The sequence below is a fragment of the Moschus berezovskii genome, chromosome 20 (assembly GCF_049115385.1).
Source record: "Moschus berezovskii isolate FMDL1 chromosome 20, NW_MosBer_1.0, whole genome shotgun sequence".
NCBI lineage: Eukaryota > Metazoa > Chordata > Mammalia > Artiodactyla > Moschidae > Moschus > Moschus berezovskii.
The window spans coordinates 27,758,072-27,829,431 of NC_142479.1; the positions used below are offsets into that span (position 1 = coordinate 27,758,072).

The 71,360-nt window shown below is 45.2% G+C and overlaps 2 protein-coding genes and 1 long non-coding RNA gene across 6 annotated transcripts; 1 reads left to right on the forward strand and 2 right to left on the reverse strand.

Moving 5' to 3' along the window:
- Window positions 1-22,710: 22,710 nt before the first annotated feature.
- Window positions 22,711-33,880, reverse strand: LOC129540035 (uncharacterized). 4 transcript variants are annotated; one of them, XR_016035459.1, is made up of 5 exons: window positions 33,748-33,880; window positions 31,554-31,703; window positions 27,871-28,014; window positions 26,954-27,044; window positions 22,711-23,193 (listed from the first exon to the last, which is right to left on the reverse strand). It is a non-coding gene; the product is annotated as an uncharacterized LOC129540035 (long non-coding RNA). The 4 variants fall into 4 exon arrangements; XR_016035461.1 differs by lacking the exon at window positions 27,871-28,014 and having other exon boundaries at window positions 33,748-33,876; XR_016035460.1 differs by lacking the exon at window positions 26,954-27,044 and having other exon boundaries at window positions 33,748-33,874.
- On the forward strand, window positions 23,479-26,505 carry CCL1 (C-C motif chemokine ligand 1). The gene is made up of 3 exons (XM_055401198.2): window positions 23,479-23,631; window positions 24,765-24,879; window positions 25,987-26,505. Exons 1-3 carry the CDS (start codon window positions 23,556-23,558, stop codon window positions 26,075-26,077), a joined length of 282 nt encoding a protein of 93 aa, XP_055257173.1. The 5' UTR covers window positions 23,479-23,555; the 3' UTR covers window positions 26,078-26,505.
- Window positions 33,881-45,201: 11,321 nt separating the features above from the next.
- CCL8 (C-C motif chemokine ligand 8) lies at window positions 45,202-47,267 on the reverse strand. Its single transcript, XM_055395838.2, has 3 exons — window positions 47,109-47,267; window positions 46,189-46,306; window positions 45,202-45,782 (listed from the first exon to the last, which is right to left on the reverse strand). The coding sequence occupies exons 1-3, from the start codon at window positions 47,182-47,184 to the stop codon at window positions 45,677-45,679; spliced, it is 300 nt and encodes a 99-aa protein (XP_055251813.1). The 5' UTR covers window positions 47,185-47,267; the 3' UTR covers window positions 45,202-45,676.
- Window positions 47,268-71,360: the final 24,093 nt, after the last annotated feature.

Sequence of the window (71,360 nt, forward strand, 5' to 3'; positions counted from 1 at the left end):
CCTCTCAGGCTTCACTTCCTATCATTCCACCCCCACCCAAGTTTTATGTACCACTCTCACTGACTTTCTTTCTGGAACATTCTAGACTGGTCTCTGCATGTCACAGGTGCTGCCAGTATCCAGCTCACATCCCTCAGCTAGGCTTTTCCATCTTAGTGCACACAAGCTGACTTCAGCCATGGAAGATAGCTCTGTCCATGAGCAGGCAAGGACAGCAGTGCCAGGGAGCAGGCCTCACCAGTGACAGACAGCAGTTGGAGTATAAATACCCCACCTCCCTTGCTCTTTGGGGAGATAATTCAGCTGTGTGCTCTACACTGCATCTCAGAGCATCCCTGGGGAGTCAGCCCCGCCATTCACAAAGTAGCTGGCCTGATAATGTGTTCTTTATTAAGTCCTTGTTTTGCACTCTGGTTCCCTTGTTCATCTTTCCTGCATTTCCCAAATAAATTACTTTCTTCAAATCTTTGTCTTAGGTCCTATTCAAGGGTCATGTTAAGATACCACGTTAGATCTTTGCACTCCCCATTTTCTCTGCCTAGAATATTCTACCCCTCCAAGTCTCAGCTCAAATGCCAACTCTTTAATTCCCCCTCTTGTCATATCTCTTTGTTATGTGTCTTCACTGACTTATCCTATTTGAAATTATCTTATTTATATAATTAGCTGAAAAATTATGTCTCTCCCAGGGGGTTAGTTCTACAAGGCAAATGTCTTGAGCATCTTGGTTCCCAGCACAGGGGCAGGGCCTGGCACATAGTAGGCACCCTTGAAATACTTGTTGACTTAGTTAATGAGTAGTTTTTGCCAGGAGGGATGTCAAATACAGCATCAAGGATAAGATTTACAGTAGCTGTTTGAGCTTATGCATTTCTAATTGGCAAGCAAATGGCTGGCACATAAATGGATACTGCTATTGTGTTCGAGTGGTTGATTCTCTTTAGTGGGTTTAATCTGCTTCCAACTACTCTAAAGTGTTTGCAATTGCTGTGCTAATTATGAATCCTGATAAACTCTCCATTAAAGTCTATCTTCTAAGTACCTTCAACACAATAATACTGTTAGAAGGAATTATATATGGTTGGCAGTAAGAGAACTATATTTATTTAGTAATGGTCTTAAACTCAACTTGCCTTTCCATTGACGTACCTGAATTAGTGAAACAAGACTACATTTACCTGCTTGCTTATTTATGCGGGTAAGATGTTGGCAGAGGCTTGCCCTGGGGGATAGAGATGTGGAGGCCAGAAAGAAACTCTATGTACAGTCCTTCGGAGAAAACTCAATTCTTATGTTGCCTTGTCCCATTTCATGCTCGCCTGGCATGAACACAAGGCAAGCAGTCTTTTGGACTCATAGGGCCCAAGCCTTTGCTGGGTGCATTTGAGTGCAGACCAGTGTGTGTGTGTGGTATTAATAATAATCTCTATGTTTTTAGTTCCTCATTTGTAAAACTGATTTATAGCAACCACTTCATACCTTATTGTGAGGCTCAAATTTACACAGAGTGTAAAGGACCAAGGAAGCGATAAATAGCTGTGAACACATAAAGACCTATTGTAACTGGCAGCCACTGATTCCTATTTGGAGACTGTCCTGTCTGTGAAGCATGTCCTCACTTGTCTCTTGTTTATAGAAAAGCTTTGGTCTCCCAGGCCTCCACTGTGTACCAAAAGGCTGGCTCAGGAATTAATGACTGGAAGAATATGAACATGTAGTAACAAAAGACAGTAATTGGGCCAGGAGAACAGGTAATAATTTAAACAACAGATCAACTGTATAGTAGAATCACAGAAATCTTTATTTCCTCCCTGGCGGACTTAGATAACAGTGTCTGACTCATATTCCTGAGTTGTCTTACAGATGATAAAACCCCCATTAGATGGAAGGAGCTAACTGCGTGATAATGATGAACACAGCGCCCCAAGATTGGTTGGAATTGGCAAGTTGAGGATATTGACTCCTGATTAACCACCACTGACCGATCAGAAGAATGTCCACAAACTCATCAAACCTCACAAACCTCTTCCTTAAGAATAAGGGATCTCTAAAAACATTTTCCCCAAATGAGATCTGAGGCCTTTAGAACATTAGCTCCCCGCTACCCCTTGCTTGCCTTTCAATAAACTTTGCGCTTGTCTCTCCACCACCTGCTGTCAGTAGACCGGCCTTACTGAGCTTGGGCGAATGGACCCAAGTTTGGTTTGGTAACACCAGGTTCCACTGAGACACAGGCCAGGTCTTTAGTTCACCTAAACATTCATCAGCAGGATCACATGCCTGTGTTATGGCAGGGGCTCAGAGTCTAGACAGGTAGGCAGGCTCAGGAATAGACAAATTACATCAGAAGGCAGTCTGTGCAAGCCCAGAAGGGAAATCATGGTGTCTGGGATCCAGGAAACAAGGAGGGTTGGGAGAAAGGAGAGAAGGCTTCATTGAGGAGGTGCTTTTGAACAAGAGTGGAACTCACCACATGAAAAAAAACAGTTCTCCTTAAAGAAAGCAGCATGTGCAAAGACCATCGTGTATCTGGCAGGAGGGTGTGGAAGACAGTGTAGGGGCACTGAGTGTAAATATGGGGTTACAAGTGGTATAGGTTGTGGCCACATTAGGAGGCAGATTGCAGGATAAGCTAAGAGGCTCAGGCAGCACCTGGGAGTGAGTGTGCCGAGAGGCGCTGCAGAGTACTGTTTCAGAACTGGAGCCAGACTGTCTGCTTTTGAATCCCACCTTCCCAGTGACTAGCTGAGTAACCTTGGACAACTTCTCTGCACCTTGGTTTCCTCATCTGTGCAATGGGTAATAATAGAAATAACTACTTCCAGGGCCATGAGGAAGAAAAGACAGCTTAAAACACATGAAGTGCTTAGAGTAGCTTAGCACATGTGAAGTATACAGAGTGATGTTAGCTCACAACTGCTGTTTTTCTATGGAGGGGCAAGATTAAGGAACAATCGGGAACCTCGAACCAAGGCTCAGAAGGAACAACATAGATGTTGGAGGAAAACCATGAGGGCCACCTGTCATAGAAGCCATGGCAAGGGAATGTTTTCAGAAGGAAGGGTCAACAGGATCAAGGGTCCTAAGACCCAGAGATGAAAGCCAAGGTGGCCATGGATTTAGCAACAATGAGGTCACCAGTGACTTTAGCCATGGCATTTTTGGTGGCATGGTAGAGACAGAAGCCAGTTTGCCGTGTCCTGAAAGCATAGGCAGGGAAGAACTGGGGAGAGTGGGGCCAGCGCTTCCAGTTGTTTGCCTGAGGATGGGCACAGAGGAGAGACAGCAGAGGCAGAGAGACAGTAAAGTTGGTCACCATGTGCTTTGCCAAATGCCCATTATAGCCCACCACTGTCTCCTGTGTGGCTCTCAGCCTCTGGTCAGTTAGCCAGGAGAAAGATCAGAATCAACAACTCATAGAAGAGGACACTTCTAGTAGACAGAGATCAAGAGAGGGCAGAGCTGGGACTTCCCTGGTGGTCCAGTGGTTAAGAATCTTTCAGCCAACGTAGGGGACATCAGTTCAGTCCCTGGTCTGGGAAGATCCTGCATGCCACGGGGCAACTAAGCCCAAGGGCTGCAACTGCTGAAGCTTGGGTGCCCTAGAGCCCATGTTCCACAACAAGAGGAGCCCCTGCAATGATAAACCCGTTCATCACACGGTAACTAGATAGTAGCCCCTGCTCAGAGCAATTAGAGAAAACACCTGTGAGCAGCAATGAAGACCCAGCACAGCCTAGAGTAAAACAATCTCAATAAATAAGTAAATAACACTAAAAATTTTTTTGAAAGAGTGACAGAGCTGGGACAAAGTGCAAGTTACCCATTTCCTCTCTTTTCATGATGTGATCGTGGGCAAGGGAGGACTGGACAAGAGAAGGCAGGATGCTCAGCGCCATCTACCTGCTTTATCACATCCGGCTCTAAAGGATGGATGGAGGCAGAAGAGATCAGTGACAGAGTCCTTTCACCTAACACAGGCTGGTTAAACATGTCACATCCTACTGAATCACCTCCTTTTGGGGGTGGTGGGAGAAATCTTTGGTTGAGATTGGTTCCAGCTGGAAACAGTGGGGCAGGATGGATCCCAGATCAGCAGAGGAAATGGTTTCTATTTTCCACATCTGCCCCTTCTCCACAATCAATTCTTGGCCATTTTAGATAAATCTGTTTTTTCTTTGACTCTGTAGCTTGGGAGTTGGGGGTGACTTGGAGCCTGATGCGTCACTTAGAACTGCAATGATTGTGGGAAGAAAATGCATGCTTCTGATTTGTTTGGGCAATGCCTTTAAGTCAAAGACTTTGGAATGAGGAAACCATAACAATGGGATTTTGGAAAATCATGTTCCAAACCGGGGCAGAGGAGACCCAAAGAGGGCAGTGGGAAATTCCAGGGAATAAACCAATGGATGGCCATCCAATATGAGGCCGAAAAATGGCAGGAGGGCTGAGAGGGGCAGGGCAGCCTTCAAGGCCTATAACTTGTGCAGTCTCTGCTGCTGCATACTTGAAATGTTTAGTTTTTAAACAAGGGATTCCCTCATTTTATTTTAACCCTGGACCCTGCAGATTATGTGAACATCCTGGTCAGTGCTGCAGGCTTGGTGGAACACATGGACTGGAGACTTTTTTGAGCTAGCAGGCAAGCCCTGACTTCAGATGCTCCCCATGTGAACTTGACTCTTGAAGCTCACCCACCCCTGAGAAAGCTGAGCCAACCAGAGTTAAGAGAGAGGACCTGGCCTATTTGCAATCAGAGCATTGCAAAGAGCAGCTGTAAAATGTATTAGACAAACCAAGCAGGGAGGGAGGAGACACAGAATACTCTCAGAAACCACCGACAGTGAATGGGGCTCTGTGCTGCAAGCCTTCTCAAGCATCTCCATATTAATAAGATCCTAGCACAGAGGCACTAGGAACCCAGTCTTAAGGATAATGACCCAGAGGTTCAGGAAGATAATCAGAACCAACGGTTCTAGTGTTAACACAAGTTCATGTGCCCGACGCATAGTGAAGCCAAATAAACTGAAACTTTGGAGTTTTGAGCAGAAAAAGGTTTATTTCAAGCCCTTGCTAGGCAACAAGGCGGCTTGTATTCTCAAAAGCCAAGTAGGTGGTGGGAGGGAGGTTCAGAGGGAGGGGACATATGTATCCTTATGGCTGATTCATGTTGATGTATGGCAGAATCCAACAGTGTTATAAAGCAATTATCCTTAAATTAAAAATAAATATATATATATTTTTAAAAAGCCTGGAGCTCCCCGAAATGTTTTGACAAAGCACTTTTAGAGACTGCAAAAGAGACATAGGCATATAGAACAGTCTTTGGGACTCTGTGGGAGAGGGTGAAGGTGGGATGATTGGGGAGAACGGCATTGTAGCTTGTATTTTATCATAAGTGACCAGTCCAGGTTCGACGCATGATACAGGATGATTGGGGCTGGTGCACAGGGATGACCTGGAGGGAGGATATGGGGAAGAGGGAGGTGGGAGGGGGGTTCAAGAAAGGGAACACATGTACACCCGGGGTGGATTCATGTCAATGTATGGCAAAACCAACCAATATATTAATGTAAGATAATTTGCCTCCAATAAAATGAATTAAAAAAAAAAAAAGCAGGTGAGGATACCTGCTTTAGAAAGTGTATTTTCTTCACTTAACAAAATGCCATCTACATTGCTTGTTAAATTGCTGAACTCTCCTTAAGCTGTTACAGGTGGTCTTTCTGATTGTTCCTTTTATTAACTCAGCTTCTCAAGATACTCTGGAGTGTGGGGTAGAATTTCTGTGTCAGATTCAAGATGTTGTACACATTTTAAAGAAAAATCCCCTAATTTACCTATTCCACATTCCAGCTTTTAAATGAATAAAGTGATTATTACGTCTAAGTGTGAATAATGTTTAAAAAAATAAAAAGCAGGTGCGGTGGGGGAGGGGTGCAGCTTACAACTCGTGCACAGCTTGTGCACAATTCTCGGAATGGCTGATGACAAGGAAACAGGGTGTAGTCACGGGGTTAACTTTATCAGTCCTTAGGCTCCAGGAGGCCTGGGGCTATGTGCTCCTGGTCAGCACGTAGTTAACAAATCCCACTAGGTGCAGGGGTGCGGGAGAGTTCACATCTGCAAAACAACTCAGGAAATTCGCTTCACATACTATTATCAAAGTACATCAGAAAGGTGCTAAAGCAAAGGACAAGAGGGAAATAGGGTCCTGCTCAGTTACGCTAGTAAGTGGTGACCTGGATTAAAATGCAGTGTCTGGACCCCAAGTCCAGTGCTTTCCCCACTACGCTAGAGGATACAGGGGAAGGCCAGGGGACCCAGATGTCCAGGCTCTTCAGACCAGAACATCCCCGGCCCAGCTCCAGCTCTGAGCTGAATACACTGTGACCAGATCAGTTCACTCCAGACACCAGGAGGCCAGACCACGCAACAGGGACGTCTCTTTGGGTGGCCAGCTCTCAGCTGAGCCCGGGAGCCAGGCCTCAAGGGCGCTGATGGAAAAGTGTCCCTGCCTGGGCTCCCCTGGGCTCCCAGGGCTGTGGTCCCAAGATGCAGTGGGAAATGGGCAGTGGCTGAGGTGGGGCCCAGGCCGTCCAGCCACTGCCCCGGGGGAGAGGGTTCCTCGGGGGACTTTCCTAGCAGCCTGTGGACAGAAGGCCTTGGTGGTTTTGGGGGACATATTTTGGGGTCAGACTGTTGCCGCTTCCTGCCCCTGCATCCTTGCTCTGTGGGGTGGAAAGGCTGGGGCTTTTTCCCAACAGTCCCTGCAGAGGGGGCACCGTGCCCCGGCTCCAGGTGTGCCACAGGAATCCTGCAGTGCTTTCTGCTATCTTAGGGGCCCCCATTGGGCCCCGCTTCTCTCTCTGACCACAGCCCAGCTCTGTGGTCCCGAGCATAAAGCCGGAAATCACAGGAAGAGCCTGGGAGTTAAGGCAGGGCTGTCTTCAGGGGTCCTGGTGTGGCAGCTCCTTTGTCCTTGACTTCAGGCTCCTCGTCTGTAATGTGGGATGAGATGTCTGTGTGTGTGTGCGTGCATGTGTGTGCATGTGCACGTGTGTTAGTAGCTCAGCCATGTCCGACTCTTTGCTACCCCAGGGACGTGGCTCCTCTGTCCTTGGATTTCTCCAGACAAGAATACTGGAGTGGGTTGCTATGCCCTCCTCCAGGGGATCTTCCCAACCCAGATATTGAACCCAAGCCTCCCGCGTTGCAGGCAGATTCTTTTACCATCTGAGTTGCCAAGGAACCCATTGAGATGTGATGGTTCAGCCCAGTTGTCCTGATAGTCCTCCTAAGGGCCGGGCTGATTCGGCTCACACTTGACCCCTGAATACTCACAGGGACTTTACAAAGTGGATATTTTGGGTTCAGGGCATGGACAGCTCAACAACCACAAAACTGAGGTGACAAAACTTTCAAAATCCAAGTCCAGGTCTTGCCTACCAGGCCTCTGAGCTTCTGGTTTTATGGGAGCTTTCTAAATTTTAGATGGGCCTGGCTCCTAGGGTGGGGGGTGGGTGCTTGACTCCATGAACTGTAGCCCACCAGGCTCCTCTGTCCATGGGATTCTTCTGGCAAGAATACTGGAGTTGGGTACGATTTCCTCCTCCAGGGGATCTTTCCAAACCAGGAATCAAACCTGGGTCTCCTGCATTGGCAGGTGAATTCTTTACCACTGAGCCACAGGGGAAGCAGCTCCTAGGGTGGGTAGGATCCAAATCCTTAGAGGCTGCGATGAGCCCTGCTAAGTTCTGTTTCCCTTGATCGTCATCAGAAAGGGCAGGGGGACTGCCCCAGCAGTTCCCTCAGCAGTTATGGCCTGTTAAGGCCTGATCCAAAAGGCTATTGTTCCCTGTCAGATGGAAGAAGGGGCTGTTTAGGATGTAGCTTGTGTTTGGGGCTCTGTTTGCACTTAGAGACCCAGAACATCATTTAATGCCAAACCAGAGAGGGTCTCAGTAGCCATCCAGTGAGGGCAGCAGTAGGACTGGATTATCTGGAGAGCCCTCTCTTGATACTCCAATGACCTTGAACTCAGAATACAAAGATCCACAGTGAGGTTCAAGCAAGTGTCTTTTGATAAAAAGCTTCCTGAGTCATCCTAATATGAATCGCATTTCCACGGAAAGAGTCACTGATTTAGGCCAACCTCCCCAAGTGGCTCAGTGGTAAAGAATCCACCTGCCAAGCAGAAGACACAAGTTCAATCCCTGACTCAGGAAGATCCCCTGGAGAAAGGAACGGCAACCCACTCCAGTATTCTTGCCTGGGAAGTCCCATGGACAGAGGAGCCTAGTGACTACACTCCAATGAGTTGCAGAGAGTTGGACATGACTTAGTGACTAAACAACAACAACCCCACATTTTACTTATATTTTTTAACAGTGTTTTCCCCTTTAACATAGTGAATAGGTTACTTCTCCAATGGAAAATAAAATTATAAAATTGATTTGATCAAGCGTTATCTTTCAAATTTTCTTACTAAGAATACAATTAATCTATAATTGTAAATAACTTATTTCAATTCACCATTATATGAAAATTAAAAAGACAAGACCAGTAGTCTTGAAAGAAGATAAAGATTAAGTAGAAACAGCATAGGAATGGAAAGAAAGATAACGCTCACCAAAGATAAGTGAAAATGACTGTCACCAATGTCCGACAAGAGAGCCAGCATAGTGTGTTAAGAGTGCGGGCTCCGGTACCACACTCTTAACAATGTATATATACATTGTTGTGTATATATAACATAGAATGTATAGCACAGAATGTATAACAATGCCACATTTTAGGTGGGAGAACTAAGGCCCAGAGGGGAAAAGTGATGTGCCCCAAATTTCACAGAAAACCAACAGCAGAGCCCAGAAACCCTGTCTCCCAATTTTTCACCCTTTTCCTGCAGAAGACCCACACCTCCTTACCTGTCACAATTCCTGGATTCTTTCATTTTTAGATTTTTAAAAATGAATTTATTTTTAATTGGGAACTGCTGTACAATATTGTCTCAGTTTCTGCTCCACATCACTGTGAATCAGCCATAGGTACGTACATATGTCCCCTCCCTTTTGTACACCCCTCTCCGCTCCCATCTCATCCCACCCCTTCGGCGGCAGTTTAGTCACTAAATTGTGTCCGACTCTTGCGACCCCATGGACTGTAGCCTGCCAGGTTCCTCCATCCATGGGATTCTCCAGGCAAGAATACTGGAGTGGGTTGCCATTTCCTTCTCCAGGGGATCTTCCTGACCCAGGGACTGAAGCCAGGTCTCCTGCATTGGAGGCAGATTCTTTACCAACTGAGCTACTAGGGAAGCCACTCCCACCTTTTAGGTTATCAGGTAGCACTGGGTTCGAGCCCTCTGATAAATACAGCAGATTCCCATGGCTATCTATACATATGGTAATGTATATGTTTCAATGTTACTCTTTCAATTCGTCCCTCCCTTCTCCTGGGCTCTTTCAAACCCCCTGGTCCTACCACCTTCTTCCATTCATTGGGTCCTGCAGGCTCCAGCACAGGCCTTCAGTGCAAACCACAAACCTGGGCGCATCCCAGGCCTGAGCAAAAGATGACTTCAGGCCCTTCCTGCACTGACGTCAGGCCCAGGCCCCAAGGCTCGAGCCTAGGAAACAGGATCTTGTGAATATGGCCCAGGTCCTCTGGGCTCCATTTCCAGCCTTTCCCAGCAGGCCCACTTCCTTCCCCCGAGCTGCGGACGCATCCGCGTCACGTCATCTGTTAGCAAGCCATCCAACAATTGTTCAATTTTCCTTAAGGGATACGCCACGTTTAATTCTCAAACAAGCCTGTGAGCAGATAGCATTATTTGGGGATGAGGCTGAGAGGTTAAAAAAGGAAAAGAAGTCACATAGATGGTGTACAGAGGAACTGGGGCCAGGGCCAGGCAGAGCCCACCCTCATAACCACATACACAGCATGCTACCCAACCCCCGCCCCACACCCCACCCCTGCACTCTGGTAAATTCCACCTTCATCCTTCCAGGCCCAGTTGAGATGCCACATTGCTCCCCAGTGAGCGCCTCCTTCCCGACCCTGGACACGTGCAGAGCCTGGTCTGCATATTATAGCAGCCCTGACCGCCTGTACCCACTTGCTGGTTGGCATATCTGTTTCCCTTTCGAGACCATGGCTATGTGGTCAGCTCTCCTCTCTCGCCTGACTGCCTGAGTACCAAGCAGGCCCTCAGAAGATGTTTGCTGAGTGACTGAGTGATTGAACAGATGAATGAATCTGCACATGAGAAACTGAAATCTGTCCCCGGCATCCCACGTGTGGAATGATACCCATCAACACCCTCGGGAAGTGGTCCGATTGCGTGTGCTAGTGGGTCCAGGGGAGTACAAACCAGCCAAGGGTTTGGGCCAGAGCTGTTCACCCTAATATTGTCATTTGCTACCTCCAGGCATCCGCCACTCATCTGCGGCAGGGGGATGACAAGAGTCCCTGTGCGTCCACCCTGGGCGGGGTGCTGGGGCGTGAAATGGGAACCATGACAGAGGCACTCCTGCCCTTCAGGAGCTTCCAGACAAGAGAGGGTTGTGGCCACCAGGCAATTCCTAGAGTGCAAGGTGGCTGCTGTGGGGAGTGAGCCTGCTTCATGCTGGAGCTCGGTGGTGGGGTGGGGTCTGCCTGCAGGGGGTCTGCCAGATAAAACTGGAACAAGCATGGCAGGCAGAAGGGGCAGTGAGTGCCCAGCGTATGTGGGGCTAGAGCTCTGGGGACCACATCATCCAGGACTGTGTAAGCTGAGCCAAGACATTTGGACCTCACCCCTGAGCAGTGGGCTGAGTGGCTGTCACTCAGGAGCTCCATGGCCGTGGACACAAATTGAAAAACTGGTACATGGATGGACCTGGAGATGACCATTCTGAGTAAAGTAAGTCAGACAGAGAAGGAAAGATATCATAGGCCAACCCTTATATGAGGAATCTAGAAAGAAATGATACAAATTAATTTATCTACAAAGCAGAAACAGACTCAGAGGCACAAAGAACAAACTTTCGGCTGCCAGCAGGAAAGGATGGGGAGAAGAGATATCAGGCAATTTGGGATGGAATGTACACACGGCTATATTTTAAGTGGATAACCATCAAGGATCTACTGCCTAGCACAGGGAACTCTGCTCAATGTTACGTGGCAACCAGGATGGGAGGGGAGGCTGGGGGAGAATGGATACATGTATATGTATTGTTGATGCCCAGCAGGACAGGTCCCTTTGCTGTCCACCTGAAACTATCACAGCATTGTTAATTGCCTACTCCAATATAGAATAAAAAGTTTAAAAAAAAACCTAGTGACCATCCCTGCTGTGACATTCTTTGGGCATCCCCAGGTCACAGCTGCTACAAGAGACTCTTGATGCCTCGTTTGCTTTGTCACTGAGACCTGGGTAACACAGGCCTCCTTAAAAGCACAAATGAGCTGAAGGTTAGAGAGACGATCAGGGACAAGGGAACCCAGGCAGAGGGTAAGAGATGCTGGAAAGCACAAGAAAGCGTTTTCAGTTCAAGGGTTTTAAGTGCTGGGGGCACTGTGGCTGGGCTTGTGCTTACGGGAAGCAGCCAGGTGCAGACGCGGGGACACTGCACCTGGAGGGGACACTGAGTTCCTGGGCATCCGGTAACCCAGGATTAGGAAGAAACCAGGATGCGGGTCCCGGATGGGGAAGTGGTGTCACTGCCTGGGTCCTATGATGAAGCCCCAGATGGGCCAGGATTGAGGGACAAAGAGGAAGGGGGGTGTGGTTTTACTGAGCCTCTACAGTGTGTTAGGCCCCGGGGTAAGCACTTCCCTGTACTCTGCAGCTGTTCTCAAGCACTGACCTCAGCTCCCAGTATGTGCCTCCTGCAGTGAGCTATAAGCCCCACGGGGCAGGCCTGGTATCCGCCTTGTGCCTGCTGTGTCCCCAGGACCTGGCATATTTTAGGTATTCCACAGTGTTGTTTTTTTTTTTAACTTCTAATTTTGTATTGGAATATAGCCAATTAACAATGTTGTGAAAGTTTCAGGTGGACAGCAAAGGGGCTTGTCCCTACACATACATGTACCCATTCTCCCCTAAACTCCCCTCCCATCCAGGCTGCCACATAACATTAAGCAGAATTTCACATGCTCTACGGTAGGTCCTTGTTGATTATCCATTTTAAATAGATCAATGTGTACAGGACCACCCCAAACTCCATAACTATCCCTTCTCCCCACCCTTCACCCCAGGCAATCATAAGTTCATTCTCTAAGCCTCCACAGCGATTTTGGATGATCCAACTTTCTTGTCCTCTCTCCTCCTTCCTGCCCTTGTTAGTTTTCTCTCTCCCTTCCTTTCTTCCTCCTGTGTTCCAAGATAAGGTGAGCCATCTCACTGAATCCTTTGAAGAGCCCAAAGTTAGGTTATGTTTGGGGAGTTTATTTTGAAAACAATGGAGAGCTTTACCAGACCCTTTAGGCAGAAAATTTGAAGAAGGAAGGAATTAAGGCTCAAAAGCATTAAGTTACTTACCCAAAGTCACACAGCTAAAAAGGAGTGGGACTGAAAACTGACCCAGTTGCTTCTGAGGCCAAACACACTTCCTCCCTAAGTGAGAGAACTCAGAAAATCTGGCCCCAGAGATGGACTATGGGAGGCCAGGATTCCTGCAGCTGTGTGATGTCAGGCAAATGACACCTCCCACCATTGGTTTCCACGTCTGGGTCTGAAGATTCAGGCTGAAATGTAACTAGAGGGGTGGCAGGCAGGGCCAGGCTCCAGTGCCCCCAGGCCCGCAGGGTTTAGGCAAGAACCTGGGGAGGAGGGAGGAGGTGATCTTAAGATGAACTCACACCGGTTGAGCTCTGTCTGACATCTCCCCATCCTCAGTAAATTGGTCCCCACTTCACTAAAGATGACTAATAAGAAAACCTTTCTGTAGGCACACGTTAGTTTTTTAACTTCTAACCTAACTAAGGAAAGGGTCGTTCTCGTGAGAAACTGATTCAGTGTTGATGCTGCAGACCAGTTCTTATCTCTCCATCATCTAAGCAGTTCCGACCCATCTCATTCAAGGCCGTGAATTTTTTATTGAGTTATTACTCGGCCTGTGCTTTGTGCCAGGCCTGGGCAAGAAGAGATGGCATTGGGGTGGGGGAGGTACTGTGTGGGATGCTAGATTTCCGAGTGGCAGGCGCCTCCGGCCTTGCTGCTGCGGGAGCTGGGAAAGGGGGAGGCATGACTAAGTCTTTCTGTCTTCTCTTTTCCTGTCCTGGGTTTGCGGTGGCCACAATGCGGGGGAGGAGGGAAGTGAACTGCTGGAGGGGCAGCCCCATCTTTGTCTCAAGTGGGTTGGGCAACAAACCCAGAAGGAGGGGAGAGTGAAAATTTCCTGGGTGGCCACCTGGCTCCTCACTGTGTCCCAAGTGAGTCTAAAGGATCTGCGGTCAGCTTTGGCCAACTGACCACGTCCCTTTATCTCCTTCCTCTTTGAGACCCACTAAAGTGACAATCAAGGAATAAAAAAGGATCAGTCTGTGAGGGCAAAGGGAACAGGAGAGCAACCACAGGGTCTTCGAGATTTCAACTGCTTTAAGTACTTTTCGGGTAGCAGGAAGCAGCTGGTCGATGAACGAACTGATGGAGCAAGGCAACCGTTAGCTGTGGTCCTTCGTGAAAGTGTGTTCTCAGAGGTGGCTGCACATGGCGGTCAGATGGCCAGATGCCCCGGGGTCCACCATTCCATCTGTGCAGTGAAGTCTCAGTATAACCTTGGCAAAGTCAGCTTCTTCCTTCTGAGACTCATTTTTCCCCATCAGTAATAGGAAGAGACCCCACTGAATTCTTATCTGCTGGTGCCTGAATTACCTTGAGCTTCCCATTCCCGCCCCCCAACATGTACAGGCACATTTGTTTTGATGCTGCTTCTGAAATGGAGCAAAGGTATTTTTGCATTTTTTTCCCTCTCCCAGGACACTTTTCAAGCCACTGCTGCAGGTGGTCTTCAAGGGGAATGTCATCTCTGACATGCCAGGACTCCCACCCAGGTGTTAGGATGAAGAATACACGGAATGGGGGGGTTGTGAGGAGGTAAGACCTTCATGTGGAAGAGCCAGGCACAGAGGGGCTGCAAAGGGAGCTGGGGATGGCAGAAGGGGCTTTACAGAGACACTGCTGTGTGCAATGGGTAGAAGATTCACAGAGGGAGGCAATGAGGAGGCCCTGTGGGCGGAGCTTCCTGTGGCAGCAAATCCTGGAGATGAGAAAGCATGTGACGTCTCCAGAGAGTTGCAAATACTGTAAGTGCAGGAATCCACGGAGACGTCACCTGAGTTACAAATGGCCAGGTCAGCAGTTTGCACTTCGGCCCACTGACCATGGGAAACTATCAAGTTGGCATCGTGATTTTTTCAATAATTCACTCATTCATTCATTTGACTCTAACGGGTCTTAGTTGCAACACCCAGGATCTTCGTTGTGGCCTATGGACTCTCGAGTTGGTTGTGGTGCATGGGCTCAGTTGCTCCACAGCATGTGGGATCTTAGTTCTCTGATCAAGGACCGAACCCTGATCCTCTTAACCTCTGGACCACCAGGGCAGTCCCAGCCTTGTGACTTTTTAAAAATGTATATATTTTTAATTGAAGGATAATTGCTTTACAGTATTGTGTTGGTTTCTGCCACACGTCAACATGAATCAGCCACAGGTTTACCCATGTCCCCTCCCACCTGACCCTCCCCCCACCTCCCTCCCCATCCCACCCCTCCAGGTTGTCACAGAGCCCTGGTTTGAGCTCCCTGAGTCACACAGCAAATTCCCATTGGCTGTCTATTTTACGTATGGCAATGTATGTTTTCATGTTACTCTCTCTGTACATTCCACTCTCTCCTTCCTCCCCCCACCCCCACCCCCGTGTCCATAAGTCTGTTCAGTATGTCTGTGTCTCCACTGCTGCTCTGCAAATAGGTTCATCAGTACCATCTTTCTAGATTCCATATATATGCGTCAGTATACCATATTTGTCTTTCTCTTTCGGATTTACTTCACTCTGTATAATAGGCTCTAGGTTCATCCACCTCATTAGGACTGACTCAAATGTGTCCCTTTATGTCAACCTTGTGATTTTAATACACAGATATGGCCCAGCTGCCTTTCTTGAGCACCTAGTATGTGCTGCTTATTCCATGCATCTGCATTGCACACCAAGTCTTCATGACCTGGCCACTCGGTCGCTGGGCAGTCACATGTCTCTCTGGCCATTTCCTCACTGTCCTTCATGCCTAGCAGTCTTTACACAAGCTCCTTCCTCTATGGACAGGCCCCTTTCCACTTAACAGCCTTCCTGCTGGAGACTTTGCTTGAAGAACATTCCTCTGGGAGGCCTCTCCCCTGTGGGCAGTTCCCAGACCTTCCATGTGCCCTCCACAGGGCACATCCCCTACTGTCCCTGAACCAGCTGGCTTTTCCTTATTTATCTGTGAACGAAAGGGCAATGACTTGCAGCTTCTTGGTAGTTGTCTTCTCTAAGGCTGACCAAGGACCGAGAACAGGGGAGGCTGTTGAAAAGTGATTGGGAAAATAGAATTTGCAGCTATCTGGGCCAGGCCCTTGATATAGCAGATCTTACTTTTTAAATTCACTTACTTTTAAAAATTACTTATTAGTACTTATTTGGCTTTGTTGGGTCTTAGTTGCAGCACAGGGGATCTTTAATCTTATTGAGGCATGCAAACTCTTAGCTGTTGCATGCGGGGTCAAATTCCCTGATCAGGGAGAAACACTTGCCCCTGGAATTGGGAGCACAGAGTATTAGCCACTGGACCACCAGGGAAGTCCCAGCAGATCTTATTTAATGCTCCCCTCACACCCGTGAGACTTGAGTTACTCTTCCCATTTTGCATGAGAGATGTGACTAAGGGGAAGCATGGGAAGATGGCGGAGGAATAGGACGGGGAGGCCACTTTCTCCCCCACAAAATCAACAAAAGAACATCTGAACGCTGAGTAAATCCCACAAAACAACTTCTGAATACCGGCAGAGGACATCAGGCACTCAGAAAAGCAGCCCATAGTCGATGAAAGGAGGTAGGAAATAGATAAAAAGATAAAAAGAGAGACAAAAGAGGGAGGGACGGAGCTCCGTCCCGGGAAGGGAGGCTTAAAAAAAAAAAAAAGAGAGAGAAGTTTCCAAACACCTGGGAACACTGGCGAGTGGAACCTCAGAGGGCCGCATAACTGGGAGACAAAAGACATAAATAATTAAAACTCACAGACTAAGTGCCCAGAGGAAACTCTCAGCGGAGAAGCGGCGCAGACGCCCGTGCCCCTCACTAGCAGGCGGGGGCTGGGCAGGGAGGCGCCGGCATCGGCGCTCAGAGGGAGAGCGGCTGTGCGCTTAGAGGGAGAACCGGGGCCCGCGCTCAGAGGGAGAGCTGGGGCGGCGCTTAGAGGGAGAACCAGCGCCCAAGCTTAGAGGGATGCGCTTAGAGGGAGAATGGCTGTGCGCTTAGAGGGAGAACTGGCAGCGGCACTTAGAGGGAGAACTGGCAGCGGCACTTAGAGGGAGAACCGGGCTTGAACGCCCCAGGGCAAACTGAGGGCTCGAACGTAAGATACCAGAGCAGAGGTTGCAGCTGAAGGGTGAGAGGGCTGGAAAAAGCCTGTGAAAAAGCCCCAAGCCAGCCCCGCCCACAGAACCGGGCATGGAGCAGAGCGCACCGGCAGCCGGCGGCCCTTCCCCCAGCCCCCGCCGACGCGGGCGGGAAGGGCAGCCCGTGCCTGGGCGGGGGCAGCCGCGGCCCCAGAGAGGCTTCCCCTGCCAAGCTGCAGGCAGGCTTCCTTGCTGGCCAGGACTTCTTGAGTTCGGGCCGGTCGATATCCGCCTGAGAAAGTACGCCTGTTGTACTCCCAGAAAACCGAGCGGTAGGGACTGGGAAGGCAATAAGTCGCAGCGACCGCGCTCGCCAAACGCCTGGTCACCTGAGCTGCTCGGACCGGGGAAGGCACAAAACGCAGGCCCAGCCAAGTCTGCGCCTTTGTGGAGTACCCGAGGACCTGAACCTGAGCCGCTCAGACCTGGGAAGTGCAGGCAACCCAGCGCCAGCCGCGGACAGCTCGCAGCAGAGCAACCTAAAGCCTAAGCAGCATAAACAGGGAAAGCACACACGCCTTGAGTGGGAGCATTCCCAGTGTAGCTGAGACACCGCGAGCACTCCCCACAGACGCCAGGGATATTTGTTAGCTGTTCCTCCCTCCCCATAGCAGGACTGAATAAGAGAGCCGGGGGGAAAAAAGTGTCCACCACTGCATCCTGGTGTCAGGACGGGAATTAGACACTGAGGAGACCAGAAAACAGGAGAGCTTTTTCAAGGAACTGCCTTGGAAGTAACAGAGGGAGAAGCCTTGAGCCTCCCACAAGAATAAGACTGAAAACCAGAGGCAGAGGCTTAAGACCAAATCCTGAGAAAACCAGAGATCTCTGGTTCCAGAGAACATTAATTGATAGGTACTCATCAAAGGCCTCCATACATACACTGAAACCAGGCACCACCCAAGGGTCAACAAGTTTCAGTGAAAGACATACTACTCAAGCTATCAAGCAACACAGGAGAATAGCACTGAGCTTCAATATACAGGCTGCCCAAAGCCACCCCAAACCCACTGACATCTCAAACTCATTACTGGACACTTCACTGCACTCCAGAGAGCAGAAATCCAGCTCCACCCACCAGAACATTGACTCAAGCTTCCCTAACCAGGGAACCTTGACAAGTCACCCATCCAACCCCACACACAACGAGGTAACTACATAATAAAGAGAACTCCACAAACTGTCAGAAGACGGAAAGGCCACCCCGAACACAGCAATATAAGCAAGATGAAGAGGCAGAGAAATACCCAACAAGTAAAGGAACAGGATAAATGCCCACCAACACAAACAAAAGAGGAAGATATAGGGAACCTACCCGATAAAGAATTTCGAATTTTAATTATGAAAATGATTCAAAATCTGGAAAGCAAAATGGAGTTACAGATAAATAAACTGGAGAAAAGGATTGAGAAGATGGAAGAAATGTTCAATAAGGAATTAGAGGAAATAAAAAAGAGTCAATATACAATGAATAATACAACAGATGAGATCAGAAACACTCTCGAGGGCACAAACAGTAGAATAATGGAGGCAGAAGACAGGATAAGCGAGCTAGAAGATAGAATTGTAGAAATAAATGAAACAGAGACAGAAAAAGAAAAAAGAATTAAAAAAATGAGGACAATATTAGAGACATATGGGACAATATTAAATGCCCCAACATTCGAATCATAGGAGTCCCAGAAGAAGAAGACAAAAAGAAAGACCATGAGAGAATACTTGAGGAGATAATAGTTGAAAATTTCCCTAAAATGGGGAAAGAAATAATCACCCAAGTCCAAGAAACACAGAGAGTCCCTAACAGGATAAACCCAAGGCGAAATACCCCAAGGCACATATTAATCAAATTAACAAAGATCAAACACAAAGAACAAATATTAAAAGCAGCAAGGGAAAAACAACAAATAGCACACAAGGGGATCCCCATAAGGATAACAGCTGATCTTTCAGCAGAAACTCTACAGGCCAGGAGGGAATGGCAAGACATACTTAAAGTGATGAAAGAAAATAACCTACAGCCCAGATTACTGTACCCAGCAAGGATCTCATTCAAATATGAAGGAGAAATCAAAAGCTTTACAGACAAGCAAGAGAATTCAGCATCACCAAACCAGCTCTCCAACAAATACTAAAGGATCTTTTCTAGAGAGGAAACACTGAAAGTGTATATAAACTCGAATCCAAAACAATAAAGAAAATGGCAACGGGATCATACTTATCAATAATCACCTTAAACATAAATGGGTTGAATGCCCCAACCAAAAGACAAAGGCTGGCTGAATGGATACAAAAACAAGACCCCCATATATGTTGTCTACAAGAGACCCACCTCAAATCGAGGGACACATACAGACTGAAAGTGAAGGGCTGGAAAAAGATATTCCATGCAAATAGAGACCAAAAGAAAGCAGGAGTAGCAATACTCATATCAGATAAAATAGATTTTAAAACAAAGGCTGTGAAAAGAGACAAAGAAGGAAACTACATAATGATCAAAGGATCAATTTAAGAAGAAGATATAACAATTATAAATATTTATGCACCCAACATAGGAGCACCGCAATATGTAAGACAATTACTAACAAGTATGAAAGGGGAAATTAGCAATAACACAATAATAGTGGGAGACTTGAATACCCCACTTACATCTATGGATAGATCAACTAACCAGAAAATTAACAAGGAAACACAAACTTTAAATGATACAATAGACCAGTTAGACCTAATAGATCTCTATAGGACATTTCACCCCAAAACAATGAATTTCACCTTTTTCTCAAGCACACATGGAACCTTTTCCAGGATAGATCACATCCTGGGCCATAAATCTAGCCTTGGTAAATTCAAAAAAATTGAAATCATTCCAAGCATCTTTTCTGACCACAATGCAGTAAGATTAGATCTCAATTACAGGAGAAAAACTATTAAAAATGCCAACATATGGAGGCTGAACAACACGCTGCTGAATAATGAACAAATCATAGAAGAAATCAAAAGAGAAATAAAAATATGCATAGAAATGAATGAAAATGAAAACACAACAACCCAAAACCTCTGGGACACTGTAAAAGCAGTGGTAAGGGGGAAGTTCATAGCAATACAGGCACACCTCAAGAAACAAGAAAAAAGTCAACTAAATAACCTAACTCTACATCTAAAGAAACTAGAAAAAGAAGAAATGAAGAACCCCAGGGTTAGCAGAAGGAAAGAAATCGTAAAAATTAGGGCAGAGATAAATTCAAAAGAAACAAAAGAGACCATAGCAAAAATCAACAAAGCCAAAAGCTGGTTCTTTGAGAAGGTAAATAAAATTGGCAAACCACTAGCCAGACTCATCAAGAAACAAAGGGAGAAGAACCAAATCAATAAAATTAGAAATGAAAATGGAGAGATCACAACTGACAACACAGAAATACAAAGGATTATTAGAGAATACTATCAGCAATTATATGGCAATAAAATGAATAACTTGGAAGAAATGGACAAATTCCTAGAAAAGTACACCTTGCCAAAACTGAACCAGGAAGAAACAGAAAATCTGAACAGACCCATCACAAGCACGGAAATAGAGGAAGTAATCGGAAAGCTTCCAGCAAACAAAAGCCCAGGTCCAGACAGCTTCACAGCTGAATTCTACCAAAAATTTAGTGAAGAGCTAACACCTATTCTACTCAAACTCTTCCAGAAAATTGCTGAGGAAGGAAAACTTCCAAACTCATTCTATGAGGCCACTATCACCCTAATTCCAAAACCTGGTAAAGATCCCACAAAAAAAAGAAAACTACAGGCCAATATCACTGATGAACATAGATGCAAAAATCCTTAACAAAATTCTAGCAATCAGAATCCAACAACACATTAAGAAGATCATACATCATGACCAAGTGGGCTTTATCCCAGGAATGCAAGGATTCTTCAATATCCGCAAATCAATCAACGTAATACACCACATTAACAAACTGAAAAATAAAAATCATATGATTATCTCAATAGATGCAGAGAAAGCTTTTGACAAAACACAACATCCATTTATGATAAAAACTCCCCAGAAAGTGGGAATAGAAGGGACATATCTCAACATAATAAGAGTTATATACGACAAACCCACAGCAAACATTATCCTCAATGGTGAAAAATTGAAAGCATTTCCCCTAAAGTCAGGAACAAGACAAGGGTGCCCACTCTCACCACTGCTATTCAACATAGTTCTGGAAGTTTTGGCTACAGCAATCAGAGCAGAAAAAGACATAAGAGGAATACAAATTGGAAAAGAAGAAGTAAAACTTTCACTGTTCGCTGATGACATGATCCTTTACACAGAAAACCCTAAAGACTCTACCAGAAAACTACTAGAGCTAATCAATGAATACAGTAAAGTTGCAGGATATAAAATCAACACACAGAAATCCCTTGCATTTCTATACACTAATAATGAGAAAATAGAAAGAGAAATTAAGGAAACTATTCCACTCACTGTTGCAATGAAAAGAATTAAATACTTAGGAATATATCTACCTAAGGAAACAAAAGACTTGTACATAGAAAACTATAAAACACTAGTGAAAGTAATCAAAGAGGACACTAATAGATGGAGAAATATACCGTGTTCGTGGATTGGAAGAATAAATATTGTGAAAATGAGTATACTACCCAAAGTAATTTATATATTCAATGCAATCCCTATCAAGCTACCAACGATATTTTTCACAGAACTAGAACAAATAATCTCACAATTTGTATGGAAATACAAAAAACCTCGAATAGCCAAAGCAATCTTGAAGAAGAAAAATGGAACTGGAGGAATTAACCTGCCAGACTTCAGGCTCTACTACAAAGCCTCAGTCATCAAGACAGTATGGTACTGGCAAAAAGACAGAAATATAGATCAATGGAACAAAATAGAAAGCCCAGAGATAAATCCACGCACCTATGGACACCTTATCTTCGACAAAGGAGGCAAGAATATAAAATGGACAAAAGACAGTCTCTTTAACAAGTGGTGCTGGGAAAACTGGTCAGCCACTTGTAAAAGAATGAAACTAGAACACTTCCTAACACCATACACCACAATAAACTCAAAATGGATTAGAGAGCTAAATGTAAGACCAGATACTATAAAACTCCTAGAGGAGAACGTAGGCAAAACACTCTCTGACATAAATCACAGCAGGATCCTCCAAGACCCACCTCCCAGAATATTGGAAATAAAAGCAAAAATAAACAAATGGGACCTAATTAAAATCAAAAGCTTCTGCACGGCAAAGGAAACTCTAAGCAAGGTGAAAAGATAGCCTTCAGAATGGGAGAAAATAATAGCAAATGAAGCAACTGATAAAGGATTAATCTCCAAAATATACAAGCAGCTCCTGCAGCTCAATTCCAGAAAACTAAGTGACCCAATCAAAAAATGGGCCAAAGAACTAAACAGACATTTCTCCAAAGAAGACATAAAGATGGCTAACAAACACATGAAAAAATGCTCAACATCCCTCATAATCAGAGAAACGCAAATCAAAACCACAATGAGATACCATTTCACACCAGTCAGAATGGCTGCTATCCAAAAGCCTACAAGCAATAAATGCTGGAGAGGGTGTGGAGAAAAGGGAACCCTCTTACACTGTTGGTGGGAATGCAAACTAGTACAGCCACTATGGAGAACAGTGTGGAGATTCCTCAAAAAACTGGAAATAGAACTGCCATATGATCCAGCAATCACACTCCTGGGCATACACACCAAGGAAACCAGAATTGAAAGAGACACATGTACTCCAATGTTCATTGCAGCACTGTTTATAATAGCCAGGACATGGAAGCAACCTAGATGTCCATCTGCAGATGAATGGATAAGAAAGCTTTGGTACATATACACAATGGAGTATTTTTCAGCCATCAAAAAGAATGCATTTGAATCAGTTTTAATGAGGTGGATGAAATTGGAGCCAATTATACAGAGTGAAGTAAGCCAGAAAGAAAAACATCAATACAGTATACTAATGCATATATATGGAATTTAGAAAGATGGTAACCTGAACCCTGTATACGAGACTGCAAAAGAGACATAGGCATATAGAACAGTCTTTGGGACTCTGTGGGAGAGGGTGAAGGTGGAATGATTGGGGAGAATGGAATTGTAGCATGTATATTATCATAAGTGACCAGTCCAGGTTCGATGCATGATACAGGATGCTTGGGGCTGGTGCACGGGGATGACATGGAGGGAGGATATGGGGAAGAGGGAGGTGGAAGTGGGGGTTCAAGAAAGGGAACACATGTATACCCGGGGCGGATTCATGTCAGTGTATGGCAAAACCAACCAATATATTAATGTAAGGTAATTTGCCTCCAATAAAATAAATTAAAAAAAAAAAAACAAAGTGAAAGAGAGAGAAAAAAATAAATAAAACTTTAAAAAAAAAAAAGAGAGATGTGACTAAGGTGAGTTTATGCATCTGCTGATTTGCAGATGTGGGCTTTAAACCCAGGTGTGTCTTCTCCGTGCTGCTGTAGAGCTCTTCTGCTCTGCCATGTTCCTGGGACAGTGACTCCATTGCTGGATGGAAAGACATGAGGTCAGAGGAGGCACAGGTCACTTCCTCTCATTCAATTTTCTCTTCGCCCTACTCAGCTGGGACAGCTTCTACTCAGCCTCTCAAGATCTTTATCTGCACCTGCGCTTGGGGAACTTTTCCTACACCTCTCACACCTCCCAGGAGAGTTGGAGAAAGGAGTTTTCCATGTGGTCACTGGACGTGAGTAACTGTGGCTTCCCCACCTCTGCACCGGGGCTTGGAAAACCCCACCTGGGTCTTCTGATAAAAGCCCTGGGCCCTGCAGGATAGACCAGAGGAGAACTCTTCACTTCACCAGACTCACTGAGACCCTTGCAGGGAGGCCTGAGCTGGACAGCCCGAGATGAAGCTCATCATCGCCGCACTGGTGTGCCTGCTGCTGGCCGGGGTGTGGTTACAGGATGTGGACGCCAAGAGCAGTGAGTTTGGCTGGAGTCACTTTGCTTCTCTTTGGGGAGGGTGGAGACTCAGGGGGGCACTCTGGGGTTGCAGGGTGAGGGAACAGGTTCACCTTAAGCTCCCTGCCTCCATCTCCACTCCTTGGGGAAGAAATCTCCCCAAAGAGGAGGAAGGGAGGTCTTGGGTGGGGGCAGGGGGCCAGCAAGAGAAACATGCATTTGGAGTCCACACTGACCACTGAGCAGCTCGCTGCAGTCAAAGGAGGTCTGCTTCGTCTAGACCCTGCGGACTGATGGATGGAAGTGGTGAGGTCATTTAGGCCAAGCTGGAGGCCTGAGGTCCAGAGGAGGGACTGACGGGGGTCTTGCCTCCACCAGGCAGAATCTGAGGTCAGGACAGATTGGCCAACCTTGGGCAAGTCACTTGACCTCCCAAACTCTGGTTTTGCCATCAGTAAATTGGGATTTGATTATGCCTATCCTCTAAAAGCTGGTGAGGGAATACTGACCTAACGACAGACATATGAAATGGGCTTTGCAAGCAGTCAAACTAGGAGGTCTGAAATGCAAGCCTTTTGAGTGTGGGCTGTGGGGTGGGGTTGCAAAATGGCAGAGTGGAACCTGCGGGTCAGAGCTGTGAACAGGGTAGAGGACCTTCTGGAGTGGTTGGGGGTGGGGAAAGTTTGTTGGTTCCCGGAAGCTCTTTCCTGACCACTTCTTCGAGTTTAAACTCCTAGCACAGTCTCTAATCCCGCCCCAAATAGCGGACTGCAGTTGAATCAGACTCACCAGGGCCCCAGGGACCTTGAACCCAAACGTGGGGGCAGAACCATGCACTAGCAGTGGAATGTCATAGCTAGAAGAGCCTTTAGAAATCAGTCTAAAAAGTTTCGCTTCATAGTTGGGAGGTCTGGAGTTCAGAGGAAAGGCTCCTCTTGACCAAAGCCACACAGCTGTTTTGTCGGGGCCTGGGATCTGAACCCGTGTCCTGACTCTGCCTGAATACAGAACGAGGTGGCTGATGAGACACTTTGGATGTGGCCCCAAAGCCTGAGCCTGTCCTGGAAGCGTTTTGTTCCCCCTCCATCCTGGATGAGAGGAACTCAGTACGGGTTGAGAAATAAATGCAACCCATTCTTGTGCTTCTCTTCTAGTGCATGTGTCATCCTCCAATTGCTGTTTCATAACGGCGAAGAAAAAGATTGCTCTGAAGAAAATTCAATGTTACAAGAACATCAGCTCCACCTGCTCCTACAAAAACCGCCTAATGTAAGAAATGTATCCTCTTCCGTCCCTAACTTGCTTCTCCAGAGAACAGAAACTGGCCCACCTGGGATTAGAGTAGCAGACGCTAGATGGCGATGTTCCACTAGATTAAGGCTTTTTTTTTTTTTTTTTTTGACTAAGCCATCGGGCCTGCCAAAACCTTGGGTGCAGAGCCAAGAGTGGACGCTAGGGGGAGCACCTGTGCTCCCTCAGTGACGGGTTTCTTGAAGCTCCAAGGTGCCAAGTATTACATCTTAATATTTTATGCCCAGAGCTTAAAAGCTCCAGGCACTACTGTGTGATGGTACGAGTGAGGGGGGTCTCAATTAGTTCCTGTCTCTGGGTTTGCCAACCTATAACCTTGGATGACTTGGGGCAGGTAACTTTTCTGAACCTGATTATCTGAGTAGCTCTCGGCACTCCTGAGCAGTAAAGTGGCATAACCACAATAGCTGCATCACAGGGTCCTTGCAAAGCTCCAGGGAGGTATCTCACACTTGACACGCAGTGTCTGTGAGACATGAGACATTTTCATGTGTGTTATCTCAGTCAGCTAACTCTCCTGGGGCACGCATTTTCATCATCATGAAAACTGAGGTTCAGGGAATTAGAGAAATTTGCCTAAGGTCGTGCAGATAATTAAAGGCAGAACTGATCTGTGGTTTTTGGACAACAGCCAAGTTTGGGAGGTGGACAGATCAGAGAAGAAACACATGCACACACACCCAAAGCAATGATTAGGGGATTGCAAATGGTTACAGACACATGAAAAGATGGAACAGGTGAACTCTTAGAGAAATTCTAGGAGAGGATTTGTTTCCAAGCCAGCAGGTTTCCTACAGCCTTCGCTCTACCCTGACACACTGAATCCCCCAGAGGGTCCAGGAAATGCAATTTAAAGAACTACCACCCCACCCCCACCCCCGCTGAAGCTTGGGTGTTCCTCCCAGTGTACACATCATAGATATCTTATGTAACACTTCATTTTACAGGAGAACAGCTCAGGGGTCCCCAGGAGCAATGTGGGGGTCATGGGCTGGGGCATGATGTGTGTGGGGCACCCAGGGGTGACTCAGGTGACTCAGTCCCTCTTCTATTCTCTGCCCACAGATTGAAGCTGACTGGAGGCCTAGAGTTTTGTGTCTTGCAAAAGGAATCATGGGTTCAGGCTTATTTAAAGAAGATAAACCTCTGCCAGTGAAAGGAAACATGAGCTGATCCCGTCTCATCCTGGATTCAGGACACCATGTGACTTCACTTTCCTCCCAACGTCTAACTTCACACCAGTCCTTCTGCCCCATCTTCACCGGGTCACGCCAAAGGGTCCGCTTGGTTCTAATAAGCTATGTTGTAGCACTTTATATATTTATATTCTAGAGTCTTTAAGTTCTGTCCCCCTCCGTGCCTCTTGGACCCCACTGGGATTTCAAGGTGCAAAGTTGATTGACATTGAGGGGCTGGGGCCAGGAAGTGGAGAGGAGGGAAACAGGTTGGAATTGGTGTCAGGGGAACTGACTTCTTTTATTATTATTTAATTTTTATTGGAGTATAGATGCTTTACAATGTGGTGGTAGTGTAACTGTACAGCAAGGTGAATTTCTGATACTGTGGAACTGACTTCTTGTCAATAGGAACCAATAAATGACTCAACACAACTCAGCTGACTGCCTTTGTCCTGGGGGAATAAACGTTGGTTTGGGTTGTGATGTGGGTTCTCTACAGATGTGGGTTCTCTGCAGGGCTGGGTCCCCATTTGCATGATCTCCGCCCCTGCCCTGCCCTGCCCAGAGGGTTTGGAGGCTATTGTTATCCAAAAGTAACAGCTGCCCTAGCTGGGGGGTCGGGGGGGCGTGCAGGGGGGTTGCCATCTGCCTGTAAGAGGTTACTAGCCCTGCTGTAGAGGGGAGGTGGCTAAGGGCTGGAGAGATCCATCGACATCTACAGGCCTGAGGACACATAGCAAGTCAGGATCCGATCTGGCCTTAGAGCTCAGGGTTCCTGCTGTGGTCAAATCATGTCCTACTGCTTGGCTGGCTACAAAACCAAACTCTCAAGTGTTGACAGAAAGGAAAATTGCCTTTAATCAGCATGCCAGCAATCTGGGGAGATGGTGGACTCAGGGTCCCCCAAAAACCATCTCCAAAGATTCTGCTCAGCCATGAAAGCTTCTAAAGGGAAACAGGGAAGTCATCTCAGTTAATCATTGGGATGGGGTGGCAGACGGAGTCCTCACCATCCCCCATTCTTTGCAATGCTTGTCGACTGCTCCCGATCTTTTTTTAGATGCCAACTTTTGACATAGTGTGTTCTCAAGATTCCTGAACGAGTGAGAAGAACTGGGGAAGAGATCTTATTTATTTTTATTCTTCTTATTCTTTTGTGTTCCTTATTGCAAATGGTTACTATGGTGCCTGGTCAGGGTGGGCGGCTTCGAATCTTTTTATTCTTATTTATTTTTCTATTCTTACTTATTCTTTATTTCTACTTCTCTGTTCTATGGAAAAAGCAACAAGTTAGGTAACCAATTATATGATCAAAAGATTTGAAAGGTGTGCTAAGGCTGCAGATGATAGAGCATGGGATGCCTGGTTTAAGGATAGTGACAAGACAAAAGTGGCCTCCTGAAGACAGCTGTTTTCTGCCTAAAGTTGCTTACACTGCCTTCCAGGGTAGAAATCTTTTCCAAGTCCCCATGTGCCAAGCGACTGCCTGGCACAGCATGGCAGAGGGACCCTGTGTCCACTGGACAGGGTCTGGAGAGTTAATTAGCAGGATTTTTTCCTGGGGAGGTCCAGGCAGATGGGTCCACATCTGATGGAAATGCCAACAGAGGTCATCCAGAGAAGGGAGGCAGTCTCGAGAAGAAACAGGTGAACCCCCAGGGGAGAGAGAGGAAGAGGAGGCCCTGTCCCTTTAAAAGGGGCAATCACATGCTCCAGCTTGTGTAACCTGTGACTCTAGGGAGACTAGTGTCAACTACAAATTGGCACTTACCAAGAGCATTGCCAATGACTGAACAGCAAAGGCGTTTGCCATCTGCCTCTACGGAGATTGACCCCCCTGCTGCCATAGCTGTTGACCTTCAACAACCCCTGAGGGAGCTCAGGGTGGAGTGAGGCACTCTGTGCTCCAGGGAATCTGGTGGGACAGGTCAGATGTTTTTAAGAACAGATTTTATGATCTCAATTCTTGCATCTCCTCATATCTAGAGAAGCACTAAATTCCTTCATGGTGACATCAGATCCTCAAGACTAACAAAAACCTTCTGTAAAATGAATGCTTCGTCGCAATGAACTCCCCCTTAATCAAAACCTTATATATTGATTTTCTCCCACTGCCGCTTTGGAACAGTCTCTTAGAGCTATCTGAGATGGTGTCCCACAGGCTGCAGTCCTCATTTTGGCTCAAATATAACTTAACTCACAACTCTCAAGTTATACGTCTTTTTTTAGCCAACACTAGCAAAGGAAAGAGTGAATTCTGGGTCTCGGATATGGTGCCTTTAGGAGAGAAAGTCTTGCGTCCTGAGTCTCCGGGCTTCTCCCACTTTCTCCAGCATTCAACACACAGTGCTTCAGGCTCATCTTAAGCACCTCCTTTCTCTGCCTCCAGGACTGCCCTGCTTCCCTGGCTCTCCCTAACCCAGACCATTGCAGTAGGTGGCTCTCCGTCACCTTGTTGCAGGAAGGGGGACCTGTTCCAGGACACGAAAGTGGGCTCTTGTCTAATACTCAGAAATGAGTTGTCCGAGGAGACATATGTGCTGATGAAGCTAGACTTTATTGGGAAGGGGCGCCCGGGTGGAAAGCTGGATGGGAAGGGAACCCAGGAGAACTGCTCTGCCATGTGGCTCGCAGTCTCGGGTTTTATGGTGATGGGATTAGTTTCCGGGTTATCTTTAACCAATCATTCTGACTCAGAGTCCTTCCTGGTTCAGCCAAGATGGATGCCAGTGAGAAGGATTCTGGGAGGTGGTTGGACACATGGTGTCACTTATTGACCTTTCTTGACTCTCCCGATTGGTGGTGGCTTGTTAGTTTTGTGTTTCTTACCGCAAATGGTTACTATGGTGCCTGGCCAGGGTGGGCGGTTTCAGTCAGTGTGTTTTCCCTAACACCCTCTTGCCAACCCTGTCCTGCCCTTGGGTCCTGCCCCAGACTACTCTTCTTAGCATCTCCCACCCTCCTCCCTCCCCATTGCTCCAAGGCCTTCAGAGCTGAGTCCAAACTCCCATCTTGACATTCCAATTCCTCTGTAAGCACATCTCAACCTTCCTTTCCAAAGGTCTGAGGCTTTTCTTTTCTGAATCCCACATGCCAACTATCTGGGGATGTTTGCTGCAAGCCCTTTACCCTCTTTTCCATCCAGCATCTCTTCCACAAGAGTCTTTGCTCTGACGGTGCTACACCATCCTCCAAGGCCCATTCTCTCCAAGTCTCACGTTAGATATCAAATCCTATGCTAATCAGGACTGTGTCATCTATTTTCCCCTGGGGCTCAAGTATGCTTAATGGCTGCATTACTCCAGGGTGGAGGGCTGCTCAGAGCTGGGAGGCATGGGCGCAAGGAGACCTGTTGGAAGCTGATGCTGGGGACGGGAGCCATTGTTCTAGAATATCCTGGGCTGGTGAGCCAGACCCTCCCTGATATGCAGATGAGCCCAGTTAAGTCACACAGTCAGGGCCTGGCTACATCCGTATGTTTAAGTTAGTTTAAGTTTAGTCGCTCAGTCGTGTCCGACTCTTTGCGACCCCATGGACTGTAGCCTACCAGACTCCTCTGTCCATGGGATTCTCCAGGCAAGAATACTGGAGTGGGTTGCCATTTCCTTCTCCAACATCTGTATGTAGGGCACCTCAAAGTGCCCCCTACTGGTTGGGAGTTATCCCTGAAGGAAACACTACTGCTGTATTGGAGATTTTGTTTATTTATCTGGCTGCACTAGGTCTTAGGTGCAGCATGCAGGATCTTTAGTTGCAGCATGTGAAATGCTTAGCTGTGGAATCTGGGATCTGGTTCCCTGAGCAGTGATCGAAACCAGGCCCCCTGCGTTGGGAGTGCAGAGTCTTAGCCACTGGACCACAGGAAAACCCTTGCATTTGAGATTTTAAGCAAAATGTATTTTCTGCAAAAATGTCAGTGGTCCTAAAACTGTATACATCTTTCCATAATAACTTCCCCTGTTGGCTCAGGCAGTAAAGAATCTGCCTGCTATTGCAGAAGACCTGGATTTGATTCCTGGATCGGGAAGATCTCCTGGAGAAGGGAATGGCTACCCCCTCCAGTATTCTTGCCTGGAGAATTTCATGGGCAGAGGAGCCTACAGTTTATGGGGAGGCAAAGAGTTGGACATGACTGAGTGACTAATACTTCCACGGTTCCATAATAATATATTTAGCAATACCTCATACTCACCAGGCACTGTCATCCTTAGATTGCCCTTAGATTGCAAAAACCCATGGCTCTCTAGGCATGTTCATTATCCCCTGGGGAGGTAGGCAGGAGGGAGACCCACTGCCCATAGCTTAGAGGAGAAGGAGTTGGGGCTCCTGACAGGAATCAAGTGGCTCAAGACCTTACTTTAAAAAAAGAGATCACCAATATTCAAAATAAATCCCCAACCAGCCACAATCCAAATAATACTAAATATTATTTAAGACATTTTGCATCAGGAAACCAAAAGCACTCCATTTGAAAATTAAGGTCAAATTAGTCCAGGGTAGGGACAGGAGGTCCTGGGGGGTTGAGGGGGGACATTTCTCATCCTCTGGTTTGGTCTTAGTGTGACCAGGAGAGTTCAAGTCTTCAGGGTGTGATTTAAAAAGAAAAAACATTTAATATTTGAATATTTAAATATTTTTAAATATTTATTTATTTGGCTGTATCAAATCTTTGTTACCTTATGAGGGATATTTCATCGTGGTGCATGGACTCTCTAATTGTATTGCACAGGCTCAGTAATTGTGGCCTGTGGGGTTAGTTGCTCTGTGGCATGTGGGTGTGGGATCTCAGTTCCTGGACTAGGGATTGAACCCATGTCCACTGCATTGCAAAGTAGAATCTTAACCACTGAACCATCAGGGAAGTCCCGGGTGTGAGTTTTTGATCCAGGCTTTTCACATAATTCTCCTTTGGGTTGGCACCCATATCCTTGGCTGGTTGGTTCTGAAGCTGTGGATGAGGGTGGGCTGGCAGGGTCAGATGACATGCTGGTTTTATCTCAGGGATGTTTTATCTCAGGGATGACTCCTTACAGCTAAGACCTGTCAGGCCCACCTGCTACAGGGGAGGGGTCCTCCCTGGGACAGGAAGTCAGAGGGGAGTGTGGTAGGGAGAGACCCTCTGGAGGTGGTCACTGTACTTGCCAACTGCCCTCCCCCCAGGAGAAGCTGGCCAGGCATCCACAAAAGTAACCACAGAAGTGTGAGCTGACACCCATTCAGGGAGCAGGATGTGGGACGTTACCAGCCCTCTCTGGGCCTGTCCCTGGTGTAATAATAGGAAGCTTTGGATTACGTAGTCGGGTTGGATCTTATCCCCTGAGGGTAATGTCTCAAATTTGGCTGATGTCTGTCTGGTGAGACAGAACTTAGACGGAGGGGATGGAGAAGGGGATGTGGAGTGCGGGAGGGGTAAGAGAAGGTGGGAGTGGAAGGGAGCAGGATTTTTCTACTTACACGACAGCTTCCTGGGGACCCCGGCTGCTGGTGATGCGAACGCTCTTGAGCCTCTGCAAGGGAACCTTCTTAGGTTTCTGTAACCACGAGGAACCTGCTGTTTCTTACGGTTAAATGGGAAATAGCAGGTGACCAGGACGGGGAGTGTGTCTAGAAATAAAGTCATAGAGAAAAAGCATTGGAGGAGATGCCAGGCTTTTCTCAGCTTGAATGCAGCAGGAGAAAGCGAACACAGAGGTAGAAGAGGGTCTCATCCACCCCAGGTCCAGTGCTCCTGCCCACTGTCTGAAGGCGGGAGTAAGCTCAGGAACACGTGCCTCAAGATTTTTGAGGCTGATTCCACATGGAGGGGACACTTCATTGCTCACTGAGGAAGGTCAGTGTGATGGGACTCGGATATGGACCCCAACCTACAGGGTTTGGAAAGATTCACTGTTATTTAGATGCCAAGTCATGTCTGACTCTTTTGCTACCCCCTGGACTAGATAGAGCCCACCCAGCTTCTCTGTCCATGGGATTTCCCAGGCAAGAATACTTGCGTGGGTTGCCATTTCCTTCTCCAGGGGTTCTTCCCAACCCATGGATCCTACTCACATTTCTACATTCACAGGTGGATTCTCTACCATCTGAGCCAGCAAGGAAGCCCTTGGGAAGATTAGCTGGCATCAAAGAACAGGCCTTGGATTTGGAGTGGGCAGTGTAGGCTTTATTCTGGCTCTGTCGTGGCCTGGAGGTGGGAGGGGGCAGGTAGGATGCCTGCTGTCCCCAACATGGGCTCTCGCTTCTGTCTCCAGAATTAGAAGTTGAAACCTTGAGGGTCCCTGGTGCTCTGATAGGGTTGGAAGTACAGGGCTTTGTCTTAGGCCTTCCTAGAAGGTGAGAAACCGAGACGTGAGAGAGGAAGGGAAGGGGGAAGAGAGATTGAGCTTACCTGGCTGAGTCAGCACCTGGGTGCTGAAGGCATCTGCTGTGAGCCACAGACCCAGAGATGCTACAGAGACCTTCCTATGGGAAGGGGTGGATGCCAACTTCACCCTGAAAGCTATTGGTTTCTGATTTTGTCTGATTTTGTCTGAGCTCCACGGTAGCTCTGGCTGCCCTGCCTGCCTGTGTAGGTAGCAGAGAGGATGGGGTAGCAGGGATCCCAGAGGGATGTTTGCCTGGCCGGGGTCATGGTCAAGTCAAGATGGAAAGGGGGAGTGGGTCTTGAGTCTGCTAAGCTGGAGACTGAGCTGTCAAATCATTTTCCAGGAAATGTAAGATGGAAGTTGTGAAAGATGGAGCCGGGTAGACACTGTTTCCCCCTTAGCTGCTCAGACCGCAGAAAGGAAGCTGGAACACGTACGTGCTGGCAGTCTCCCTAGGAAGTGACCTAAGGAGCTGCTGTCTCCAAAATGAAAAGGGAAACCATAGAAAATACCTCCGGTGCTAGGGACTTGCCCCTATTGCGTATTTAGTCCTGACAAGGTAAGCACCATTTACAGATGGGGACACTGAGGAGCAGAGAGCTTAAATAACTTGCCCAAAGTGTCATGGGGAGTAAGGGGTGAGGCTGGGAGAAACAGCTATAAGTTGACATATAATCACCAAGAGTTTCATGTCGCCGATGTCTTTTTCCAAGGTAAGTGCTAAGCAGAAGTCTCATGCGCATGCTCAGTTGCTCAGTCGTAGCTGACTCTTTGCGATCCCGTGGACTATAGCCCGCCAGGATCCTCTGTCCGTGGGATTTTCCAAGCAAGAGTACTAGAGTGGGTTGCCAGCAGGAGCTGTGGGTTCGATTCCTGGGTTGGGAAGATCCCTTGGAGGAGAAAGTCTCCTACTGGAGAAAAATTAAAGCTGGCTCCTGATGACTGGGCTCCTCCCTTCACATATGGGTCCTTCCTTCTGCTGCTCAGACCTAGAAGGATACGGTTCGAAAACCACTGATTTGTCTAGGTCCCTTGCTTTCAGGAAGGTTTGTTGATGGGAGAGGATGGGGAACAGAGCAAAGATGTGGGCTCCTTGCTCCTGAACCTAGCTCCCTCCTGCAAGGAGTCTGAGCTAGGAATTTGGGAGGTGGGTGAGTGGGTGGGGAGTACCCAAAGGCACAGGGGCAAGGAGGGAAGAGCTTGGACTCTGATGGGAAACCTAGCACGCCTCTTAGCCTGAATATTTCTATCCCCATGCTCACTCCTGGCTCCCAGATTTTGCTTACCTTTTGCATCTGCTTGGAGTAGTCTCCCGTCCAACCTCCGTTCTTGCGAGTCTTTCTACTCTAGCAAAACAAGCCCAGTGAGGGTAAAGGAAATGAAACAAAGAGCTAAGATTAGTGAAAGGAAATGAAACAAAGAGCTAAGATTAGCAGGCTTTGACAAGCCTATGATGAAGCTGAAACTCTCCTGAGGCTGATCAGGAGAAAAGGAAAAAACAAAGGCCCCAGTAGGGGCGGTCCCTACAGAGTCCACAGATCCCAGGAAGAAAATAAGAACCTTCTGCCAATAACTTTAATTTAGATGAAGTGGATGGATTTCTCAAAATCTGACTTACCAGATTGCAAGAAAAAAATTTTGATTCTCAAACTATTTAAAAAATTGAGTAATGGAAAATTTTCCACAAAACATCCTCCAGTCTCTGAAAGCTTTAACAACTCTTTCTCCAAGAATTCCAAGAGCGACTAATTCCAATCTTACACAGTTGCATCCAGAGAGTATCAAACTTGTGCACTCTTCAACTCTTTTTATGAGTCTTTGACATAAAAACTTGTCAGGAATTACATGAGAAAAGATTGCAAGCTTGTCCCGGCAGACACACATTCCATCCTATTATTCCATCCTCTTCTCTGGCCCAGAAAGCCAGCCTGTGTGGATTACATCAATGAGATTGCAGGTCTCCTGGCTTCGGGTTGGGTTTGGACATGGGAGCCCTTCAGGGTGTTGGCAAGAGCGAGCCGTTAAGGAGAAGAACTGATTTCTCTGCCCCCTGCCTATACCTCTCCCTGGATGAAGCCTTCAATCAATGGTTTTCACTTTCTCTCCGGGTGACCCTCTCCACTCTCTTCATCCATGTCCGGGGGAACTACATTGTCCCCGTGCCTTTGGGTCCAGCGGTGGTCACCGTGCTGTTACTAGCCCCAAAGAACCCAGCAGCCTTATGGCTTTGCCACACCCAGCCAAACGCTCAATTGCATTTTTATTATTAAACTCTCCTCAAATCATTCCGACATCAGTGTCATTCACTTCTTCCTGACTGACATAGTTTTGGGTACCAGAAGTGGCTCCTGGCAACAGACCTTCCAAATAGGATTCTGGAACTGGGTTGCTCATATATTTTAGGAGTATAATAAGGGCATCTGCTGGCATCGTGATTAATGAAATTATCACTAATAGTAGGATGGCAGATTGTTTAGTATCAAGCCCTCCAGGTGATTCTTAAAGGGCACTAAAATTCAAAGAACCATGGGATTACAGCATATCCCATGGCCATCCCTGATCTACAGTGAGCAGACTATAGAGGGCTCTTAAGGATGCTGCCCTCCTCTCATGGCCCCATCAGGGCATCTCTTAATCTTGTGTAGTCAAAGCTATGGCTTTTTCCAGTAGTCATGTAGGGATGTGAGAGTTGGACCTTAAAGAAGACTGAGTGCCAAAGGATTGAATCTTTTGAAATGTGGTGCTGGAGAAGACTCTCGAGAGTTCTGTGGACTGCAACAAGAACAAATCAGTCAATCCTAAAGGAAATCAACCCTGAATATTGACGGGAAGGACTGATGCTGAAGCTGAAGCTCCAATACTTTGGCCACTTGATGGGAAGAGCCGACTCATTGGAAAAGACCCTGATGCTGGGAAAGAGTGAAGGCAAAAGGAGAAGGGGGTGGCAGAGGATGAGATGGTTCGAAGGCATCACTGACTCAGTGGACATGAAACTGAGCAAACTCCTGGAGATGGTGAAGGACAGGGAAGCCTGGTGTGCTGCAATCCATGGGGTTGCAAAGAGTCAGACATGACTGAGCGACTAACGACAACAGAGGAAGTGTCCTCTGGCCATCCAGTTAGGGGTGGCTGGGTAGCTTACACATAATAGATACTTTTCAGTAGCTCCACTTCCCTGAGCCTTAAGACACCTTCCTAATGTCCCGGGAAGCTCTGGCATTTCAGCTTCATCAGCTGCAGGCTTCTTTTGAAGTCTAGATTCCAATCAGCCAATCTAGCTAAATAGTCATCACTCCCAACTACTTGTGCTAATGCACTGAATTGTGAATTCTGGACAAGCACATTCATACCAATGAATTTGACAAGCTGAGTCTTATGTTAATGTCCTCTTACAATTCAGTGCTCCACATGCCCCCCCAAACTTTCCTCCAAATTGAGTGAGTGGGGGGACTTTCATACCTTTCCAGCAGGGACTCCTATCTGTCCTTCCCTCTGTTTCAGGACCTATTATCTTATAAGAGAATACGTTTAGGAGCCTGGGGTCTGGAGTCAGCCAGAGAGGGACTTTAATCCTGTATTCACTATTTACTTGTTATGTGGTTTGGAGCAAATTGTTCACCTCTCTGAGCCTCTAAGAAGAACTGGTTGCTAATTATTACATCATTGTGATGCTCTGAGAATCTAATAAATAACGAATGCATGGCAAGTGCTCAGTCCAGTGCCAATAATTTCTTCAAAAAAATTTTTTTTTCATTTTCATTAAAGTATAGTTGATTTATAATGTTGTATAGTTTCTGGTACACAGCAAAGTAATTCAGTTATACATATATATAATATATATAATATGAAAAAGAATATGTAATTATTTTTATATTCTTTCCCATTATGTTATTTAATGATATGGAATCTGGTTCCTTGTACTATATAGTAGGAGCTTGTGTTTATTTATATATAGTACTATTAATTTACTACTAATTTTTATCTACTAATTTCACACTCTTATCTCTCCCCTACCTCTTTCCCTTTTTGTAACAATAAGCTTGTTTTCTGTGTCAGTGAGTCTGTTTCTATTCTGTAATTAAGTTCATTTGCACCATATTTTAGATTCCACATATGTGATAGCATATGGCATTTGTCTTTCTCTTTCTGAATCATTGCATTTAGTATGATGATCTCTAGGCACATCCATGTTGCTGCAAATGGCATTGTTTTATTCTTTTTTATGGCTGAGTGATATTCCATTGTGTATATATATGTGTGTGTGTGTATACTTATCACATCTTTATCCATTCATCTGTTGATGGCCATTTAAGTTGCTTCCATGTCTTGGCTAGAGAAAATAGCACTGCTATGAATATTGAGGTGCATTTATCTTTCCAAATTGGGGTTTATTCCAGGTACGTGACCAGAAGTGGGATTGCTGGATCATATGGCAACTCTATTTTTATTTTGTTAAGGAACTTCCATAGTGTTCACCATAGTGACCATATAATTTACATATCCCCCAACAGTGTAAGGAGGGCTCCCTTTTCTCTATACTCTCTTCAGTATTTGTTATTTGTAGACTTTTTAATGATGGCTATTCTGATCAGTGTGAGTTGATACCTCATTGTAGATTTGATTTGCATTTCTCTAATGATTAGTTCATGGGAAATAGATGGGGAAACAGTGGAAACAATGTCAGACTTTATTTTTTTGGGCTCCAAAATCACTGCAGATGCTGATTGCAGCCATGAAATTAAAAGAGGCTTACTCCTTGGAAGGAAAGTTATGACCAACCTAGATAGCATATTAAAAAGCAGACATTACTTTGCCAACAAAGGTCTGTCTAGTCAAGGCTATGGTTTTTCCCATGGTCATGTATGGATGTGAAGAGTTGGACTGTGAAGAAGGCTGATCACCGAAGAATTGATGCTTTTGAACTGTGGTGTTGGAGAAGACTCTTGAGAGTCCCTTGGACTGCAAGGAGATTCAACCAGTCCATCCTAAAGGAAATCAGTCCTGGGTGTTCATTAGAAGGACTGATGTTGAAGCTGAAACTCCAATACTTTGGCCACCTGATGCGAAGAGTTGACTCATTGGAAAAGACCCTGATGCTGGGAGGGATTGGGAGCAGGAGGAAAAGGGGACGACAGAGAATGAGATGGCTGGATGGCATCACCAACTCGATGGACATGAGTTTGAGTGAACTCTGGGAGTTGGTGATGGACAGGGAGGTCTGGCGTGCTGTGATTCATGGGATCGCAAAGAGTCGGACACGACTGAGCAACTGAACTGAACTGAACCGCCTTTCTCTGCCCCTCAGACTGGGTATCTCCAGAGAAAGGCAGGATTACAGAGGAAAGGAACATTGACCTTGTGACAGGGAAGAAGGAAGTCCATCCGGCGCTGAACACGATGCAAATCAACTTGCCTCCCTTCTTTCTTCTTTCTTCACACCACCTTCTCTCCTATTTGTCTTTACTTATAATAGCCCATCCACCATCAACTTCCATCTTTCTTCTTCCTTTTATATGAGCAACATTTCTATTTATTTCTGGCCGTGCTGGGTCTTCGTTGCTGCACACGCTTTTCTCTAGTTGTGAGTGGGGGCTGCTCTTGAGTTGTAGGGCGTGCTTCTCATTGCAGTGGCTTCTCTTGTTGCTGAGCACAGGCTGCAGGGCAATTAGCTCAGCAGTTGTGGGGCTCAGGCTTAGCTGCTCCGAGGCATGTGGGATCTTCCTGGACCAAGTATCAAACACGTGTCTCTTGAATTAGCAGGTGGATTCTTTACCGCTGAGCCACCAGGAAAGCCCCCCACCGAAAAATCCCCATATAGGGATTATTTGAGGTCTGGCTTATGCTGTATCTGGCTTCACAGATTTCGTAGGGGATCAAATCTTGCTCTGAGGTGGATGATTGATGACCTTCCAGGTCAAACCCTCCTACTTCTACTCTAGAAAACAGATTTCTTGTCACATTCTTGACCAGCATATCATCAAAATGAATACTTACCAAGGATCCAGGGAGCCTAAAAAGACATAGTGGGAAGATTATCATGTAATTGATCTTCCTCGCCAGACAGGGGTAGAGCAGGAGTGTCACAGGCAAGCTGAGGGGTGCAGTCTCCCTACCTGCTGGGCTGTTGGCTTTAACCTGTTGTTGCTTTGCTAACTGAGGTGCTTACAGTGTTTAGTTTTTGCCGCCTTCTTTTTGGGAGAACTCCCAGGATAAATACTTGATGCCATCCCTTCCCATGACTAAATAAAAAGTGTAAGCAGGAAAAGCTTCAAATGGCACACTCTCATGCTGTGACCAAAGAAAGAGGAATTTTTTCTGTCCACAGCGGGTAGACCCAAGTTTGGTTCAGTAATAAATTCTCCTCCCAGCTCAATGTAATCCCAATTATTAATACAATCCAAACAAGAATTTTGTGGAGACTGATAAGCTAATTCTGAACTTTTAGAGGAGAAGTAAAAACAAAAACAAAAATAGTCAAGACAACTTTGAAGAAGAACAAAGTTCTTGGGTTTACACTCCCAGATATTAACAGTTTTTAGAAAGCATTAGTCATTATGACACAGTGCCATTGCTCCAAGAATGGGTGAATGTGCCAAGGGAACAGATCTGAGTGCAGAAATAGAACCATACGTATACTGATGTTGAATATATATCAGAGTTTGCACTCTGGAGTAGTTAAGGAAAAAATGCCCTTTTGAATAACTGATCAATCCATTATTCAGTGTGCTGAATCAATTTGATATTTATAAGGAAGAATAAAATCTTGATCCCTAACTTTCAGCACACTGAAATATATATATATATATATATATATATAAAATCAGGTTCAGGTAGATTGTAGCTCTAAATGTGAATGACAAAAATAATGCTTTTTGAAGATAACATAAGAGAATGTCTTTGTGACATCTATTTTGAAAAAGTTGGCTTAAACAGAAAACAAAAGCACTTACCAGAAAGGAACATGTTGATAAATGGCCTATGTTAAAATCAGGAAGCTGTATCGTCAAAAGGTAGAAAGGGAGTGAAAAAGAAAATCACAGGTTATGAGAAGATGTTTCAGTTCACGTTTGTCAAAAGATTCTGATTCAGAGTATAGAAAATGCTTCCACAATTTCATAGTAAAAAGACGGGCAATCTAAAAAAATAGACAAGATCCACCAAGTCTAAACAATCACAAATGAGTATAGGATATAATGAACTGGACCTTCATAAAAAGAGATATCCAATAAATATTTAGCAAGATGTTCAAGCCTATCTGTCATGAATAAAACACAAACTTAAACCACAATTATATGGAATTATACACATAATCAGAATGGCTAGATTTTTTTTTTATAGCTTTGAATTTTATTTTATTTTTTCCAATTTTATTTATTTATTTTTTTCAAGTTGAACAGACTAAATTTCTTTAAACAAACTTACTTATACTCCAGAGTCCTTTAAAAACTTAATAGCATTTATACATTGAAGGTATTTGATTTTCTTGTAACTAGCACTTCAAATGCAACAAGCATTTGAAGCAACAAGCATTTGACCCAACAAGTAAAACTTTCTACAGTTCATAACTTTTATAAATAAAATAAATTAAATGTACAGTGAATAAGTTCTCTGAAATATTTCAATATTTCTGCAGGTTTAGTAACATCGTAAAATACATTTAAACTAAAATTCACAAATCTAAAAACCTGTTAGGCATTTTTAGGCATTTTAAGATGGAAATGAAGACCAATGTTACATCGTAATATGCCAATTACAAATAGTACTTCAAATAGCAAATACTACAGTTTGTCCCAAACTTTAAAAACTATTCATGAACTCAACACTGATGGCTATGAGAATTGTTTCCTAGCCTTTTTGAAAATTTCAACCCATTTACGTTTAAGGTAATTATTGATAAGTACGATCCCGTAGCCATTTTCTTTATTGCTTTGGGTTCAAGTTTATACACTCTTTCTGTGTATCCTGTCTATAGAAGATCCTTTAGCATTTGTTGGAGAGCTGGTTTGGTGATGCTGAATTCCCTCAGCTTTTGCTTGTCTGTAAAGCTTTTGATTTCTCCTTCATATTTGAATGAGATCCTTGCTGGGTATAGTAATCTGGGCTGTAGGGTATTTTCTTTCATCACTTTAAGTATGTCTTGCCACTCCCTTCTGGCCTGAAGAGTTTCTGTTGAAAGATCAGCTGTTATCCTTATGGGAATCCCCTTATGTGTTATTTGCTGCTTTTCCCTTGCTGCTTTTAATATTTGTTCTTTGTGTTTGATCTTTGTTAATTTGATTAATATGTGTCTTGGAGTATTTCGCCTTGGGTTTATCCTGTTGGGGACTCTCTGGGTTTCTTGGACTTGGGTGATTATTTCTTTCCCCATTTTAGGGAAGTTTTCAACTATTATCTCCTCAAGTATTCTCTCATGGTCTTTCTTTTTGTCTTCTTCTTCTGGGACTCCTATGATTCAAATGTTGGAGCGTTTAACATTGTCCCAGAGGTCTCTAATATTGTCCTCATTTCTTTTAATTCGTTTTTCTTTTTTCCTCTCTGTTTCATTTATTTCTACAATTCTATCTTCTAGTTCGCTTATCCTGTCTTCTGCCTCTGTTATTCTACTGTTTGTTCCCTCCAGGGTGTTTCTGATCTCATCTATTGCATTATTCATTGTATATTGACTCTTTTTTATTTCTTCTAAGTCCTTATTAAATCTTTCTTCCATCTTCTCAATCCTTTTCTCCAGGTTATTTATCTGTAACTCCATTTTGCTTTCAAGATTTTGAATCATTTTCACCATCAAAATTTGAAATTCTTTATCAGGTAAATTCCCTATATCTTCTTCTTTTGTTTGTGTTGGTGGGCAATTATCTTGTTCCTTTACTTGCTGGGTATTTCTCTGCCTCTTCATCTTGCTTATATTGCTTTGCTTGGGGTGGCCTTTCCTTCTTCTTGCAGTTTGTGGAGTTCTCTTTATTACGTAGTTTCTTCCAGAATGGCTAGATTAAGAAGAATGACAGTACCAAGTGTTGCAATGTCAGATATGAACTGACTCAAACTCTCATATATTGCGAGTGGAGTGAATGTAAATTAGTGAAACAGATTTGGAAAATATTTAGCCATATCTGGAAAAGTCTTTGATGGCTGAGTATACGCTTAATATATGCACATCCTGTCAACCATGCATGTATTTCTTTTTTCTTTCTCTCTTTCTTATCTATATATCCATATTCATTTCTGTTTGTCTTCCACCTACCTGCAAAACCATAAGTTCACACTGATGACTTTTAATTGCAGTCCAAGCCCACAGAGTTTTTCTAGCCTCCAATATTCTATATCTCTCTCTAGCAGCTTCTCCAACAGTAAAGGAGTTGGCTTCCATTATCTTTAATACATTTACTTATTTGCTCAATCCTTGCTCAGGTCACCATTCTCTTAAGTACGTGGCTAACGCAGTCCTGGTGCTGTTGATCCTAACTTGTGGACTGCTCTCTTGAACCCAGTCCTACTGAACGTGCTGGCTGAGTTCTCCACAGTCTTGGCTCAGCCCTGGTCCCAAAGAACTTACTAGGATCCCTGATCCTGGTCCCAGCCCCAGCCTTGGTAAACATACCAACTGAATGCCCGGCTAAATCCCTGGCCCTGAGCTAGTGAACTTGCCTGGTGAAATCCAGGCATCACCTGGAGGAAGGAGAACAAATATTGATGGTAAAAAACAATGAATCAATAAGAAACAGCCTGAGATGAGAACGTCTGTGCAGATAGCTCCTTTGAGAGGTGACCCCAGGGATGAGGACTGAGAGGCAGCCCAGTGAGTTGGAAAAGGAGAAAGCAACAGAAGCACATAATTAAAGTCAGAATAGTGGGCGATGGGGACAGCTTCTCCTGGAAATACCCGATGAGCCTACAGAACGGCTCCCAGAATCAACTGCTGGTAGGAAGAGTGGCAGAAGCTTTTAAACATCTGCTCTGTCCTTCCCTGGTGGTACAGAGGATGAGAATCCACACGCCAATGCAGGGGACACGGGTTCCATCCCTGATCCAGGAAGATCCCACATGCCGCAGGGCAACTAAGCCCATGTGCCGCAACTACTGAAGCCCTCGTGCCTAGAGCCTGCGCTCCGCAACAAGAGAAGCCACTGCAATGAGGAGTCCGTGCACTAAAATGAAGAGTAGGCCCAGTTCACCACAACCAGAGAGAGCCCACATGCAGCAAAGAAGACCCAGCACAACCGAAAATAAACGATTAATTAACTTAAAATCCGCTCCACTCCTCACTGGTGGAAAGTTGTCACCCACAGTGTCCGCTCCCCTGCACTGTGAGCGTCAGACATATGTGTAGGCTGAGCCAACTCCTGACCTGAGATGGCATCCGAGGAGAAGCCTGTGGACAGAAAGCAAGAAGCGAGGACACACAGAGCAGATGTTGACAGAGTGAAGTGAATCCAAGCCTGCAGCAAGCTGCCAGCCTGAGGCATGGATGAAATCAGTGGTGAACCCAACAGGATGCTCGTCAGCTTCATGTGACCTCACCAGTTCTTTGCCCCCAGCTGACAAAGGAATGAATTGCGTTCACAGAAATGAACCCCTTAGCAGAAGGAGGTGGAGTTTCAAAACACAACTATTCCAGTTGAGGCACTTAAAGCATCGGTAACTTAAATAAGGTGGACATGTCACTTACCACATTTATGTTTCATGTCATTAACAAAGTTCATTGTGATTTGAAATACAACGATGTAATCCCGGAGTGCCTCTGGGTGACACTTGGGGAAGACAAATGGACTGTGTCTTCTGCTGTAGCCTGGTGACAGTTTAAGATGAGTCTCATGCCTTTGGAATTTAGGACTTGTGTCCAGGGAGTTCATGAAACCCTGGGCCCAGATCTTTGGAGCCAGCTTGACCTTGAGTCTGTGAAAGAGCGCAGTTAAGAATCAGATGGAGCCTTTTCTGGTTGGAAAGCACTCTTTTTACCCAGCTGACGTTTAGATGCCTTATTTTAGACACCTGGGGTTTAGGTACGCTACCTTGGGCTTTGGTGGAAAGCTTATTTTCAGACAGGTAATATAGCTGACTTGGGAGTATTTGCCATTAGGCTGGGCTCCTGGCTGGCTCGGTGATTTTATTTCCTGGAACTTTCTTCCTGACTCTTCCGTAGCCAACAGGCATGACCAACTTCCCAAGAGACATGGCTCCTAGGGTAGAAAGGAGTTTGTGAAGTCATCTCCCAGAGCCTCTTACTTCCTGCCTGTGATACAGAACTACTTTCACTTTTACACGGGGCATCTTAGTGCCAGAAAGAGAAACTGACTTCCTGTAAGTGACTCAGAGTCAGAACCAGTTCTGGGATCAGAACCCAAGTCTCTTGCGTTGCCGTGCTTCCATGTTTGTACTTGAGTCAGGGCATCTCTGCAACCTGTGACAGGCTCCGTGGACCTGGGTCAGCCGGACAACAGTTGTCTTCCTTCAGGAGGAGTCTTGGTGTTTGCGCCTCGGCACAGTGGGCCTCATGGTTCAGACGGTAAGAAAACCCACCTGCAATGAGGGAGACCTGGGTTTGATCCCTGGGTTGGGAAGATTCCCTGGAGAAGGGAATGGCTAACCACTCTGGTATCCTTGCCTAGAGAATTCCATGGACAGAGGAGCCTGGCAGGCTACAGTCCAAGGGGTTGCAAAGAGTTGCACATGACTGAGTGACTTTCACTCACTCACTCATGCTCACAAAGTACAAGAGAATCTTGACCTTAAGAGGCTATAAAGGAAAGGAGATCCCATGCCTTCAAAAGGATTTTGCAAATTCTTGGGACTGGGGTTGAGGGTATAGTGATGGAGATGAATTCATTCTGTATCTCAAGGGTGACAGCCCTGTGGATAGTCGGTTTGCAAGATCATAGAAGGGTCTTTGTCTAGGTCAATTACTCTCTTCTATAGCATTTAAGATATCACTCTATCTGGCCCATTCTTCCTCACCTCGCCCCACTCCCACCATGCACCATTTATAGTCCCATCATTTCTCTGCTCCAGGGCAGCAGTCTGCTCTCAGACCTTCCCTCTCACGCTGCATCTTGTATTCAGACACGAAGTTATATTTCCTGATGCTCACCTCTGCGTGTGAGATTTTCCTTCTCTCCAATTTCAGAACTCTCTGTGCATCTCTATCATCTGCTGAAGTTCCAATCTGAAATTCAAGAGCCACTACAATCTGGCTCCAAACTGTATTTCTAAAACTTCCACTCCTCTGTTTTCCTAGAGCCCAGCCAGGTGGGACTCCTTCCCCTGGCCCACACCCTCATCTCCCTCCTCTATCAGCTCTGAAGAGTCCTTTCCTTTTTCATCACATTCGAATCTCTCATGACCTGTCCGGTTGAAGACTCATCTCCAAGGAATAGTCTCAAGTGGATCTCTGAGCTATAGGCCTCTAGTTTCCTCTTGGATTCAATTTCATTCCTGGGATGTTATTCTAGGTTTGAGAATGAATGAAACAGAGAAAACCTGGGGATGTAAGAAAACGGTTAAAGACTGTTGCAAGAGATCAAGAGACCAGGCAAAGGTCAATGCGGAGAGAAAAGAAATGGGGATCTAGATACTATTACAGGCGAGTGACTTAAGGACTGGAGCCAGAAGACTGGAACAGTTTGGTCATTCTAGGTTCTCCCTAATCCTAAATTGAGTCCAACAGATGTCGTAGAGGGTGACTTTTACACTCCAAATTGTCATTCATCACTACCATTTTCTCCCTCCCCACCAAATGTTATCCCATGAAAAATAAGACCGAGTAGCTTGAAATTATATATATTTTTTCTTTGAAAATCCCATAGTCATGTAGTAACATTACTTTCCATCACAACACTACACAGCACACATCCAGTTACAGGAGCACTGATTTCCTAAGATTCCAGAGGTGTTTCACTCTGATAATCAGTGGAAGGACCTCACCATCCTACAGGCAGTGGGATGGGGAACAGCACCATCTTGCTATGAACTTAATCAAGCTCACAGGAAACTCATCACCAGATGTTGTATCTTACATTCATTAGGATTTATGGCCGATAAAGTTAAAACAAAAATAACTTAAACATAATTAAATATTGTTTAAGAAACTACACAGTTTAAATTATTTTTTTAAAAAAATAACCTCTTTTTGGCCATTATAATAAAATAATACACCTGGGGAAGGTTGGGAAGAAATAAATAAGATTTTTCCAAGACTCTGTCTCTCAGTCCAGGTATGAAGGTTCAAGGCTTCGGTGTTCGGGACTTTTGGTCCAGGAGCTTTATGGAATTCTGGACCCACTTCTGCTTGGGGTCAGCACAGACCTCCCTGTCCGCTTTGGTCTTGAAGCTGTGGGGAAAAGAGGGCAAAGTTAAATGGAGTGTCTTGAGGATTTTTCCCAGGAGTCTGATCCATTGGCCCCTAAAGCTGATTAGCCCTTGCTCCCTGGTTGAGAAGCCTGAATGGGGATAGGAAGAAGGGGAAATAGGAGGAAGAACCTTCTTTTCCAGAAAAGAAGTTCTGCTATTACTGCCCCACGGGAAGCCCTCCAGACCCTTTTCTAAAGGAACTTGGATGATCTGACCAAGCTCCTAGAAGAGGAGCCCGGAGTATGCATATTTTCCTTCTTGGGGGCTCAGTTTGTCTATGGAGTAAAGGGTCCTTTGGCTTAGGTGTTTCATTTATCTAACTCATTTGGACACATAAAACTCAGATAGAACTTTTGGCTGTGGGTGCCAGAGCATGGTCCACTTACATCACAGCTTCCTGGGGACACTGGCTGTTGGTGATTCTTGTGTAGCTATCCAGCTTCTTGAAGGGGATCTTCCCATTGGTCACACTAAAGCAGCAGGTGATTGGGATAGAAACTGAATCTGAAAAACATTTTGCAAAGAACCAGAGAGTTATGATGTGTTGTAAGTACGCATGTGTCAGAGAAAATGAAGAAGATAGGAGATAAAGCTAGTGCTGGAATTCTAGCTAGGACCCACCACTCCCACGTTCAGAGCCTTAGTCCAGATCCCACAGGTAAAATGGTACCTGTGAGTCAGTTTCTTCTACTGAACTTGGGGTCTCTCATTGTTGACTGAAAATGGGGAAATCTTGAGTAACAAGATTAATTCTTGTAGTGTGATTCAGAGAGTCTATTGATCCAAAACCTCTGAACCTGGGAAGATACATTCTAAGAACTTGCTTCCCAGCTCTGTCCCCATGGGCTTAGAGCCAACCTATGTCACATCCGGAGATGCCTATGGGTCTCTATCCTTCACAGCCACCATTCTGGAAGTTATGCTGGACCATAATCCAACATTGGAAGTCTCCAGCAAGAATTTCTTCCTCTCTACTATTGCCTGGCATGTCTTTTCCATCCACAATGAGAAACGGTCCTTCCTTCTGTGCCCCATCCCTAAACAAGATGAGGATTGTTGAGACTGCATTTAGTGTCCCGAAGGTGGTATTGGGCAAGATAATGGAGCCTGGCCCCAGAGGCCTGAGCTTCTAGTTCTGGTCCTGCCTCTGACCAGCTGTGAGGTGCCAGCTCTTCTTAATTCCTCTCTTGCTTCCACCCTCTCCATCTTTGCAATGGAGGCTGCGCAGCAAGCATGGGGTGACTTATGCCCAGGGTTAGTAGCTGGGGTAGTGAAACGTTAAGGCTTAAGTAGAGAGGAGCCTTACCTGGCTGAGCAAGCACCTGGGTGCTGAAGGTGGCTGCCACGAGCAGCAGACACAGAATCCCAGTGGAGACCTTCATGTTGGAGGGTGAGCACGGGGGCTTCAGCCTGAGAGTTGGCAGTTGCTGAGTTGGTCTCAGTCTCTGGAAATCTGGCTCCTCTGGCTGATCTGCCTGCCTTTTATAGGGAGCAGAGTGCATGGGTAGGGTCATGTTTAAGGAAGGACCGAAGAAACCCCTGAATGTGCTGAGTAAACACCAGATCCTGGTGGTGATTTCCGAACACAGAGAAAAGGAAGTTGTGCAGTTTCCATCATCTGTTTGGGCTGTGGAGCAGAGGTGGAGGAATATGTGGCCATGCCAGCAAAATGTACAAAGTGACGTCATTAGACTATTAAGAGCTCTGATTTCTTTGAAATGGAACATGATCTGTTGGAAAGGAAGAGTGGAAGCTGAATTCCTAGTTGGGTGGAAAGAATCAACGGCCTGGGGCCTCCTCAGGGTCCAGGAGGTCGGGGAAGGGGCCTTAAGTCTTTGCCTGGGCTCTTTGTCTGTCTCTGGTCTCTGCCATCCTAAACCAGCTATGCTTCTTTAGAATCTCACACAGGTAGCTTGATAGACTCTTGGCAGAATGGTAAATCCAGGCATCTTCAAGTCTTCAGGCTCTGGAATGTTCTGTCGTGAAGCCTAAGAACTGGACAACGCATACTGATCTTATAGGGTTGCTGTTGTTTTAGTTGCTAAGTCCTGTCTGACTCTTTGTGACACCATGGACTGTAGCCCATCGGGCTCCCCTGTCCATGGAATTTCCCAGGCAAGAATACTGGAGTAGGCTGACATTTCCTTCTCCAGGGGATCTTCCAGACCCAGAAATCGAAACTGCATCTCCTGCATTGGCAGGTAGATTCTTAACCACTGAGCCACCAGGGAAGCCTACAATCTTGCAGTGGTGATTTCCAAATATTTTATCAGACACTAAAGTTTCTTTCCAAGTGAAATGATACAAAGTCCAGTATTTTATGCAGATTCAGATAGAACAGGTCTGTTTGAAAAATGCCTTTTACTTTTGGTGTCCAGTGTTTTGCCCACTTAAGAAATTAGGTTGTTTGTTTCCTTACAATTAACTTAGAAAAGTTCTTTTTACATTTTGCGTTCAAATCCTTTGCCAGGTATGTGCATTGCAAATATTTTCTCCACAGGCTGTAGCTTATTTTCTTAACAACAGTTTTCACAGAGCAAAAGTTTTAAATTTTAATAAAGTTCAATTTATCAATTTTTTTCTTTCATAGATGTTGCTTTTGGTATTCTAGCTAAAATCTCTTCATCAAATCCAAGTTTGCATATTGCCTTTACAATGAACATTTCCAGACTTTTCACAAATCATTCAATATTCCCCAATAATCTTGAATGTTAAATATTCCATAAGGGTCCATATATAAAGTCACCATAATTAAGTGAAGCCATTCTCTACAGTTGGAAATTATACCATTTCCACTTTTTCACAATCATAAACAACAATTATGAGAAAACTGATATAACATAATCGTTATTGTCTCCAATTCTATAGCTAAAGGATTAATAAATCAAGTTATATGGCTATTATTAAGGCTCTTAATCAAATTACATCATTACTACATTGCTGGAAGATTTCCATCTTCATTAACATGTGAGTTTATTGTTCTTAAAAATATTTGACAATTGCTAAGAAAAAGATATTTATCTTGTTAAAGGGTAAAACTAAGCAATGGAATAGTGGTTTCCTTTGTGGTGTTGACACGCAGGAGCCTTTTTAGAGGCTGACATGTTCTTTATCTTACTCAGAGGGGTGCTTAAGCAGTTGTCTATTTAAAATTCATGAAATTGTACACTTAAAATGTCTGCACTTTATTGTACATAAACTTCCACATAAAGTAAATAAAAAGCACAGCACTATTTTGCTTACATTCTAATGTATTTTGAGCGAGAGTGTTAATTATTTTTTTCTTGTGATTAACTCATTCATGTATCTATAACATATGGCCTTTTATTGTTCTTACTGATTCCGAAGAGACTTTAGAACATTTATCTCATACATTTTCCTTTTATTATACTGTGCGAACTTGTGAGAAGTAGAGAATTTGCAGAACATGGGATAAATCACTGTCATCAGAATTTCTTCTGACCAGAAGGGAACTTGAGTTCTTCCAGACAGTCCTCTTGCCAGATGTACCTTGTAGCCCTGATCTCCGTGGGAGTGTGTTGTCTAAGAGGTCATTTGCACACATTTTTTTTGTTGTTGTTCAGAAATAAAGTCACTGTCTCACAGAACACTTTCAAGGCCCTGTTAATTTCTCCTCTGAGCTGCCATCACATGGAAAGTTCATCCACAAGCAGATGACACAAATAGTAGCAAAAATTATATTGTTGAGAATCAACAAATGTTAGTCAAATGAAGGGAATTCTTTTGAACTGTGATGTTGGAGAAGACTGTTAAGAGTCTCTAGGAATGCAAGGAGGTCCAACCAGTCCATCCTAAAGATCAGTCCTGGGTGTTTATTGGAAGGACTTATGCTAAAGCTGAAACTCCAATACTTTGGCCACCTCATGCAAAGAGTTGACTCATTGGAAAACACCCTTATGCTAGGAGGGATTGGGGGCAGGAGGAGAAGGGGACAGCAGAGAATGAGATTGCTGGATGGCATCACCGACTCGATGCACATGAGTTTGGGTGAACTCTGGGAGTTGGTGATGGACAGGGAGGCCTGGCGTGCTGTGATTCATGGGGTCACAAAGAGTCAGACACAACTAAGCAACTAAACTGAACTGAACTCAATTCTAATCCTGATGGAGCCAATAATGAGCCAATGACCTGCCCAGTGTGACCATGGATAGATTTTGATTCTTAAAGTCATTGTTCTTATCTATAGAAGAGAAGGGTTTAACAAGTTCAGGAATGACAAATAGTTTTCAATAATTTGTTAACTTAGTAGATGGATGGCAGACAAACAGAAAGGTTTGTTGGAAAAAAAAAAAAAGAACAAAACAAAAGCTCCAGTGAGGCCTTGCTTTGGGTTATTGAATGCAATGCTGTGATTGATTAGTGATGTCTGTTAAGGATGCAGCAATAGAAAGTGGTACTACCTGTGTAACACAGATGTTCCTGGATTAAATCATATTTAAGCTCTTCTGTAACTTAATTCATCTATGTTTGGGAAGCATCCACTCAGAGGCTAAGAAACTAGCATGCCAAGTGAACTGGCAGAGAAATGTGCTTAGCTGTCAGCGCTAGGAGAAGACGAATAGCATGGTGGTTAAAAGTCTGGATTTGGATACAAGGAATACTAGTTAATATCTGTGTCAGATATTCTTTACTCACTTATGTGGAAATAGGGTTTATTGTGAATATTAAGTGATCTGATATTCAAAACTTGCTTTGCAGAGTGAGTAACATATGCGTGCATGCATTCTCAGCTGCTCAATCATGTTTGACTCTTTGCGATGCCACGGACTGTAGCCTGCCAGTTTCCTCTGTCCATGGGATTTTCCCAGCAAGAATACTGGAGTGGGTCACCATTTCCTTTTCCAGGGGATCTCCCAGATCCAGGGATTGAACTCATGTCTCCTACGCTGCAGGTGAATTTTTTTACTGCTGAGCCACTGGGGAAGCCCTCAGTAACATATGACAGATGATCAATAAGTTAGCTGTTATTAATAGTCAAGTAAGAAAGGTATTGTGTCTAGAACGTGCTAGAAAGGGACCCACAGTGTGGTCCCTGGTCTCTTGTATTAATTCTCCCTAAAATTGCTTCCAACTAAGATATGCGGTAGAAATAGACCGCCAAGAATGTCTGGATTGTAGATGAGGAGGGAAAAAAGAGACCACCAGAGGAAGAGAAGTGTGGTCCTGGGATACTGCCATGAATCAGATGCATGGAATGTTCTGGGGCCCACAGTGGGGATGAGGGTCAGACTCCAGGGCTGACATACTAAGAAGCAACAAGGTCTTAATTCTTCAAGGAGCTCAGAGACCTCAAGTGGTGAGTCACTCTGATTATGCAATTTCCCTCAATTGTTTTGTCCTCAAATTGAATTCAAGAAATCCCAACATAAAAAGTTAAAACGAAACTTTAGGCCCTGCAAGTTCAGCAGCTGTTCTTTCCAGTAGTGTGGTTATACTGTTGTTTAAGGAAGTCGTCACCCTGCCTTCTTTCTTTTCTCCTCAGCACCCTCCCAATGTCCATCTTCCTTAAGCAGTTTTGACAGCTCACTTAGGGTTCGGTGGCTGTGAAGAGGCACCACAGATCAGAAACAACCTCTGTTAATAGAGGGCCAGAAATGGGTACGCTGCTGTGGAAATAGCAGGGTTCTTAGGCACTTTGTTTTATTTTTGTTGTAATTGTTTTGCTTTGTTTTGTTTGTTTTTTACTGCTTCCCTCATTTTTAAAGAATTTTTATTAGTGTATAGCTGATTCACAATGTTGTATTAGTTTCTGATATCCAGCAAAGTGAATAAGTTATACATATACATATATCCACTCTTTTTAAGGTTCTTTTCCCATATAGGTGGTTATCAAGTATTGAAGAGTTCTCTGTGCTATACAGTAGGTCCTTATTAGTTATCTGCAGTAGTTTGTATATGTCGATCTTCAGCTCCCAATTTATCCGTCTGCCGTTGCTTCCTCCCCTGGTAACTGTAAGTCTGTTTTTTACAGCTGTGACTCTATTTCTGTTGTGCAAATGAGTTCATTTGTAGTGTTTTTTTAGATTCCACATATTAGCAATCTCATATTATATTTGTCTTTCTCTGCTTGACTTACTTCACTCAGTATAACAATCTCTAGGTCTATCCATGTTGCTACCAATGATATTATCTCATTCTCTTTTATGGCTGAGTAACATTCCATCATATATATGTGTGTTCAACTCTTCTGTGACCCCATGGCCTGTAGCCTGCCAGTCTCCCCCATCCATGGACTTCTCCAGGCAAGAATACTGGAGAGGGTTGCCCTTCCCTTCTCCAGAGGATTTTCCAGACCCAGGGATCAAATCTGGGTCTTCTGCACTGTAGGCAGATTCTTTACCATCTGAGTCACCAGGGAAGCCCTGTACATATGGACCACATCTTTTTTATCTATTCCTCCATTGATGGACATTTAGGTTGCTTCCCTGTCCCGGCTATTGTAAATAGTTCTGCAATGAACATTAAGGTGCATGTATCATTTCAAATTGTGATTTTCTCTGAATATATGCCCAGAAGTTGAATCACAGGACTGCATTGTTTGTAACATGTGGAAGTGTGGTTCTTAAGGAATGTGACTAAATGGGACAGGATCTCAGGAATCAAAGTTTCTACTTTCATTTTCCAGCTCTGTCCCAAGTGTCTTCGATGGTCACAAAATTATAGAATGAGTTAGAAAAAAGGGCATTTAATTTACTCAATCCTTTTCCTTTGAGAGAATGAATTACAGAGGTGAAATGATTTGTCATAAAGTTGTACAACTGCCCTGTGACAAGCCAGGGCTGGAAATGAGCATGTCAGAATGAAAGTCATTATTCGATTTCGAGTTAGAAGACAAGAACCAGGCAGGAAAATACAGAGAGGTGCCCAGGAACCCCAAAGACCATCCAATGCACCAGTCCCCGGATCTGCCTATCACACCAGAATGCCCTGGGCAGTGACTTACAATATGGAAAGCCTGCCTTAACCCACTCTAGCATACTCACTCAGAATCTTTGGAGATAATGCCTTGAATTCTCTTTGAAGTGTTCCAGGTGGCTTTTAACGATGACCAGTTTGGGATCAAGATCAGGGATCAAGATCATCCCCAAGGAAAAAAAAATGCAAAAAAGCAAAGTGGCTGTCTGAGGAGGCCTTACAAATAGTTGTGAAAAGAAAAGACTCGAAAAGCAGGGTACGTAAAGGAAAGATATACCCATTTGAATGCAGAGTTCCAAAGGATAGCAAGGAGAGATAAGAAGGCCTTCCTCAGTGACCAATACAAAGAAATAGAGGAAAACAACAGAATGGGAGAGGCTAGAAATCTCAAGAAAATTAGAGATACTAAGGGGAAATTTCATGCAAAGATGGGCTCAATAAAGGGCAGAAATGGTGTGGACCTAAGAGAAGCAGAAGATATTAAGAAGAGGTAGCAAGAATACACAGAACTGTACAAAAAAGATCTTCATGACCCAGCTGCTCATGATGGTGTGATCACTCACCTACAGCCAGACATCCTGGAATGTGAAGTCAAGCGGGCCTTAGGAAGCATCACTATGAACAAAGCTAGTGGAGGTGATGGAATTCCATTTGAGCTATTTCAAATCCTAAAAGATGATGCTATGAAAGTGCTGCACTCAATATGCCAGCAAATATGGAAAACTCAGCAGTGGCCACAGGACTGGAAAAGGTCAGTCTTCATTTCAATCCCAAAGAAAGGCAATGCCAAAGAATGATCAAACTACCGCACAATTGGACTCATCTCACATGCTAGTACGGAGAAGGCAATGGCAAGCCACTCCAGTACTCTTGCCTAGAAAATCCCATGGACGGAGGAGCCTGGTAGGCTGCAGTCCATGGGGTCGCTACGAGTCAGACATGACTGAGCGACTTCACTTTCACTTTTCACTTTCACACATTGGAGAAGAAAATGGCAACCCACTCCAGTGTTCTTGCCTGGAGAATCCCAGGGACGGGGGAGCCTGGTGGGCTGCCGTCTATGGGGTCACACAGAGTAGGGCACGACTGAAGTGACTCAGCAGCAGCAGCACATGCTAATAAAGTCACGCTCAAAATTCTCCAAGCCAGGCTTCAGCAATATGTGAACTGTGAACTTCCAGATGTTGAAGCTAGTTTTAGAAAAGGCAGAGGAACCAGAGATCAAATTGCCAACATCCACTGGATCATCCAAAAAGCAAGAGAGTTCCAGAAACACATCTATCTCTGCATTATTGACTATGCCAAAGCCTTTGACTGTGTGGATCACAATAAACTTTGGAAAATTCTGAAAATGATGGGAATACCAGACCACCTGACCTGCCTCTTGAGAAACTTGTATGCAGGTCAGGAAGCAACAGTTAGAACAACAGACTGGTTCCTGTGTATTGTCACCCTGCTTATTTAACTTATATGCAGAGTACATCATGAGAAATGCCAGGCTGGAAGAAGCACAAGTTGGAATCAGGATTGCCGGGAGAAATATCAATAACCTCAGATATGCAGATGACACCACCGTTATGGTAGAAAGTGAAGAAGAACTAAAGAGCTTCTTGATGAAAGTAAAAGAGGAGAGTGAAAAGGTTTGCTTAAAGCTCAATATTTAGAAAACTAAGATCATGGCATCCGGTCCCATCACTTCATGGCAAATAAATGTGGAAACAGTGGCTGACTTTATATTTGGGGGCTCCAAAATCACTGCAGATGGTGATTGCAGCTATGAAATTAAAAGATGCTTACTCCTTGGAAGGAAAGTTATGACCAACCTAGATAGCATATTAAAAAACAGAGACATTACTTTGTCCACAAAGGTCCATCTAGTCAAGGCTATGGTTTTTCCAGTGGTCATGTATAGATGTGAGAGTTGGACTATAAAGAAAGCTGAGTGCAGAAGAATTGATGCTTTTGTCTGTGGTGTTGGAGAAGACTCTTGAGAGTCCTTTGGACTGCAAGGAGATCCAACCCGTCCATCCTAAAGGAGATCAGTCCTGGGTGTTCATTGGAAGGACTGATGCTAAAGCTGAAACTCCAATACTTTGGTCGTCTGATGTAAAGAGCTGACTTATTTGAAAAGACCCTGGTGCTGGGAAAGATTGAGGGCAGGAGGAGAAGGGGATGACAGAGGATGAGATGGTTGGATGGCATCACTAATTCAATGGACATGAGTTTGAGTAAACTCCGGGAGTTGGTGATGGAAGGGGAGGCCTGGCGTGCTGCAGTTCATGGGGTCACAAAGAGTTGGACACAACTGAGCGACTGAACTGAACTGAACTGAACCTGGTTTAAATGCTTCATTTACAGATATATACACTGAGGCACAGAATGGTAAGCTGATTTACTCAGAGTCACTCTCACAATTTAGCAAAAACCCAAAACTGGAACTCGGAGATGCCATCGCTATGCCCAGTTACACACCAGGCCTGCTTCTCTGGTCCCTGGTACAGGCAAGGTCTTCGTGCTAACAGAGACCCCAATTTCCTGTGTCTGTAAGTTCGTGTCACAAAGATAAGCCTGTATGGGCCCAGTTGGAATGTAAATGATCTCAAAGAGGATTACCTAATAGGTCTTAATAAGAGGAACACGAATAGCTTCTATTTCAACTTGGGAATATGTAGTTTAACCCCCCAACCCCTTATATCACCATTCCCCACTCAATGCTTAACAAGTGATAATAACAGAAGACCTTTTGAGGCTATCTACAATGTCTGTTCTTGTCCTTTATAATAACTCCATGGAATCAACTGAAATTTTGATGGCAACAAGCTGTTCAGTTGCCCCTGGGGCTTTGGGGCTACCACTGGGATGTGGATAGAAGTTACCCTGGCCCTAAGTTCCTGGATGGTTTGGTAGTATGGATTCTAAGTACTGCCTTATCCTAGTCTGTCCCCACTGGTGGCCAAGGCAATGTGGTCTGTGGTCTGAAAGACACAACTTTGAGAATGAGAGGTAAAATGGACTTTGTTGGATTCCTGTATTTTTGAAGTATACACATTATTTCAGCTTTATTGATGGAGCAACTGAGGAACAGGGCAAAGCAGATATATGTCCTATGTGTACAAAATAAAGCACCCAGGTCTCAGGCTATCTAGGTCAGCCTCTTCCCGGGGCCCTGATTTCAAGTGTAATGCATGGAACATTGAGATACAGCATGACACAGCAATTGTGGGCCCAGCTGGAATGTAAATGATTTCAAAGAGGATTACTTGCTAGGTGGCCTCTCATCCTGCTTTGAATAGTTTCCTCACTAATAACTGAGTGGAGGGTGCTGATTCTGCTGTAGTCTTTCTTCACGTGGCCTGTTGGGGTCTTTATCAATCAGAAACATTGCTGGTCACTGCGGCAAGTCAAAGGGACATGGAGACTCTTAAACTAGCTCTTAAAGGCTTCTCCCTGGAGTGACACAAAAGGGGTCATACCCCTTGTCTGTCTTCAAGATGGCATGGGAGAATAATCCTACAATCGGTAGAAGCTCAAACACTAGAAATATGAGTGGTTATCTCTAGTCCATCACACGTTCCCTGTTACCCACATCAGTTTAGTAACGATTAGCTATTGTAAAGAAATGACTGCTATGTGACGTTCCTAGGTTTAACCATTTTTAATAATTCCTGTTAAAAACAGTCCATCCTTTATTTGTTTATTTCGGCTGAGCCATGTTTCATGAAGGATCTTAGTTTCCCAAACCAGGGGTTGAACCTACGTCCCCTGCAGTGGAAGCTCGGAGACTTAACCACTGGACTGCCTGCTGCTGCTGCTAAGTTGCTTCAGTCGTGTCCGACTCTGTGTGACCCCATAGACGGCAGCCCACCAGGCTCCGCCGTTCCTGGGATTCTCCAGGCAAGAACACTGTACTGCCTAGGAAGTCTCAAAACAGTCCACTCTTTAAATTTTTTTTTTTTTCAGTTTTAACTTGAGGCAAAGTGGTGAGTCTAATGGTTTCACATTTAGCACTCTAAATCAAATACGTTGTACTTTTTTTGCTCCCCTGTTCCCCAACTGACTTTTATCTAAATGTCAGGGAACTACACTAATGATTGCCATATCAAGTTATTCACTTCAACTCAGTGAAGTGGGAAATTATCATAAAGCCCTTAATGAACACAAGTGTTAATTGGTCCTTCGAGGGATATTTGGATTTTATTATTTATAAAGATCACAATGAGGCTTATGAAGGCTCAGAGCCCCTGGGTGAATAGCTGGTAAGCCCTGTGAAGGCGTCACTGTGCTTTTACATGTTCTGTGTCACGTACCAGACAGCCACTCTTTTGTATTTCTCTGTGGGTTTTTTTTGTTTGCTTGTTTTGTTTTTGCTTTGTTTTAGCTTTTGGCTGAACCCCAAGGCATGTGGAAATTTAGTTCCCGACCAGGGAACAAACCCATGTCCTCTGCATTGGCAGGGGGAGACTTAACCACTGGACCAACAGGGAAGTCCCTCTATTTGTGTTTTTAAAACATTGACCTGGATGGGAGGGGAGTTTGGAGGAGAATGGATACATGTCTATGTATGACTGAGTCCCCTTGATGTCTGCCTGAGACTCTGACATTGTTAACTGGCTATACTCAAATACAAAATAAAAAGTCTTTAAAAAATTGAGAGCTGTCTACCTGATTCAATCGTATGTATTATGCTCCATAACATTCTGGAGCTCACTTTTTTTTTTTAAATGTCAAAAATAACTGTTTTTTTCCCACATTTTTAAAGATAGGAATGTATAACATTCAGTCAGTTGTAGAAACTTTAGGGTGGTATCATAAACATTAAAGTACTCTATCACAGTAATGGAATAAAAAATGTAGAACACCTCTCTCAAGGCATCCAGACATCAGCCAGCACGGGCGCTTAGCAACGCACCGCAGTAGAGTTGGAGCCTTCTGCGCAGGCGCCTGCCCACTAGCCTACATCAGCAACCTGGGCTGCGTGCCCACACTAGGGACCTCCGGTAAGAAATTGTTATTGCAATTTACAGCTCCCAAGTGTTCAGTTTTAGCTTTGTGGTCTTTAATTGATTGCTTTTCCGATTCCAATCTCCAAGGTCCCTCAATCACAGACTCAGAGGAAAGGAGTCTTGTTTGTTTACTGGGGCAGCTGCCATCCAGAATTAGGGTACTTCTTCCTGAATCTGCCCTCGAACTTCAGATTTGTTTCCTCGGTGGAAGGCCCTGCCCTTCTTTCACTTGTCTGATACACTGAGAGGATTTGCAACACTTTCAAATGTTCCTGAGGCTTCTGAAATGTTTCCCAGGCCCAGACTCTGGCATTTTCCCAACTCAGAGTAACACACCTGCAGGGCTTTTAATGATTTTCAGGTGATTGCCTGCTCTTTGCAGGAAACAAAAAATATACAGAAATGCAAAAAGGAAAGGACAAAACACATCTGCATTTAGGGTGAGTGACCGACTTGTCCTGGTCTGGCCTGTGATTTCTTGTTTTTAGCACTAAACGACTAGTGTCCCAGGAAACCCCTCAGTCCTGGGCAAATCACGAAGATTGATCACCCTACCTGCATCTTAAATACTAAGATTGAATCTGGCTGAAACTTGTTTGTTTTACCCCTTTCTTCTCTCTTGATTTCTCTCTTTGTGTGTGTATATAGCATGTACGCATACGTATGAAAGTATATGTGTGTTTTGGTATATCTATAGACACACATGTATCCATCTATATACACACATATATAGACATAGTGCACATGTGATAATATTTATAGCTTTCTTTCCTTAACACTGGTCATGTACTCTTCTGAGTCATTAGGTATTCTTCAGTTGCTTGAATTTTAAAGGCTTCATAGTGGTCCATTTTACATACCACACACATACCATAATTGAAGACTTTCTCTGTAATTAGGTATACATATGATTTATATCTTCACCTTTAAAGTTAGCATTATGAGGAAAAAGTCAGTTTAAAATCCTGACCCACATCTTTCTTTCTTTCTGCAGCTATGGAATTAGCATATCACGATGCATGAAATGTTGACACTTTTAATATCTATCACTTTCTAGAAACTTTTACCCTGGACAACATTTACAGTTTGTGGGAAAGAGAATCATGGACTCCCCAAATGTCCAGTCCCCAGTCGCTGGAACCTGTGAGAATGTTATCTTACATGGCAAAGTGATCTTTGCACATATGGCTCCAGGTTCAGAACTTGAGATGGGGGAGCAGCCGGGTTATCCAAGTGGGCCAGACCTAATCACACAGTCCCTGAAAGTGGAGACCCTGTCCTATGGCATCAGAGAGATGAGACAGAAGGAGAAGAGATCCCAGCTGTGTGTGAGAGAGGCTTGACATGCTACTGCTGGCTTTGAAGACGGAGGAACAGGGCTTGGAGCCAAGGATTTTAGTGGCTTCTAGAAGCTGGGAACAGCCCTCTGTTGACAGTCATCAAAAAATAAAGATCTCAGTCCAATAAACCAAAAGAACCGAATTCTGCCAACACCCTGAATGAGCAAGAAAATTGACTCTTCTCTATAGCTTCTAGATAAAAACACAGTTCTGCCAACACCTTGATTTTAGTCTGATGAGACCTGGATCTCAACCTTAAACACTGTAAGATAATAAATTTGTGTTTTATAAATCACTGATTTTAGTGGTACTTTATTATGATAGTAATAGATTATTCTTTTAAAATGTGTGATGCTTTATTAATAAAAATATGATTTTACATATGGGCCAAACTAACCTATAGTGATAGAATTCAGACTTGAGTCTCCCTTTTGGGAATATATATATTTTTAAATTATTTTGTTTTTTTATTAAGTTGCTATTTTATTTTAATTAGTTTTTTCTTTTCTTTTTTTTGGTTGTGCCATACAGCATGCAGCATCTTAGCTCCCCAACCAGGGATTGAACCCATGCCCCCCTTCATTGGGAGCATAACCACTGGACCACCAGGGAAGTCCCCTCTTGGAGACATTAACTGGCAGGGACCTGAGGGAGATTTCTGGGGTTTGGAAAAGTTCTACAAATGTTGATTGGCCATGTGGCTGCATGGAGTGTAGGTGCAAACGTGCCAAGTCACTTCAGTTGTATCCCACTCTTTGCCACCCCATGGACTATAGCCCACCAGGCTCCTCTGCCCAAGGGATTCTCCAGGCAAGAACACTGGATTGGATTGCCATGCCCTCCTCCAGGGGATCTTCCCAACCCAGGGATCCAACCTGTGTCTCCTGAATTGGCAGGTGGGTTCTTTACCACTAGCACCCCCTGGGAAGCCCTACATGGAGTGTAAACATGTATAAAACAGACTTATCTTCACTGAATTTTATTTTTGGAGAGTATTACCTCAATTAAAAAGTAAGTAAAAAGAAACCACTCCATTGTTTAAACTTTTATGTATGGGTTGGTTCTTTGTGTACACGTTCATTGATTTGAGTTTTTTATCTTGTAAATTGACAGTCTCTTTAGCTTGAGAATTCACTTGTTTTTCCCTTATTTATAAGAAACTTTAAAACTCTATCTTTTGTACATTTCATATTTTGAAAACACAGTATCACCTCTTAATACAAAAGTTACAGAACACAAAACACAATCTGGACCTCAGGATTTCCCCTTTGAAGAAGGAACTTAAGCCTTTCCAGAATGACAGCTTTTTTAAACTCTGGGACTGTCCCTGCCAATTGCATCATGTCAGATACACATAGTAAAGCATGGTTTGGGGATCCAGTTTATATTTAGTCGCAGTCCACACGCAAGGCCACTAAGAGAGGAAATTTTTATTCTCCAGTGAGATGGCATGACGCGGAGGTGCATCTGGAAGCGGGAGCTAGAAATAGGATTAAAACTCTTTTATCAGGAGAAGTGGGTTGGTCGAAATGCAAGGGATTAAGGGCAGGCAGCTCAACATTCAGAAAACAAAGATCATGGTATCTGGTCCCATCACTTCATGGGAAATAGATGGGAAAACAGTGGAAACAGAGTCAGACTTTATTTTTTGGGGCTCCAAAATCACTGCGGATGCTGATTGCAGCCATGAAATTAAAAGATGCTTGAAAGGAAAGTTATGACCAACCTAGATAGTATATTAAAAAGCAGAGACATTACTTTGCCAACAAAGGTCCGTCTAGTCAAGGCTATGGTTTTTCCAGTGGTCATGTATGGATGTGAGAGTTGGACTGTGAAGAAAGCTGATCACCGAAGAATTGATGCTTTTGAACTGTGGTGCTGGAGAAGACTCTTGAGAGTCCCTTGGACTGCAAGGAGATCCAACCAGTCCATTCTAAAGGAGATCAGTCCTGGGTGTTCATTGGAAGGACTGATGCTAAAGCTGAAACTCCAATACTTTGGCCACCTCATGCAATGAGTTGACTCACTGGAAAAGACTCTGATGCTGGGAGGGATTGGGGGCAGGAGGAGAAGGGGACAACAGAGAATGAGATGGCTGGATGGCATCACCAACTCGATGGACGTGAGTTTGAGTGAACTCTGGGAGTTGGTGGTGGACAGGGAGGCCTGGCGTGCTGTGATTCATGGGATCGCAGAGAGTCAGACACGACTGAGCGACTGAACTGAACTGAACTGAACTGAGGCATAATCCTAGCTTGCCTGCTAAGTAGCTGTGTGACCTAACCAGATGCCACAGGCCCGCCTGCCTCATCTATGAAACGTGGGGATGCTCATAGTCAGGGATGGCAAGTTGGTTTCTGTGCAGATGTCAGCCCAAGAAGATGATAGTAAGGATAACAAGGTCTTGTGCTGGCCTCTGAGAAAGAGTAATGAGGCTCTATACTGATGTCCTCTAAGGACACAGTGTTAGGGAGGACCCCAGTTTTGTGACATATCGGACATTTCTGAACCAGAAGATACCTATGTTCCATTAATTTTATTCTCCCAAGATCATCTTGAAATGAGTCCAGTCTGAGACTGGACATTTAGGACATTAGGAATCACCTGGGAAGTGTTCTTTCCTGTGTTCTTTCTCCATCCCAGAGACAGGAGAGTGGTTAAGATCATGAACTCTGGAGTCAGACTGCCAGGATTTGGTTACCCAGACGCTTATTTCAGATCTCTGCACCTCAGTGTCCCTACCAGTAAAATGAGTGCCTAAAAATAGTTGATAAAGGAGGGCACTGAACAGTGTGTCATAAGCATATAGTAAGTATTTCCTGGGGCTTCCCAGGCAGCTCAGTGATAAAGAAGCCACCTGTCAATGTAGGAGATGCGGGTTCGATCCCTGGGTTGGGAAGATCCCTTGGAGAAGGAAATGGCAGCGCACTCCAGTATTCTTGTCTAGGAAATCAAATGGAAAGGGGAGCCTGGCAGGCTATAGTCCCCCAGGTCGCAAAGGAGTTGGATAGGACTCAGCAACTAAACAACAGCAACACAAAGTATTTACTAAGTCAAAAGTTATGAATATTCATCATGAGGGGTATGCAGTGACCGGAGGATGATAGGGAGGTACCAAGGATGTGGACCATTCGAAGTGTTCCTGTAACTGTCTTCATGTTTCTTGGTAAAGAGGTAGAAGAGATGGACCTTCCGGAAGACCTGGGGAAATAGAGTCTCCTGGAAACAATGGAGAATGGGCTCCTCAGACCCTCACTTGAACCAGAGGTGCAGAAGGCTCTGAACCCCCAGAAGGAAGGGAGACAGATCCCAGGTAGGACAGACACCGAGAGGCACCTCGGTCTGGTTCTGAGGGAAGTTCAAAGACTGCCATCAGCAAATTCCATTGATTGCATAATTTCCCTTCTTTGGTTTTGGTTTCCATCTGGATTTGGGAAACCTTCGTGTGAAAGCCAAAACGAAACTCGAGACGGCTCAAGTTCTGCAGCTGTTTTGGCCAGCTGCCAGACTGCCCTCCCTAGGACAGGATCCTTATGTTGCTGTTTTTCTCTCTCTCTTCTTTCCCGGGGACTTCCTAGTTAGCTGTTAACTAAAGCACAGACAACAGCAGTGCTTGTCATTTAGGAACGGGTGGATGGAGAAGCTGTGGTCTAGACAAGAAGCTAGTGGTGGGCGGGGTTAAGTTGATATTGGGAAGGAAATGAGGCTGCTGCAGTGGAAGCTGGCGTCCACCTTCTTAAATGACTCCCAAGGTTGTGTGGACAAAGAGCCTGGGAATCTCAAGCCTGGGCTACATTTTACAACGTTGCCCCAGGTTTATTCAGAGATCACAGAATCACAGAAACGATGGAGAGAGGTATTAGAAGAAAGACATAAAGTTTTTTTCCACAGGTGACGAAGCTAGCTTGTGATGAGCCAGGACTGGACGTGAGCAGTGGCCATGCATGAGTGTCAGGTCCTTGCCAAGACTACCATGCAAGTTCAAATTCGAGACAGAAGCGGGCAGAATCCAAGTGTTAACGCACAAACGAACTTCAGCCAGCATCCCGACTGGGCCTCAGTCCCTAAGGAAACTGATCAAAACCTTGGAAGTAATACACGGCCATAGCCAACGGGCTGACTCAGCATCTTGGGATAAGTTCTGGAAACCCATGTTTTTAGAAGGAATCCTACTGATTTCCATTCGCAGCCAGTTTGGAAGCCATGGATCTAGGGCAGAAGCACATTCATGGGTGGGTACACTGGGTCTCATGGGAGGAAAATGATTTGTCAACAACTCAGTTGACAATTTAGTGCAGAGGTGCAGCCTAAGGAAGAGAGAGGGTGATGCCCAATTACGAGTCCTTGCATCCGTGTTTGGTTCCCGGTCCCTGATGGGAACTCTTCTCTATCAGAGGCCCCAGAGTCTCCAGGACTTAGAGTTTACAATCATGGACAGAAGTGGGAGGACGAATGGGCTGAGGACTGTTTAAAAATGAAGAGCTACAGCTTTACTGGTGGAGTGCTAGCAGATTCTATCTGCGGTAGTACACACAGAGCCTAACTCACTGCTCCCTGCCTCTTACCACTCCCCGCCTTCTACCCAAGACTTGCCCAGCACCAGAGGGACTCCCGAGTATGGACCCATATGGTAGCATCTTAGTCATCCGGACTCTGACTCAATGTGTGCGCCTCCACTCCACTGGAGGTTCAAAGTGAAGTCGCTCATTCATGTCCGACTCTTTGCAGCCCCATGGACTGTAGCCTACCAGGCTCTTCCGTCCATGGAATTTTCTAGGCAAGAATACTGGAGTGGGTTGCCATTTCCTTCTCCAGAGGATCTTCCTTACCCAGGGATCGGACCTGGGTCTCCTGCATTGTAGGCAGATGCTTTTACCATCTGAGCCACCAGCTTTAAAGGCCACTCTCTTTTTTCAAAAAAGATTTGCTTATTTGGTTGCATCAAGTCCTAACTGCAGCACGCAGGGTCTTCACCGCATCTTGGGGGTCTCCCACTGCCGCACATGAACACTAGTTGTGGCACTCTGGCTCAGCAGTTGTGCTGAGGCTTGTGGGAACTTAGTTCCCTGACCAGGGAATGAACCCAAGTCCCCTGCATTGCCAGGCAGATTCTTAACCACTGGACCACCAGGGAAGTCTCTAGGGGTCACTCTCGGTGGCTGTTTGGGATGGGATCTTGGTGGCAGAAGAGACACACAGGACTATTGGACCCAGCCTGAGGATGATTAAAGATGCTAATTGCTCCCAGGATTTGGGGGCCTTCTTGGAGGCTTTGGTGAAACACGTCTGTGTCTAGGCAGGCAAGGACTGAGCCAGGAGTGGGTTTATAGTAACCCAGGCCCCTGATGAGCCCTAAGTGTGGATTTGAAACCTGGTGCCTTCCAGCTCCTCCCAAGACACGACTCCTCAGACTGAGAGAAATGGTGAGGTCCCTTACCAGACTCTGCCTCCTTCCTGCCTGTGGCACAGTATCATCTCCATTGAATGGAGAGGGAGACGGAGGTCCAGAAAGAGAAGCTGATATGCCTAAGTGCACAGGCAGTCAATGCTGCTATTGTGATCAGCACCACCACCTCCTGCCTACCAGGCCTGGACATTTCCAGCTCCATGTGCTCCCGAGTGGACTGTTACCTACCACAGTGCTCTCTCCCCAGACTGGCAGGTGGGCGCCCTCTAGTTGATCTTAAACTTTGATGGGGAGGCTGGTTTCCATATAACGCTGGGTTCCATTTTTTAAAGAAGAGCAGACCAAGCTCATAGACTGCAGAGGGATCTTAGGGGACCATGCAGAAAGAGGAGACCCTGTCTCTTTAAATGCTTGTTCCTAAACCTTTGCATGGACTCCAGGGGACAGTGACAAAGGGAAGAAAATTTGGGGTATAGGGCAGATGTGCTTGTAAATGCTAGTTTGTGGTGTTGGAGGAGCTGGCTCTAGACTCTACATCACTGATCCTTCTCTCTGTCCTCACGACTAAAGATTGAAATCCCCTACAGGCTGGCATGTCTCCTCCGCCCTCACCATCACTTCTTGCCTGGATCATCGCAGAGACTGGCTCTCCGGTCACCCTTTCCACACCCCAACCGGCCTTCAGCTCTCTCCTCCACGAGCTCACTTCTGATTATGGCTCTGCAACTTCCCTTCTGGCCAAACACCCTCGATGTCTCCTTATCACTTTCAGAATTGAATGCAGACTGTCCACCGTGACATTCAAGATCCTCTAAAGCAGGGGTCCCCAACCTCTGAGAGCTAATGCCTGAAGATCTGAGGTGGAGCTGCTGTAATGATACTAGAACCAGAGCTCACAATGAGTCTAACGTGCTTGAATCACCCCGAAACCACCCCAGGCGTCCTGGTTTGTGGAGGAACTGTCCTCCATTAAACCCGTCCCTGGTGCCAGAATGACTGGGGACTGCTGCTCTAAAACATGACTCCAAGCTCATTTAGAAATTCTAAAATTGCTAAACTTTCCTCCTTTTCCTGGAGCAAATTCCAGCAAACTGAGATTCCTGCTTCTTGCCTGCTCTTCTGCCCATTCTAAGCTTATTCTGTAGAGCCCTCTCCTCTAATCTCACCCCACCTGTGTTTTTTTATTCCATTTTTTTTAAATTGGAGGATAACTACTCACAATATTGTCTTGGCTCTCGCCATACATCAGCGGGAATCAGCCACAGGTATACGTATGCCCCTTCCCTCCTGACGCCCCTCCCATCTCCCTTCTCACCCTGCTTCTCTGGGCTGTCAGAGCGCTGGGTTGAGCCTTCTGTGTCACACAGCAAATTCCCACTTGCTATCTGTTTTACATATGGTGATGTATATGCTTCTACGCTGTTCTCTCAATCCGTCCCACCCTTTCCTTCCCCGCTGTGTCCACAAGTCTGTTCCCTACGTCTGCATCTTCACCCCACCCTTTAAGGCAGGTCCTGTTCATGTCTCTTCTTCACTAAAAAGTGTCACTTAACTATAAAGTCTCACGTCACCAGCCTTCCTCTGAGGTCTCAATTCACATAAGATCAGTATTTCTCCGGGACTGAGCATAGACAGATGGGAGTGACTAGTGAAAAAAATGAAAGTGCTGGTGACTCAGTCGTGTCTGACTCTTTGGGACCCCACAGACTGTAGCCTGCCAGGCTCCTCTGTCCATGGAATTCTCCAGGCAAGGATACTGGAGTGGGTTGCCATTCTCTTCTCCAGGGGAATCTTCCCAACCCAAGGATCAAACCCATGTCTCCCACATTGCAGGCAGATTCTTTACCAGCTGAGCCACCAGGGAGTGACTAGAGGCAGGAGAAAGTCATTGCAACAGATCAGGAAGGGGTAGGTAGGTTTCACTGAGTGGGAGGAAGGGGTTGGCAGATGAGGAAGGAAATGGCTGTGGGCTGGGGCTGGACAGATGACTGGAGTCCTGGAGTCTCAGCAAGCTGCCGTGGGGACTGGAGCCCCAGTGCTGGAATGGCCCTGTCTGTTCCGAACCCTGGCACGGAAAGCAGCTAAGTCAAAAGGCCATTCAGTAGCGGCCTGGCCCCCACTACCTAAAACCATGGATTCTTCAGGGTTTATCCCAGCTTCTCGGCTCCTCTGGCCGTTCTGGCACAATTGCTTTTTTACAATTGTGATTCATTATTTTATAGGAGGAAGAGAGTAAGGAAAAATAGGAAAGAAACCTTTCCTTTGGCAGGTTCACAAATGATGAAATGAGACCTGAAATCTGCAGAGTCAGCAGTGGGGTCCTGGGGAGGCTTCCTGGAAGAAAGAAGGGGACCAGTGGGTCAGGACCGGACATGTTTTCCATCCGGCGCCGAGACTAACAGGGCTGAGACAGGAAGAGGAGGTGTGGTCGTGCCCAGAATAAGGACAGGAAAGGCTCTGAACAGGGTCTTCTGAGGGGCTCCACTTTCTTTTCACTGAAAATCTTTCTGTAGTTAAAGCAGTTGAAGAAATGAAACTGGTCATAAGGGAGATGAGCAGATCCAAATTTCCTCCTGTTGAGCCAAATGAAGGACTTCAGGAATCCTGGTTGTAAAGCTCTTGGATCTTAGCATCAGAGGCGATCAGAGCTGGGTGGCAGACAAAGATGTTGGGAGCACTGTGGTTTTCAGACCTCAGCTTGGTGAGATCACGGGCAGAATCCCATGACCAACCAGGGCACGTGGAGTGGTCTGTGTGAGGCAGAAGCTGGAGGCCCTGTCCCTCACACCCAGGCTTCCAAAGTGCTCAGAGTGAGATGCCTTGATCCAATCATCCCCGCCCACCTCCTTTCAATACACACTTCAAGAACCTGAGTGAACACAGCCCACACGTGGTTTCTACTTGCTGGGAATTGGCTCCCTCTAGTGGACAGTTGGTGCAGAGGCAGGGAATCGTGTATGCAGGGCATCAGAGAAAAACACTGCATCCAATACTGTTATGTTGCTTAGTTACTAAGTCATGTCTGACTCTTTTGCCATCCCGTGTACTGGAGCCCACCAGGCTTCTCTGTCCATGGGATTTCCCAGGCAAGAATACTGAAAGTGGGTTGCCATTTCCTTCTGCAGGGGATATTCCCGACCCAGGGAGCAACCCAAGTCTCCTGGATTGGCGGGTGGATTCTTTACCACTGAGCCACCAATATTGGCTTGGAAGTATTTCAGGGACATTTGTCCAGGTCTATAAATAACCCATGAATGTGGAGGATGGCACAGGGACCCTGTCTGGAGGAGACTGAACACCTCTTGTGGAGGTCAGATCAATAGGTCAAGAGCTTCTGCATTCCCCTCACTCTAGAAACTTCCTCACGGTCTAGGCCTGAGTGCCCCTGTCCTGGGACCAGGGAAAATGTTCACTAAACCAAAGCCCTGTGCACATCCACATGTGATGTAGAAAAGAGTGAGGAGTCAGAAGCTAGATCTCAGTTTCCACTTGTGGAAATGGGGCTAATACAACTTTGTGAGCGTTCAATGCACTGGCGTACAGAAAGTGTTTTGAACAGTGGCTACTGGCATGCGGTAAGTTCTCAATAAGTTTAAGAATCCTCAGTTTTGTGGACTTCAGAGAGAATATGGCCAGGAGGGTCTCTGGGAAGAGACTCAAAGTGAAAGACAGTGGAATTCTCCTAATTTCTCTCCCAAACTGACTCTAGGTTCCAAATGGAGACATGTGGCAAAGGGGATGGTCTTTTTGCAGAAAGTCTGTGTTATGGGAAAAGAAACAAGAGGAACACCAGAGAGAAGGGCAAGGTCCCAGATATCATGGACAGGATCAGATGTTTTCAGTGCTCCATTCTTTAGAGAATGTGACCGATGTATTCCAGGGACAATGGCTCTGAGTGATGCTGGTTTCATAGCTGGTGAGCATTTGGGGACACCAAGCTGCTATTTCCTTTTTTTTTTTTTAATGTTTATTTATTTGGCTGCACTGGATCTTAGTTGCAACAAGCAAGATCTGTAGTTGAGGTACGTGGGATCGGGTTCCCTGACCAGGGATTGAACCTAGGCCCCCTGAACTTTGAGTTCAGTCTTAGCCACTGGACCACCAGGGAAGTCCCTATTTTCTATTTTTTGATGTGGGCCATTTTTAAAGTCTTTATTGCATTTGTTACAATATTGCTTCTATTTTATGTTTTGGTGTTTTGGCCACAAGGCATGTGGGATCCTAGCTCCCCAGCCAGGGAGTAGAAACTGCACCCCCTGCATAGGAAGTGTCAGCTGCTCAGTCGTATCCAACTCTTTGTGACCCCATGACTGTAGCCAGGGGAGTCTGTGATGAGGAATAACTCTGATGGGGGCAGGATATAAGTCCCTTGCTATGGAAACAGATGTCCTGGCTTTTTACCTGGTCCCTAAAAAAATCAGGTGAATGATCAGGTAGAAGTGCAACCTGGGAATCCAGATTCCCAGATTTGTTTTATAGCTCAGACTCAGAATTCATCTGAGGAGGAAGGAAACAGGACCCGAGAATTCATTTTCTTCTACCCTCCCCTTTCTTGGATAGATACAAAGTCCATCAGGCCATGCAGGGTATTAGAGGCCTATGTGTCCCAGGATCTAGGGAGAGGGGATGGGAGATGGTAGAGCTGAAGGATCGTCAGCAATAGGAGATGGAGTCGGAAGGCTAGCTGCAATTTCACTCAGGCCTGATGTTGATGAAATACACATTTGCATCTATGAAAGATCACAACTTGAAGGTTCATATCTAGGGGACTTACTGTATATTATACTCTCTCAAGCTCAGTTTTCCCTTCTTCAAAAGAGAACAGGCTGAGGTTTAGGACCAGCCTTTCCCAAAGTTTCTTGGAACTTCTTGAAAGAGTTATAAACTCATTTTCATGTAAAGCTCAGCATTGCAGCTGACACAATAAAAATGCAACAATGATGGCTGCTTTTGCTGAATTTGTTCCCCATGCCAAGGACTATAGAGTTTATGCATGCTATCTAATTTAATCCTCCTGGCCAACATCTGAGATAAGTGCTTTTGTGATGCTCATTACGAAGATAAAAGAAGTGAGGCTTAGAGAAGCCAAAAGACTTCCTCATACAGGACAAAGCCCAGAAAAGGGAGAGCTGCCTCTCTGTGCAGACATGCCCTTGAACTGTGCTGGAAACATGTGCACGCACACACCTTTTTTTTTTTTTTTTAGTGCTATTTGTCTATTATTTTATGTCATCCTCTAGTAGCAGGCCTCTTGATCCCCAATTTACCTGGGAGATTAAATGATTTTCTGGAGAATCACAACCAGTTCAGGCAAGCCAGTCTAGTAGGTAGCAAGTCTAGTAGGTAGAACAAGATCCTCCACTCTAATACATTAGACAGAGTCTTTGGGAAAGATGACTTAGAACCTGTGCTTTTAGACATAGAGAACAGACTTGTGGTTGCAAAGGAGGAGGGTAAGTGAAGGAGGAAAGGATTGGGGGTGGAGGATCAGCAGATGCAATATGCATTCTTTACTATATTCTTTTCCATCACAGGATATTGAATATAGATCCCTGTGCCATATGGCAAGCCTTTATTATTTATCCATTCTATATACAATAGTTTGCAACTGCTAGAATGCATATATATATATATCTTCCCTGTGGCTCATCTGGTAAAGAATACATCTGCAATGCGGGGACCTGGGTTCGATCCCTGGGTTGGGAAGATGCCCTGGAGAAAGGAAAGGCTACCTACTCCAGTGTTCTTGCCTGGAGAATTCCATGGACTGTACAGTCCATGGGGTCACAAAGAGTTGGACACAATTGAGCAACTTTCACTTCATATATATATATATACACACACACATATATATATAAAACTTCCCTGGTGACTCAGTAGTAAAGAATTCATCTGCCAATGTAGGAGACACAGATTCGACCCCTCAGTTAGGAAGATACCTTGAAGAAGGAAATAGCAACCCACTCCAATATTCTTGCCTGGAAAATTCCATGGACAGGGGAGCCTGGCAGGGTATAGCCTGTGGTGTTGAAAAAGACACGATTTAGAAACATATACATATATATTTTATATATATATGTAAAATGTATATATATCTGAATCACTTTGCTGTACAGCAGAAATTAACACAATATTGTAAATCAATTATACTTCAATAAAATAAATTTGAAAAAAAGAACCTGTGCCTTTATGTCCATGGCAATTCTAATGCACAGTCAATGAGAAGTCATATGTCTAGTTCAAGGGTCCATTTTATGATTGGATACACCAAAGTGCAGGGAGGAAATGTAAATTTACAAAGTTCCCTTCCAGACTAGCTGAGGAGCCAGCCCAGCCAGGGCTCAGACGTGCCTCAGGCCCAGACCTGCTTCTTTACGGCAGCTGCCACACTGCTCTGCCCAGAGCCCTCTCCTCTTATCAGGACCTGGATAATCATTCCCCCAACTTCAGCAGCGTCGATGACCAACAGGTCTGCACTAAGTGCCTCTCTAGGAATTGTCTTCGGCTGCAGGCACAGGACTTCCTCAAAGTCACATCCTCTTTTCTGGGAGTAGTCCCCACATCAGTGATGGGTGGTACAGAGAGACAAAGGCCTGTTCCCTTTCCTTTATTTGGAATAATTCTAAAGGAGCAGCCCTGCTCCAGAGCACCTCACAGGATGGGTCTGGGGCACATTGGGATATCCCCTCTGAACTAAGAGAAATAACGATAGCATCCTTTGCCCCCATCAGTGAGAAAAGAGGCACAGCACCTGGGGGTCAGCTTCTCTGTACGTGGGGAGACTGCTCTGACCACGTAGACAAAAGGCTTCCAGTTGTGACTGAGGCGCAGAGCACCAGCAGGTTCTAGCAGGTCTAGTTGTGGGGCAAGTG

Bases quoted from the DNA above. Each gene is read 5' to 3' on its own strand.
- CCL1 (XM_055401198.2), top strand. From the start codon at position 23,556: ATGAAGCTCATCATCGCCGCACTGGTGTGCCTGCTGCTGGCCGGGGTG. The intron at 23,632-24,764 runs GTGAGTTTGGCT...CTTCTCTTCTAG, and splicing joins GGATGTGGACGCCAAGAGCA to TGCATGTGTCATCCTCCAAT. The intron at 24,880-25,986 runs GTAAGAAATGTA...CTCTGCCCACAG, and splicing joins TCCTACAAAAACCGCCTAAT to ATTGAAGCTGACTGGAGGCC.
- CCL8 (XM_055395838.2), bottom strand. From the start codon at position 47,184: ATGAAGGTCTCCACTGGGATTCTGTGTCTGCTGCTCGTGGCAGCCACC. The intron at 46,307-47,108 runs GTAAGGCTCCTC...AATGTTTTTCAG, and splicing joins CCAGGTGCTTGCTCAGCCAG to ATTCAGTTTCTATCCCAATC. The intron at 45,783-46,188 runs GTAAGTGGACCA...TTTTCCCCACAG, and splicing joins TGTCCCCAGGAAGCTGTGAT to CTTCAAGACCAAAGCGGACA.